Source organism: Acinonyx jubatus, chromosome B3, assembly GCF_027475565.1.
Source record: "Acinonyx jubatus isolate Ajub_Pintada_27869175 chromosome B3, VMU_Ajub_asm_v1.0, whole genome shotgun sequence".
Classification (NCBI taxonomy): Eukaryota; Metazoa; Chordata; class Mammalia; order Carnivora; family Felidae; genus Acinonyx; species Acinonyx jubatus.
In genome coordinates this window covers 117,945,716-118,017,327 of record NC_069386.1, presented here as the reverse complement: position 1 = coordinate 118,017,327, position 71,612 = coordinate 117,945,716, and the positions used below count along the sequence as shown (strand labels likewise).

At 48.7% G+C, this 71,612-nt stretch overlaps 1 long non-coding RNA gene and 2 other non-coding genes across 5 annotated transcripts; 1 reads left to right on the top strand and 2 right to left on the bottom strand.

Annotated features, from left to right (window-relative positions):
- Positions 1–53,980: 53,980 nt before the first annotated feature.
- LOC113601390 (uncharacterized) lies at positions 53,981–69,384 on the bottom strand. Of its 3 annotated transcripts, none has more exons than XR_008299530.1 (3): positions 69,247–69,384; positions 67,413–67,621; positions 53,981–55,915 (listed from the first exon to the last, which is right to left on the bottom strand). It is a non-coding gene; the product is annotated as an uncharacterized LOC113601390 (long non-coding RNA). The 3 variants fall into 3 exon arrangements; XR_008299531.1 differs by having other exon boundaries at positions 69,313–69,338; XR_008299529.1 differs by lacking the exon at positions 69,247–69,384 and adding an exon at positions 67,730–68,267.
- On the top strand, positions 54,554–54,626 carry TRNAK-CUU (transfer RNA lysine (anticodon CUU)). The gene has a single exon. It is a non-coding gene; the product is annotated as a tRNA-Lys (tRNA).
- On the bottom strand, positions 57,104–57,228 carry LOC113601692 (small nucleolar RNA SNORA17). The gene has a single exon (XR_003422976.1). It is a non-coding gene; the product is annotated as a small nucleolar RNA SNORA17 (small nucleolar RNA).
- Positions 69,385–71,612: the final 2,228 nt, after the last annotated feature.

Genomic DNA, 71,612 nt, shown 5'->3' with positions numbered 1-71,612 from the left:
GTTTGCAACAGTCAGCAGACCCAGGCACTCCCATCTGGCTGGCAATTACAGTCTCGTTAGCTCTTAATAAATTGGCTTTCCGGTTTACCATCCGAATCTGCATTTCCTTAGTGTGAATTGATCTGAGACCAAAACAACCAGTTGATTCTCGATATATGCCCTCTGTCTCTTCTTTGGTCACAGAATCCTCAAATTTTAGCTGGTTACGTGGTTACTTAAACCACAGCCTATGCTTCTCAGGATCCCTTGCAGCTAGTAGGGCCATCCGACTAAATTCTGGCCAAAGGCATGTAGGTGAAAAGTAATATATGTGAAACTCCTTAGAGTATCATTAATAAAGGGTTTTCTTCTCCTTCCTTTTTCCCTTCCTGCTGGCTGGAATGTGGATGCCCTGGCTGCAGCTGAAGCAGTCATCTTGGCCTGTTGAGGAATTTGGAAACAAAGCCCGGCATGGTGGGACAACAAGATGTGAGATAAAAGCAGCAAGAAAGAAGCCTGGGTTGAAGACTACCCTTAACGCCTACATAAGCATTTATACAAGAGAGATGCATTCCTGTGTTGTTTTAAGTCACTTTCGACATTAGCAGTCACCCCGAATTCTAGCCTCATACCATCCCCTGGAGCTGTCCTGTCCTGTACAGGTGGCTACCGAGCCCTTGCAATGTGGCTAGTACAAAGTGAGAAGTCCACACTGCGTTTTGACCTCATACCAGAAAAAAAGAATGTGAAGTATCTCATTAACACTTTTATACCGAGTGCTTGTTGAAATGGTAACATTTTTTTTATTTAAAAAAAATTTTTTTAACGTTTATTTATTATTGAGAGACAGAGACACAGAGCATGAGCAGGGGAGGGCCCGAGAGAGGGAGAGACACAGAATCCGAAGCAGGCTCCAGGCTCCGAGCTGTCAGCACGGAGCCCGACGCGGGGCTCGAACTCACAGACCGCGAGATCATGACCCGAGCCGAAGTCGGTCGCTCAACCGACTGAGCCACCCAGGCGCCCCTGAAGTGGTAACATTTGAAATATACTGGGTTAACCCATCCTTTTTACTTTTTCAAATATTACCTCTAGACAATTTTAAATTACACGTATGGCTCAGCCATGTTTCTGTGGGATGGTGCTTCCCCGGCATTAGTCACCTTTGTCTGAACTGATAATATCAAACTATTGAACCACGTAAAGCTGAGAGGTGATCAGAAACTGAGCCCATACTCACTCACCAAGGCCCAGACGTTAACTTTGCGCTGGCTTTGTCATCTGTCGGTCTGTCTTCTGCTCAGGGCATCCCATCACCCCATTTGCTGAACTCCCTTATCTGCAACGAGAACAGATGTTAAGCTTGGCCCGGAGCATGGCTAGGCCTGGAAGGAACGAGATGAGAAAACAGGAGGTGATCAGAAAATTTAAAAGACGTGACTCTGGGATCCAGGCTGCGGTACATGGCTAAATGTTCCCACCAGTTTATCACTTTAGTAGCTGCTTCAGGTTAGCAGGTGCCAGCCGTGTTTTCCTGTATTCGCCTGGCTCTCCAGATTGCAGGGCGCTGATTTGCTCCGCAACCCCAATTCTCTGGCCAGTTCAAGAAAAGTCATGGATTTTCAGTTTGGCCAGTTCAAGAAAAGTCACGGATTTTCAGTTTGTACAGCCTTTTCTTGTTGTAGGGACAGGAATGACAGAACCCAAGCTTTTTACGTGCCACAGCTGCATCTAGGATTCTATTGCATGGTGGGGTTTTTTTTGGATTAAATTCAAAATTCATAATAGTCCCGGCCTGCTTGGCATGGGTTCCAGTCAGCCAGTATACAAGATCATAAGGAGAACAGGGCCCAATGGTAGGTACCCTAAGTCATGTTCTAAATACTCCTTTAAACAAAGCAAAGAAGCACGCGTACGTTTTTTAAACCCTCCAAAATGATTTAAATTTAAGTTTGGGCACCCAAGTTTTAACCCTTCTGAACAACTCATCCCTCTGGGGTTCCAAATAATTGAGGTCTTATTACACAGGCTGAAAATAACTGAGTGAAGAGCTTCTAAATCAGGTTGAAGGCTTCCTTTCTTTTCCTTAGTTATTGTTTAAGAAACTCTAATTTAGAAATGTATGCATGAATCATGTTCTATGTTAATGACCCCTGGGCCAAACTCGTCCTGGTGCCAGGAGATTGGGCCTCAGTCCCCTACTTTGGGAATAGGCGCCCGGCTCCTACTCTGACTGGAAATCTGCTCAGGTCCTTCTGTCTCTAACAGGCAAAGCTGGCCTCTCAGAATTCCCTCACGTCCTCTGGGAGCTGGGATTGCTAAAGCAGAGTTACCATAGCTAATGTGCTAATGAATTCACGAAGCCGCCTAGCGGAATGAGGTTATAGGGAGGTGTAGGGAAAGTTCCTTTCTCTGTTTGTTTAAAAAAAAAAAAAGGCTTTTTGTGAGTGAGTACACACACACACACACACACACACACACACACACCCTAGGCCTCTAACCTGGAAAAAACTTTCCCTTCCAACTGCCCCAAATTACTCAAGGTGATTTTCCCACCTCTGAGAGCTCAGAGTTGTCAGGTTCTGGCCTGATTCTGCTCTTCCCCTTCTGGGATCCAATTCCCTTTCTCAAAACGCAGGTTTCTTTATTGGTCTCATTTGCATGGCGTTCCTCCCTTTTGACATCAGTGCCTTCTCTCTTCTCGTAGACTGAAAGCATGGCAAGAATGGGGCCCGTGTCTTATTCTTATCAACTCTTGTATCTTCCACAAACCTCACTCAAACGCTCAACAAATGTTGATTGTTTTGACTTACTCCTCCAATAATAATAAGAGCTACCACGGATAGAGCCTTTACTATATTCTAGGCACTTCACGTGGACTGGTTCATTTACCCCTCCCAGCCAACCCTAATGTCACCCCCACTTTAGGGAATACTGGCAGACAAATTGGTTAAGTATCTGTCCCCGGGTCACAGAGCCGGTAAACCATGGCAGAGCTGAGATTTGAACCCAGATCTTTATCTGGCTCCGTTGACTATTTCCTAAATGATTTGGCTACATTGCCCCATGCGACGACATACAGAAAGACCTTGAAAGGGCTTATCAGCGTAGTCCCCCGAAAGCTACTCTTGGCTGTCATAGCCACAGAACCACAGGCGAGGCTTAACTTTCCGCTGGGTGTTTGCAGCTCTGTCTCCTGAACGAGCTCCGTGGTGTTGCTCCCAGCCGGGCGGCCCCTGCATCGCTGGGAAGACCTAGGACTGTGTGGAAGGAAGGCATCGTGGGGATGAGAAGCTGCAGCTGATTCCTTTTCAAATTTGTGATCCATCGGGGAAGAAAGCAGACTTACGACACTTGCAGGGCAACGACATTGTCATGGTTAATCGTACGTGTCAACTTGACTGGGCCATGGGATGCCCAGAGAGCTGGTTAAACATTATTTCTGGAAGTGCCTGTGAGAGTGTTTCTGCATGAGATTAGCATTTAAATCGGCCCGCTCAGTAAAACAGATTGCTCTCTCCAGTGCGGGTGGCCGTCATTGAATCCAGTGGGGGCTTGAACAGAACAAAAAGTGGAGAAAAGAGGTATTTGCCCTTTTTTTTTCCTGCCTGTCTGAGTTGGGACACTGGTATTCTTCCGCCCTTGAACTGGGCTTTGCAACATTGGCTCCCCTCGTTCTCAGGACTTTCTGACTCCAGCCGGAATTCTACCCCGTTTCCTTGAGTCTCCAGATCGTGGTTTTGTAGAACGATGTGGGGAGAAGCAGGACACCCCAGGCCTGCAGGTCACTTTGTTTTAGTGGCCACCATCATCTGTTGGTCCTTTTCTTTTTTTTTTTTTAAGTTTATTTATTTATTTTTGAGACAGAGAGAGAAAGAGTGAGCAGGAGAGGGGCAGAGAGACAGAGGGAGACAGAATGCCAAGCAGACTCCACACTGTCGGTGCAGAGCCTGATGTGAAGCTCCAACCCACGAACCGTGAGATCATGACCTGAGCCAAAATCAAGAGTCAGATGCTTATGGGGCACCTGGGTGGCTCGGTCGGTTGAGCGCCCGACTTCAGCTCAGGTCGTGATCTCGGGGCTCGTGAGTTCAAGCCCCCGGTTGGCCTCAGTGCTGACAGCTCAGAGCCTGGAGCCTGCTTCAGATTCTTTGTCTTCCTCTCTCTCTCTCTGCCCCTCCCCTGCTCGCCCTCTGTCTCTTTCAAAAATAAACATTGACAACCAAAAAAAAGTCAGATGCTTAACCGACCGAGCCACTCACGCACCCCCATCTGTTGGTTCTTTAGAGTTAAGTGCCTTTTGTCCTTGTCGTGAAGTGTACACATTTCCCAAAGAAAAGTCATGTGTCGTGTAAGCAAAAAGATCTTTTGATATGAGTGGGGAGACCTGCAGTCTAGCCCCATCCCAGTCACTATCTCTGTAGATAACAGAGATCCCCAATCCCCGGTTCCCCTCTGAAATAAAAGGGTTGGACTGGCTATCTCTGAGGACCTTTCCAGCTACAAGAACCTGCAGTCTTTCATTACAGGTAGGCTCCCTGGACAGCCTTCCTCTGGGATCTTTGGATCCCAGATCCAAATGGCAGATGGCACCAAAGCCCAACCAGAAGACTTTCACAGATCTGAGTTTAAATCATCTCTGCCATAGCTTTACCGGCTCTATGACCTGTGGGCAGTTATTTAACCAACATGCACACCAGTTTCCCCATCGCCTGAGCCCTAGTTTTCGCCAAGCCGGCTCTGGCCAAGGGCAAGGAGAACGTGGGCCTGTGGATTCTGCCAGGACTCCACCAGCTGCCACAGCCCCAGAGCTCCACATTAGCAAAGCTTTGTTTTGGAAAGGTTCAGGGAGAAATTTATTGATACAAGCTGGAAGTTGGTTGGTCACATTAAGAACTCAGCTTCCCCCTTCCCTTGGTCGCACTGGCTACAAAAGGAGCTTTGTCTGCCATGGGGCAGCCAGTCCAGGATGTGACCACCAGACAGAACTCAACTTTAATAGGCTTCAGTGTCTGCTCAGAAACACACAACTCCAAGCTTCTGCACCTCCAGCCCCCTGCATCAATCCGGGTCTGGCCTGGCTCTGAACGGTAGGACCTGGGATGAACACCAGCTTGGGCCATCCATCCCATGCCTCCCATGCTTATCCTGAATATGAACAGAAATGGCCGGGAACACAGCCGGGTGAGTGGAGGGATTTTCCTTTCTCTGTGGTTCCCTCGAAGGTACTGTTACAACAGCTGCCCAGGGTCTCGCCCAGGTCAGGAGAGAGAATGGTGCATGAATGGGATGGGTAGAACCCTGTCCTCAGAGGCTGCATCATCTTCTCTTCCACCCTCTCTCAACCTCCTGCCTCACCTGGTGACCAATCAGCCTCCATCATACCTGAGGGCTAAACTGTGAGATAGAGAAAATCTGTCTCAGGCACCCCCCTACTCTGCGGATCCTCTACCCCTCAGGCCCCTCGGGACCTTCACACTCTCCTCTTACACCATTCCAGCCCACGTACCCAACCCTCTACTCGCCTTCAGATACTCCAGTATCCTGCTATCAGGTAGAGCTCATTGTTGGAAAGTGATCTTAAATCATACTGGGCTTGGGCTCCTGGCCGGCTCAGTCGGTTGAGCATCCAACTTCGGCTCAGGTCATGATCTCACGGTCCCTGAAGTCGAGCCCCCCGCATCAGGCTCTGTGCTGACATTTCAGTGCCTGGAGCCTGCTTTGGATTCTGTGTCTCCATCTCTCTCTGCCCCCCACTCTCAAAAATAAATAAACCTTAAAACATTTTTAAATCAAACTAAGCTAGTCGTGATTTCCCTGTGGGCAGGGATCATGTCTCTTCCCCCTGCGTCCCCAAGCCCTCCACAATGCCTGGCACACCAGAGTCATCTAATACATTTGAGTGAGGGAGGGAGTGAATGAGTGCTAACGTTACCAAATTAAACTTAATGTGATACCCCTCCCAGAGGTATGTGCATTTTGTCCCTCTAAATCCCAGCAGAAGAGACATTTGATGACAGAACACTTTCCCACGGCCATCAGACCTCACCCAATAGGTGGCTGCCCTAAAGGTAACATTTGCCCTTCCATGGGGTGGGGGTGGGGAGGGGCTGTTTGGGGCGGGGGTGGGGGGGAAGCTACACTGGCAGGAGAGAGGAAGGAAGCAGTAGTTAGTTTTTGGCTCTCTGGAAACATTGCCTAGAGGCATCCTGGATTCTGCCCAGCCGGCAAAAAGAGGATTATTCAACACTGTGGCTGCCCCAGCTGCAGAGAGAAATTGAAAGAGTTTGGTCCGTCCATAGGCAGCCGGCCAAGTCTGTGGCCACAACAACTCTAATAGCCAGTGGAAAGGGGTAAAAGCCAGAGGAGAGAGTGGGATTGTGCAGAGCTGAGATCAGGGCAGGATGTATGGCAGAGGGAGCCCTTGAGAAGGGAAATGGGTTTGTGCACACAGACACTATGCCTAGAAAGCCTTTCCAGGCGGGGTCAAGGCCTGATGGCTGCAAGACACAGGTGTGCTGGAGTAGAGCTTGGCAGGGCATAAGGTACAGGAAGAGAATAATAGGAAATAAATTTGAAAAGGTCAATTGGGATCCAATTATGGAGGGCCTTGGGACATGCTAAAGAGTTTGAACTTTCTTCCACAGGCAATGGGAGCCCTTTAAGATCTCTTAGCAAAAAAAAAAAAAAAAAGTAACTTAATTAGGAAAATAAACCAAAAATTGCTCAGCACCAAAGATAGGGCACGCGACCAGTGTTATCATATATAATCCTCACGGTGATTCCATGATGTAGGTGACATAATCCCCATCTTGTAGTTAAGGAAATTGCAGTACAAAATGGTTAGGGACTTGCCCAAGTCACACAGCTAAATCCTCATGCAATTACTTGATATTTCCTTCTTGTGCATGCCTTGTGGATAAGGGAAGTGAAAATGTACTCCAACGAAACCAGAATGAACATAAAAGAACAAAAGGGCAATGTGAAAATACAAGAAATGGTGGAATTAACCAAAGGATCCGATGGGAAAAAAAAAATCCCAGAATGATAGCTGTTTAGCAAGCCTCAGAAGAAATTGGTCTCCAATAAAATATCAATGGGTTTCAAAGAGAAAATCTTTTAGAAGATTATAATGGATCCCAAGAAACAAATAAAATGAGTAAAAAGCTAGATAATATTTGGGACGTGAGGGCAAAGACCTAGCAGAAACAAGAAAGTAAGAAAGAAAAAACAAAAAACAAACAAACAAACAAAACACTCTGGGAAAAGCAAACCAAAAAATAAAAAAGTCACGATCCAAAAATGAAACGACAAAAGAGGGAAGATGACTTTGAGCAGACGATGGCACATAAAACAAAGAATATCTATTTGATCTTGGGGCTAAGAACATTGTCCTTTGAGTGACACAGTTGTCTCCCCTTGGACACACGGAGAAAGAAGAAATACAATCATAGACCATCACCAGGCCCCATGACATTTACGCACACAAATGCATTACTCTGGTTGCCATGCACAGGTCTTCACTTTTTAAAATGGACCATGAACAAAGAAAGGAAAGTTTCACTATGATTTTTGGACAGGACATAACATGACTATGCTTGACAATGTAGAAACTAGAGAACAGCTGATAGAAGCACTTAGCAACCTAAGTGTCCATCAGTAGATGAATGGATAAAGAAGGTGAGGCAGATACGTACACAATGGCATATTAGCCATAAAAAGGAATAAAATCTTGCCATTTGTGACAACACGGGTGGACCGAGAGGATATTAGGCTAAGTGAAATAAGGCAGACGGAGAAAGACAAATACCATATGATTTCACTTTATATGAAATCTAAAAAACAAACAAATGAGCGAACAAAACAAAACAAAAGCAGACTCATGGATACAGCACACAAACTGGTGGTTGCCAGAGGGGAGGGGGGTGAGGGGATGGGCGATATGGGTGAAGAGAATTAGGAAGAACAGACTTCCAGTTATAAAATAAATACGTCACAGAAACAAAGAGTACAGCATAGGGAATATAGTCAATAACATCGTAATAACTTTGTGTAATGACAGATGGTAACCAGACCTATTGTGGTGATCATTTCATAATGTGTAGAAATATCAGATCACTACCTTGTACTCCTGAAACTAATATAGTGGTGTATGTCGATTATAGCTCAGTAAAAATTAGCTGAGGGGTGCCTGGGTGGCTCAGCTGGTTAAGCATCCTCTTGGTTTCAGCTCAGGGCATGATCTTGCTGTTCGTGAGTTCGAGCCCTGCATCAGGCTCTGTACTGACAGTGTGGAGACTGCTTGGGGTTCTCTCTCTCTCTCTCTCTCTCTCTGCCCTTCCCCGACTCTCTCTCGCACAAAATAAGTAAACTTAAAAAACAAAAGCAAGAAATTAGCTGAGAGGGCGGGAGGGGAAGAGGACAGGGTGGTGATGCTGATGTCCTGCTTTATGGGGTAAGGAGTCAAGTACAACCAAGAGCTGATGAAACAGAGTCATCAGGAGAGGAGCTAGAAATGGCGACCGTATCCATTAGAATTCAAGGAAAAAGGAGTTGTTAGGGTGACTAGACCTTACGCGGTTATAGGAGCTGCTTCAGTGGTATATGTGAGCCCACCGCCTCTGTGCCCGGTGTTGGGCCGGAGGTCAGTAGCACTGGCAGTGGAGAGGAAGAGATAGAGGTGAGGAAGAGGAAGAACCCCCTGGAACCCACAAGGGCAACCAGAAATCCACATCTGTCTCTGTGCCTCCCGTCTCCACAGTGTGGGTGAGCTTCTGGATAAGCAGGTGCCCCCCTCATGGCGCTGCGTGTGCACCTGGCCCAGGACACAGAAGGGCAGAAGGGGGAGAATGAGAAGGCACTGGAAGAGCCCCGGGCAGCGCGCCAACGAGGTGAGCCGGGTGGCGGTGACGGCATGCAAGCCGGGGCCGCATCTGGCCCAACGCCAACCCTCCGTGAGCAGAAATGGCTACTGCTTCGTTTCTGCCTTCCAGTTTTTGCACAAACGTCCCTCCTAGCTAACCCTGACTTGGAGCCACCTCGGGGACGGAATGTGGGGGGATGTAGTTCTTATTCAGTTAAGTTGACACAGTACAAATCGATATGCTCTGAAAAACTCCAAGAGGGACTCAGGTGATTGTTGCAGGGTGGCTTCCCTGGAAGCGGACATCAGGCTGGTTTGGGGTGCATGATGTTTATGAGGATGGACGCCCGTGAAAAGAAGGGGAAAGAAAAAAAAATGGACAGAGGGAGAAGTCAACTGTGATGCAGACCGACCCGGCCCGAGCACTGGAGTGAGAGTATTCGCTGTGAGAGCCCCCATTTGGGGTGAATGGCCTTGCTCCCTCACTGTGCTCGGTCGCTGGAGGCAGGCTGCCCCAGAAAGGGTGTGACCCGGGGCCAGGTGGCTCTCGGTACCTCTGAGGCTGGCCCTGCATGAGCTGGCATCTGGTGGCCATCTGCTGACCACACTCCCCACAGCTGGGCAGCAAGTCCGTTTTTGAAAGGAGGTCTGGACGGTGCTTTTCCATGTCCCCCCAAGTGTACATACGAGCTAAGTCCTGCTTTATCAGAGCAGGGAGACAGCACATAATGTCCCCACAGGGTCCACCAGAACACAGCAGAATTGGCGTATGACCTAGAGAAAGGAAGGTATACTGGCTGAACCCAAAACCAAAGCAGTTAAAAGCCATAGCCTCTGAGAGGCAAGACCGCATTCAAGGAATGGAATGGAAATCTGTTTTTAACTATAGGCCCTTCTCTACCCTTTTATTTTTTCTAACCATGTGCATGGAGTCCTTCGATTAAATATGTGTAACGTTTTAAAAAAATTCTTGTCTCTCTGATTCCAAAGCCACATCCCAGAGTCATGCCCCAAGCAGGCCTATTCGGAGGGGACAGACAGAACCTTCATTTTCTCCAGGGGAGGCAGGCGCAGCTGTGAGCGCCTGGCCCGGGCTTGGCATGCGATGCCTGGTCCATCCATTCCCAGGGCGGGAAGCTGGCCAGCTCCTTCATCTCGTGCCCCAAATGGACAAGCGCCCGGCCCCAGAGTCAGGGGAAATACCAGCCCTTGCATTGTGCCGGATCGGGAGCCTCTCTGTTTCCACTGGCGAGCCGCTGGGTTTGCGATCGCTGAGAACAGGGGTGCCCTTTGGCATATCCGGGCCCCTCCCGAGCTTTAACATCTTTGATTCAAAATCCAAGCAGCAGAGTCCGGCACCCAGAGAATGCCAGCAGCCAGGTTGGCGCAGGAGGATGGGCTTGTCCAGAGTGAAGTACTCCTCGAATTCTAGCTGAACCGGTGATTCGTGTAGGAGGGTCAGTGTGCCAGGTGATGGCCCTTCTTATTAAAAAAAAAAAAAATTATTTATGAATGGAATACAAGTATAGCACAGAAAGTTAGGAGAATAAAGACAAGTTGGTCTAACTCCACCACCCTAACAGTCATTGCCTGTTCGCTGTATTTCCTCTCACTTCCTTCTCTGCGTCTGGTTTCTTTTAACCTGGTTGTCATCACACTGTATGTAAATTTTGACCCTTGCGTCTTCTGCGAAATAAATATCATACGCATTTTCTGTATTGTTGCCTGGGCTCCAGACCTATCATTTTATTTTTTCTTTTTTTTTTTTTTTTTAACGTTTATCTCTTTTGGGGACAGAGAGAGACAGAGCATGAATGGGGGAGGGGCAGAGAGAGAGGGAGACACAGAATCGGAAACAGGCTCCAGGCTCTGAGCCATCAGCACAGACCCCGACGTGGGGCTTGAACTCGGACCTCGAGATCATGACCTGAGCTGAAGTCAGACGCTTAACCGACTGAGCCACCCAGGCGCCCCTTTTCTTATTTTTTTAAGTTTATTTATTCATTTTGAGAGAAAGAAAGAGAGAGAGAGAGAGAGAGAGAGAGAGAGAGAGCATGAGTGGGGGAGGGGCAGAGAGAGACGGTGAGAGAGAGGATCCCAAGCAGGCTCTGTGCCCCAGCGCAGACCCCAACACGGGGCTCGAACCCACGAAGCCATGAGATCGTGACCTGAGCTGAAACCAAGAATCAGACGTTTAACCGACCGAGCCACCCAGGCGCCCTCGGAACTATCATTCTGAATAGCCGCACGATCTGAGGTCAGGGATTTTGTCCCAGAACCTAGTAAGTCACACAGGACCCTGGCGCACGGTAGAAAATGAGTACACGTATCTTTTCGATGAACGGAATGGGTGGACTGGGCCGTAATTTGTTTTACTTTTCTCCTACTGTGAGGTATTTAAGGAATCTGTTTCTAATTTTTCAAACACGTTGTCTTTATTGCTTTCCTGGACGTCCTTCCTTTTTCCCTTGTTCATTCAATTTCCCCTCCAAAGCCCTGAACTCTGCCCTTTGCCTGCCTCTCCCAAATCACTCGGTCCTTCACATACCCTAAGTCAGCCAGGTGCGTGCTGAGCGAGCCCCGTGCTCGCTTCCGTGAGAAAAGGCAGATCGTGCTGACGGGTGGGTCGCGCAGTGGGACCCCGGGGCCATGTGAGCGGCGCCCTCCATGTACTTCGGAGTCCGCGTGCCCTGTCAACACCGCTGTCACCATCAAGTACCCTTCGTCTTGAAAGAGTGGCCCAGACCCTACCAGTTGTTTCATCTCGGTGCTTATGCTTTTCGTCTGAATTTAAACATTCAAACATCATGAGCACGAAACATAAACACTCAACGCGCCGTGGCATTTTCATGAGGTTCCACTGGGTTCAGTGCGTTCCATTACTTACAATTGTGTAAAAGCTTTTTGACCCAGATCACTTCCTTAGGTCTGGCCCGTTACAGCCAAGACAAACTTTGTGTTTTCTGAGCACTTTCGAGGTTGGGGAGAATTATTCTGGGCAGATGGTGAGCCCGGAGGGCCCCCCCTCACCCCAGCTCTGATTAGTTAGGCCAGCAGTTTAACTGAGCCACTCAAAAACTCTTGAAGAGGAAAGCGCCCTCCGTTTCCCATCATCTGCCCCCGTGCACCAACTCCCCCCATCCAGACAACTCACCACATATCCTCTGAGCCTGCCAGGCACACACCTGCCTCTTTCCTTTGTTCCGCTAGTCTAGCTCACGTACCTCTTTATCAAGAGCTCCCTGAATTTCCCCGAAAAAAATTAGTCCCTTTTATCTCTATAACCCCAAAGCACTCTTTATATACAGATCAAATCACTTGTACGTTGCAGGTATTACGATCAGTTGGGCATAAATGTGTCATCCTACCTAGAGTAACAGTTTCGCCAAATCGTATACACTCCATGCTTACCACAGTACCCGGGAAATAATGAGGGTTAAATGAACGAGTGACCCTTAGAAAGGGAGACTTGTGTCTTACTTATCACCATACACAGCTGGTGCCCAATGTATGCACAAACCCTGGTATAGAGTTGGTGTTCAATGAATGGAGCTTGGCTGACTTAACCTGAACTTAACTAAAGAGAAGTGCAACCAGGCACAGCCAAGACAGGCCCCAGAAGGCATGACTCACCTGGTGCCAACCCCGTCCCGTTACACCAATGGGATTTTCAGAGTCTGTCGATCCCATGTGGCCAGCTAGGCCTGCCCGGCAGATGCAAGGCTCCTGGGACAGTTGGCAAAGATTGTCATGAGCTGGGGGCAACCACACCGCACGTTGGGCTCCCACCCCTTTTCTCTCACCATACGCCCTCCCAGGGCTCGACTCTGGTTCCCAACCTCCGTCCACTGACTCAGCCCCTCAACAGGAAATTACTGGATCGCTTTGTATTTGGTGCTCCTTGCGTGCTAAGCACAGGGCTTGTCACTAAGGTAGAGCAGTCAACTAGAAGGGTAAGGTCGCTGCCCACACGGCACATAACACCTAGCAGGGGACCACACTAAGGTGAGTGACCCCAAAGTGACCTGCTCAGGTGTTTCTGTCACCCTGAGGGTAGTGTCTGCCTTCAGGCCACCAGTGTATCTTCTCTCCTGAACTGGGATTCAGAGAAAGTGAGTACGAGTCCACCACCCGAGTCCCGGACCTGCCCCAGCCCGCCATGAGCGTATCGTTTCTCCTCTCCACACTTGTCCCTCATCTGTAAAATGACGTCAAGGACAACACCTGTTCTGCCTGCCTTTCAGGGTTAGATGAGGACTAACAAGATATGTGAAAGGGCTGCGTAAGCTGTAAAGCCATAAATCTCATTGCTGTTAGAGTTAAGATTGTTAATTCCTGTCTAACACTTCCTCCTACTTTTCCCTCTGATCGTCCATGGTGCCAACGTTCTCCCAGTCCCCAAGCCTAAGGAGAAGCTGTTGTTTCTATCTTTCTGTACTTTTTCTCCCCTTCCTCAGACACCCCAGCTCCTTTCCCCCGTGGGCAGTGCGTTCTATGTGGCACACGTTTCCGGACTCGCAGGCCTCCATCCACAGTGTTTGGCCCAGAGACGGGCACGTGACCTAAGCCCGCTCGTTGGAGTCCTTCTGGGCTTTTCTCACTAAAGATACGAGAAAGAAAATTGTCCCCTTCTGCTGAGAGAGTATAATTCTGTGGCTCCGGCAGCCACACACCCCATCATGTGGTATCAAGAGGAGGAGAAAGAGAAACACTATCCCAGATCAAGCTCTTCCTAAAGCCAGCTCTATCCCCGGACTTCCAAGGCAGCCAAATAAAGATAAACTCTCCTTGGGGCGCCTGGGTGACTCAGTCGGTTAAGCGTCCGACTTCGGCTCAGGTCACGCTCTTGCGGTGTGTGAGTTCGAGGCCCACGTCGGGCTCTGTGCCGACAGCTCGGAGCCTGGAGCCTGCCTCGGATTCTGTGTCCCCCTCTTTTTTTTGCCCCACCCCTGCTGGTGCTTTGTCTCTCTCTGTCTTTCAAAACTGAATAAACATTTTCAAAAAATGTTTTTTTAAAGATAAACTCTCTTTTACTCAAGCTGCATTGAGTTGGGTTTCTATCACTTAAAAATGGAAGGTTCCTGAACAATGCAAGACTCCAAAGTTAGGTAGTGTGTTCTATTTGTCCTTCAAGTCCCAACATTTGGTCTATTAGAGCTTGTACCAAAGTCCCTTCTGCTACGTGTTTCCCCCACTGTCCTGGAGTGGCCTGGTGGGGAGAGCTGTGAGATTAGAGCCAGACAGAGCTGGCATGAATTCTCCTTCTTGACTTACTCATCAGGCATGTGATCTTGGGCTTCTCTGGCCCTCAGTATCCTCATCTGCAGAGTGGGACAAATAACCCCTACTGGCTGCTGTATGAAAACTTGTCCATGAGGGTCCCACAGAGGCTCAGTTAAGAGGTACCTATTATTACCATAATAATACGGTGGCCTCCTAGCTCTGTCAGTAGGAGAGGTAATACATTCATCCTGTTTTCAGCTGGGACCTTATTAACTTTCTCAGCTCAAACATAAACACATGACGATAGCTCCGTCTGGGAAGAGGCCCAGACAGCTGAGGCTAGAACAAGAGATACATGATGCTTAGGCAGGGGTGGTCCCAGCACCAAGGAGAGGGGTCCTGGGTCACAAAGTCCCAGCCACCACAGCAGCCGACCAGAGGCGAGTGCCCGGCCAGGGAGAAGTCCCGCCGGGTCAGGACAGGGCCAGGATCAAGGAGAGTCCTCTGCTGGTGAGGTCGAGGGTGGGGTCAGGGCCGAGGAACTTGGTATTCAGGAATGACTCTGAGTGTGTAGTTTGTAGGCGGTCTGCAAAACCCCAGACTCGGAGCCCACGCTTTCTTCGCTTTCTTTCCTCTTCTTGACCACCGGTCTGGCTTATTGTTCCCGAAGAGAATAGAACTAGGAGTCTGGTGCCCGGATTCCAACTTCATTTGCAGTTGGTGAGCTCTGTGACCTTGGAAAGCGGCCTGCCCTCTCTGTGCCTTGGCGCCCTCCCTATGGGGGGGGATGGAAAGGGGTGGCAGATGTTCTCTGAGGTCCCTGAGAGAGCTAACATTCCGAGTCCAGGCTGCCCTCGAGCCCTAAGGGGTTAATCAGGCTGGACATGGCCCCTACTACCCCCGACTGCACCAAAGGCTTTATTTTTTTTTTCCAGGGTGCCCAAGGCAGGGCATGGGGAGCGGGCAGCCTCCCAGTTTCCACAGACATTTATCCTCAGAGAAGCGATGGGGTGTATGCTGAAGGTGGGTGACCCTGGGGCCCTCTCCCCACCGGACTCTCCAGCACTGGACAGTGCTGCCTCTGTGACACCTCCACGTGGAGAAAGGTGAACCAGGAGCTAGGGGGTGAGCGTCCCCGCTTAACAGCTTTCCATTTGTTTACCAAAAAAATATTGTTCCACCATAAAAATTCCCAAAATAGTTCCTTCCCTGGCCAGACTGACTGGCGGGCGCCCAGCTTGGGAGCCCAGCCTCGCTGGAGACAGGCTCTCAGGGAGGTGAAAGTCGCTGGGAAGGTTGGGGGCTCCCATCTGAGGACCACCAGCCCCGTACATCCTGTGGGGTGGGACCCAGAGGGTTAGAGCCACAGAGTCGTCTCTCTGGGGACTCTGGGCAGTGATGGGATTTTTTCCCCCCAAAGGCTCGGCAAGTTTCCTTTCAGCTAGGAAGGGTACCCTCTGCTCTGGGGGGAGAGCGAGCGGTCTCCTCAGCTGGAGGTGCGAACAAACGCTTTGCTCCCTGCTGGAACATTCTCTCTCTCACTATTCTGGCTAGCAGTCTTCTCATCCTATAGCTCAACTCAAATGGCAGTTTTTAAGAGAGCCGTCCCTTAAAGCCCTCTCCCCAGAATGACCCAAATTAGGGCCTCGGCTACACAGTCTCCTAGGATTCTTCTTTTTCTTCTTTTCCCCTTTGGAGCACCTGCCATGGTTTGTACTTAACAAACATCGGTATCTTTCCCACAGTCTGTAAGGTTCCTGGGCAGAGCACCGTGGTGCCTCACACATAGCAGGTATTCAATAAGTATCATTCCCATTTACAGACTATTTCAATAACTTGCTTGAAGCTCAGAAAGGCCCAATGACTTGCCCAACATCGTGGACACACGATGTGCCACAAATGAGATTTGAACCCAGGTCTGCCTGACTCCAGAACCCACATCTTAACTCCACTGACCTGCTCCACACGATCAGCAAGGCTGGACAAGTCACTGGCTGAGAGGGCACCGAGCAGCCATGTCTGTGTCTTCTCTGTCACCTTGTTCCTGCTTCCAGAACAGGGAAGACGGAAGGTGTGTGGGCTGCCCCCAAGAAGACTGGATCCTTATGCCACACGCCCCACATCTCACAGATGCTTCATAACCATGTGTTGGGTGTTCGGTGAATGTTCCCTCTGCCCGGGCCCCCAGACATCTCTTGGTGACATACCAGTCTTGTGGACACCTGTTTCTTTTGGGGATGAGGGAGTGAACCAGAGGGGTACCTAGAAAGGATTCAGTTCCATACCTCCAACCTATCTCTCCTCCTGCCCTCCGCCCCAACCCAATAAGAGCAGGACCCCAGTTAGGAAAGTGACCCACGTTGAAGAGTTGTCCTCACAGAAGACTGTTGCTGCAGCATCCCAGAGCTTCGAGGCTGGGCTCCCCAGCAAATGAGGGCAGGAACCTTCAGCACCCTCCTAAAAATCCCTGCCTTTGTAATCGGACCCACCCCATTCCTACCACCCCATACCTTCCGGCTTTCTCAATCCTAGGCGCGGTGGCAATAAATTCATATTAGAATTTAATACATGACATTTAATTTATTAAATAAGTCTACCTTAAAATATAATGCTGATTTTGTTGATCTACAGGATGCAATCTGGGTAAATATAATGGATTGCTTTACAACCCCGGGTTTAAGATAAGCCCTCACACCACATTGTGGGAAGAGAAAGAGAGAGAGAGAGCGAGAGAGTGAAGAGTGCAGATGTTTCCTCAGGCCCCATTCCACTCGGTGAGTATAGGCTCCACAAGGTGAGGAACAAGATGACAGATATTTCCTCAGTGACTGGCTTCGGTTCTCACTCGACCCCTGAAGTGGATTCTGATTGTAAATATGTGCATCTTTTCATGCACCTTGGCCCCTGAATGCAAAGCCATTAGTGTGTGATGCACAAAGCCGTGTATACCCTACCTTAATAGGGGAGCTATCTTCCAAAATAATTTTACTGGGCATGACTTTCTTCTTCACATACTGACTCTAGTCAGTAGGCAGGTGGTCACCTGCCGCCACTGGGCACCCAACTATATTGTCATTCACATCTGTTGTGGGGAAACTGGATCTTAGATCTAAACAGGAGAAAAACAATCTTCTGGAATCCCACCACTATCCATTTCAGAGGGTCTTTTCTTAAGGCAAATGTATACAAATGAGTATTTATTATATCCTTATCTCATAAAGAAAAAAAATGGGAAAGAAGATGGCCTTTTGAAATTTACAAGTTGTGATTTTTTTTTTTTTTTTCAAAGTCTTTTCTTTAAGGACACAGGGGACTTGATTCTCTCCTTTTCAAACTCCCCTCCATACTCTGGACCAATTTTTTTTGCGCTGTTAATATTTGTACCAGAAAATCTCCTTGACACCTTCAATTCAAAGCAGGTAAGAGTCAGAATCAGTCCCAATGGAAAAGGGGCCACACTAATGAGGCCCAATCTTTTCTTTCTTTCCAATTTGGCCTCCAGTTGGTCCTGGAGGGGAAGCAAGCCCACGAAGACTGAATCACTTCCATAAATGACACGGCTGTTCTGCTCACCTCTAGGATACTGAGCTGTACCCAGTACTTGAACCATCTGTGAACAGGTAGGCTCATTACCATTCCCTCCTGTGACCAGACAACACAAGGAGAAACAGAAGGGATATTTAGACTGAGAGAGACCCATTGAACAATGTGCATGTTAGGGGTGACCACGCCCCACACAGTTGAAAATCAGCATATAACCTTGAATTCCCCAAAACTTACCTACGAATAGCCTACTGTTGACCGGACGCCTTACTGATAACGTGAACAGTCAAATATCACATTATTTTGTATGTTGTACGTATTACATACTGTATCTTTACAATAAAGTAAGCTAGAGAAAACATTATTAAGAGAATCATAAGGAAGAGAAAATACATTTGTAGTAGTCCCCTGTATTTATCTGGAAAAAAAAAAACCCACGCATATACGTGAACGCGTAGAGTTCCAACCTATGTTGTTCAAGGGTCATCTACATTTAGAAAATAAATACCCTTCTTTGCCCCATTCAAACCATTTTTAGCTTCAGCTTGTTTCTCTTCCCAGTGGAGAAGGAAGATAATTTGAAGAGTAACAAGGTTCAGTGTTGAGTGCTAACTAAGAAAAAAAAATGTTCAACACACTACATATTTTTTAAGGGCCTGGTCCCATTTCACTTTGCTCTCCTCACTACTTGGTGGTTGCACATCTAGTCCAAGACTGGCTGAGGATTTGCAAAATCCGTGGTTTTGATTAACTATTTGGACTTTGATCTTTGAATGGAATTAACCTGAAAAAGAAAAGAGTACTGCTTCGATGAAAGAAATCACCAGTCTCTTGCTCCCCTGAGTGTAGAGGTACTTCCATGCTATGGCCAAATGACTACTAAGGAATTTAATAATTACCTTTCCAGTTAGAATGGCACATATTCACCATGCAGATTCAAGAATTTGTTTAAAAATGCAACTATAAATAGTGCAGGTACTTCCAGAGTTTCTAACATCAGTCTTGCAAATTTCCTGTGCTTATGAATAGCCTGTTGTTCAAGCCACCCGACCACAGTCAGCAAATGGACTCGCGTGAGCTAATGCCCCTTCACCACCTTTGTATTTATTTAACCATCTTGTTCCCAAAATAGTTCAAGATGAATACACGCAAGATACATGCAAGACAATGAAGGCAAAACAATAGGTATGTAGGGAAATTAAAGAAAAGAAGGAAACAAGAAAAAAAAGATGGAGATACTCACAGCAAGCTTTTAGCTCTGTAGGTCGTGAGTTCTGTACACTTGCTCAAGATTGCTTGAAATTTTAATATAAGCAATAAAAAAGGAGACATGGTCAGTTATATGATCTCTAGCATCCACAAAATGAAATCCAGGTATTCAGGAGAAAAACAACCATTCCTAGAACAAAGACCTAGGAGAAATTTCTTCCACAGCTGCTTATAAAGAATGTTGTATTCCTTATAAGGAGCTCCATAATGGGACAAAGAGCTCCATAATTTTGTCTCTTAAAACATCCCTCAATGTAGGCAGACAGCTTCTTAAGAAATCTGAATTTTTTAAAAGCATTTCCGCTGGAGACCGAAAGCACGTGGTTCAGAGCCACAGCTAGTGTGATTCTTGGATAGATTTTAAGAACTAAAAGAATCGACGAACTTTATGACCTTCAGGACATCCTCATCAAACCTCATTTCTCTAACCCAAGCATTCGCCAGCACCGTGAGCACGATGAATTTATGGTCGCTTTCTCCCCCACCAGCACTCATGAGGCCGGGCAAACACCGTTCTATCTGCTTTCACGTGAACCAGGCCAGGCGTAGGGTCCATGTCGCTGGTGGACAGTGCAGGGAAGTGACTTCACCTCATCCCACCATCCCCTTTCTTCTCTTACTGGGAAGACTTGAAGTGTCAATATCTCCCCTTTTCTACCTTTGCCATTCAAGGGCTATTTGAGCACATCTCAGGATAGCTTCTCACACAGTACTGCCTTTAGACAAGTGAGACTCATGCCCCACTCAAAGTCTCCCAAGTCCCCCTCTCTTGCCCCGGACCCTATATCTTCTTTTTTGGATGCTCTCTAATCCCTCTATCCACCCCCTCCCCTGTCCTGTTCCCACTCCCCAAATGTATGGTGGTGACCAGATGTCCCAAAGGGCTCTGGACTTCGTGTCTATCAAGTTGTTCTGGGCTTCTGGCTGGGTTCAGGTTTCAGAAAGACATCAGGGAAAGAGGATCACTCCTACTGGCTAGCAGGACTGCATGGGATTTAGCTGCCAGAATGGTGCTGACACGCTGATTTGGGGTGACTCATTCCCATTAGACACTGGGAGAGTTCAGGCCCTGGGCTACCACTGACCCTTGGGCTCAAGCCATGTGAGTGGGTTGTGCATTAGCTCTCTCCTCCTCCCCTTCCCCCCCAAAAATCAGTGCCAGGGGACCCATGCACTGTAGGGTGTCCCCGCTCACATACATGGGCAGTTCATTTGCCCACTTTCTTCTATCTCCTCTCTCGTCTCTCAAGAGGGAAAATGCCCTAAACAGCCTGATCAACTTAAACAGTGGGGCTAACAATATCTTGGAGAAGGAAGAGAAAGTCTAAAAGCCAAGTTAACCATATTAAAAAATCAGGACCATCACTCCCAAAGCCCATATGTAAAGGTCCCATCCAGAATCCTCACAAAGTCTTCATCTATCTCCACGTCTAATAAAACCACTCACCCCTACCACCAACATTCATGATAATTAAAAAGGAATTCTTATTTGGTTTTATAGTTTTTCTATTTAAGCACTGATGGTGAAAAAGTAGTGTTTCATACCTACATTAATTCCAAACGGGCAGCATTTCAACTATATATGAAGTTAAACAAGTTTCAAGGATTAACGAAACCACATAGCCATATATAATGTTGTTTTTAATGAGAAAATATATTCCCAGTTCCCATAACCACTTTATAATTGAACTTCTGGTATAGACATTTGGGTGCTTTCTATCCAGTATCGCCTGTACATGCAAAAAAGCAAGACTTGGGAACACTCACCACCACTGGCAATGACTTATTCCCGAGCATCTAAGGAAGATCCTTCCGGAAATGATTCTTCCAGAAGATGGTCACTTCTAGAAGAAACGAGTTCTTCCAGAAATTCACTTGAGATATCTGATGCGACAAAAACTATTACCGCAAAAATTTCTTCATAGTGTGCATGCACGTGCCCACACACAACCACACGGATGCACACACACCACCCCCCACCACCAAAGATTTCCGAGATGTGGGAGTTGGATCAGGTGTTAAAGTAAAACAGATTCAGGTTCTGTGATATTGACATTTGTACAGGGGCTGTAACGTCCCTCCAGGGAAGTGACACAGGCATGGGGGAAAGTTGTATTCTTTTTTTTTTTTTCCAGGCTCCTGGGAATATTTAAACCTCTTACCAAAAAATAAAATTAAAAAAAAAAATATATATATATATATATATATATATATATTGCTTGTACTTTTGATCATGAAAATACAGGCCTTTATCTGCACAGCATTGAATTACTATTGATGGGTCAAGTATAAAAAGGGAGCAGAAGAGCAGGGAACTAAAGGACAGGCATCCCCAATTCCAGACCAGCTCTTCCACCCGCTGTGTGACCCAAGGCTAAGGTGGTTGGAAACCCTCTTGGAAACCCTCAGTCTGCTGCTCTGGGAAAAGGCAGGGGGAGGCCAGATTCATGTCAAAGAGTTCCCCATGCTGAACGCCCAGGAGTTGGCCTCTCGGCCGGCCCCGAGCCATTGTGAGCTGTCGTCGTGACGGCTCAGTCCAAGGCTGGGCACCTCAGACCAGTCTCTTAGACAAGAAGGGAATCCAGCTGCCACTTAGGCAAAGGCCTGCACCCTCTCACCTCACTCCTCCTGTTCCAGACCGTCGGTGGCCTTCTGTGTCCACAAACCCGCAGAGTTTCCTGCTGCTGAGGATAAACAGAGTGATGTCGCTACCCTGAAACTCTGGAGGATCGGCTGATGGTGTCATAACAAAAGGCAGAAGAAAACTCAGGAAGCGTGTCCAAACCACACAGCAAATCCACGGCGTGATGATCCCCACTGCAGGGCGAGCTGAAGGCATTTACTGAGACTGATGATTCTCTCTTTTCTCACCTGCCAGCGCTGTCCTCCTGGAGGCCTGACAGCTTCCACCTCCTGGAGCAGCTAGCACTGGGCGGCCCCTAAGAAGGTTTGCTGGCTGTGGTGTTGGCCACAGAGCAGTCAGAAAAAACCCCTTGTAGGTACTGGTGTTCGTGGAACCAAAAGGCAGCCTCCAGGATTAAATAGGAAGAGAGGGGAGCTGTGTGAGGTGGCGTGGATGGGGGGTTGTGGGTCCTCTGGATGAACTGAGTTACGTTTCCACAATTCTAATAAGCCATGGATGTGTTTCTGCCGCATACCAGGCCACACCAGGACTAAGAACACAGAACTAGGGGCGCCGGGGTGGCTCAGTCGGTTAAGCGTCCGACTTTGGCTCAGGTCATGATCCCACGGTTTGTGGGTTCGAGCCCCGCATCGGGCTCTGTGCTGACAGCTCAGAGCCTGGAGCCTGCTTCATGTTCTGTGTCTCCCTCTCTCTCTGCCCCTCCCCTGCTCATGCTCTGTCTGTCTCTGTCTCAAAAATAAATAAACATTAGAAAAATTAAAAAAAAAACAAAACACAGAACTAGGCCTACATCTGAGGCCAAATAAACTACTCTGCCCTGGACTATAAACCCCAAGAGGGCCAGGGTTTGGTCTGTCTTACCCACTGTTGTGGGCATAACATCGCCTGCAAGAAGTCTTCAATAAGTGTCTGTTGTACGTTTGTTAATTTATCAGAAAGCAAGTAGCATCTGCATGAGAGGAAGTCTATTTTAAATGAACAGTGAATGGGGAGCATCGGGCCAGAGCAAAGGACACTACCACAGTCATGATTGAGAAGGAAGTGGAAAAAGGAGTACTTTTTATGGCAGGTCAGTGTTGCCTTCCCAGAACCATAAACATTCACCCCAGAAATCTTACGAGCCACCTTAGGCTGCTGTTGGCCCCCAGGAGCTCTAAATACGTTATATAGTATGTAAGCTATCAGCTCTTGGGGTGTGACAATTTCCCATATTCTGAAAAGGCCCAGCCTAGGAAAGGAGCCCCTCACCAGCTGAGGGCTGGGCAGTTCACTCCAGTTGTCCTTGGGGCAACTTCTGGCCAGGCCTGAGCCCTCATTCTCCCTGAACCCGAGGCAGTGGAGGGCAGCCACAAGAGTGGAGGAGACGAGGAGAAGCCCAAAAAACTTCCCTTTATCCACTCCAAGCTGTCGCCCAACCCCACTGTCCTGAGTACATCCTCCCCAGGGTCAACAGGGGGCAGGGACAGAAGTCCCCCCAGCTCATCCATGGATGGTTCTCTCCTCTTTGGCTCGTTGCTACTTTCTGGAAAGAAGGTTCTGGGAGCTGTGATTGTCCTGTACCCTTAGAGACTCACACACCGAGAGAGGTGTGAAGGTGCTGAGATCAGCTGGTGCCGGTCACGGCAAGCAAGCACGCTGAACCCCCAGCCTTGTGAATCTCACAGCCTGTGAAGGCTGGTTGGTCCGGCCTTAGGGCTTCTTACACCTAAACGCTGCTAGGAGGCTGCCGGGAAAGGGTGTAGGGGAGACATATCTACTTCTCCTGAAATGGGTTCCAGGGCCCAGTGTGGGCAAACCATAGACCTTTGAGGATTCAATGAGATAATGCACGGGCAGAACTCAGCGCAGCGCTTGGGAAACAGGCATGCATTCAATAAATATTTATTAGCAGTTACCGTGTGCCAAGTACTGTTCTAGGCACTAGGGATGCAACTCTGGCCAAGGAAAACCCTGTTCTTCTGGAGCTTCCATTTCACTAAGAGAAGCAGATACTACAAAAACGATATACGTCACATGCCATGGGAAATATAAAGTAGGGAGAGGGGCTGAGAGGTTTCCGTCTAGGTAACTACCAGCGCACCCAGCGTTAAGAGGGCTGAGACTAGAGTAGGACACCCTCTAGGACAAGTGGCTGTGCCTTAACGCAAGGTGGGAGGTGACGGGGAGGGGAGGAGGAGGTGGGTGATCGTTATCCGTTCCTCTACAGAAAGTGGGTTTGGTAGAGTTCGGATGAACTTTCCAGAAGCCCTTCCCTCACCAGCTGCAAAGGAGTCCTTGGTTGTCCTGAAACGCTTCCTATTAAAGGTGGTCTCCAGATGCCTTAAACCAACATGGCAATCCCCTATGTGTAGGGAGGGGAGGAGGCTCCTCCCCCAACAGCCGTATTGCCCAGGTGCTGCCTCAGTTTCCCCAGGATGATCAGTCCTTGGAAGTCTAAAAACGAAACCATTCAGATCAAGTTCTCAATCTGGCACTTGCTGACATGTATCCTTGAATGGGGAGATTACTTAATCTCTGCGAGCCTGTTTTCTCTTCTGCAGTGGGGAGATTAGCACCAGTGCCTATGAGGTGTCCATGAGGATAATGAAACGTGATAATCCAGGAGAGCCCTTGGCACAGAGCCTGGAGCGTATAACGGCCTCAAAATATTTGCTACAGGGGCGTCTGGGTGGCTCAGTTGGTTAAGCGTCTGACTTCGGCTCAGGTTATGATCTCACGGGGTCGTGAGTTAGAGCCCCACATTGGGCTCCACGCTGACAGCGTAAAGCCTGCTTGGGATTCTCTCTCTGCCTCTTCTCCGCTCGTGCATGTATTCCCTTTCTCTCTCTCTCTCTCTCAAAATAAATAAATAAACTTTAAAAAAAAATGTTTGCTACCGACTCCAGGCCCCATCCTTCATCTCACTGTATACCAGACCCTGGAGCTTTTAACCTCTCCGGTGCCAAGGTGGCTTTAGCTGTGAGATTTTCCAGCTCCTACCCAAGAAGCTGAGATCCGAAGACCCACTAGCCCTACATCCCTGTACTAGAGGAATAGGAAAACATATTGGAGAACCAGACGGAGACCCTTACCCTCCTGGAAAGGCACGGACCCTCAAGAACACCAGCTGGTTTTGCCATCTAGCTTCTATTCATGCTATTTTCGAGAATAGCACCCTGATTTCCCCCCTGGAGAACCTGCTCCCACACTCCCAGTCCCAACACTTCAGATGGAAACTCCTCCAGGCTCCACGGTGGGACACGTGACCTGGGTCTCAACCAACCAGCACATTCCATTCTCTTCATCACAAGGATTGCTCCAAGGACTGATCATGGCCGCACAAGAACTAGTGAGTGCAGGCCTAGACCTTGGCCTGTGGGAGAACGTGTGTTCTTTCTGCTGCTTTCCTGCTGAATCGAACCTCAGAAGATGTGAATTAAAGCCAATGTAGGTTTCGTCTTCCTTAAAATCAGTGTGTCTCAACTACTGAATCTTATTTTTTTAAAGCATATTTATTTATTTTGAGAGAGAGAGAGAGGGAGGGAGAGAGCAGAGGAGGGGAGAGAGAGAGGGACAGGGAGAGAATCCCAAGTAGACTCCATACTGTCATCGCAGAGCCCGACCTAGGACTCGAACTCACAAGCCGTGAGATCATGACCTGAGCTGAAAACAAGAGTCAGATGCTTAGCCAACTGAGCCACCCAGGCACCCCTCTACTACTGTGTAATTTTAAATAAGGGATACAATCCCCGAGCCAAAGGATCATTTGCTACAATACGTGTGAAAGCCTTTTGCACACAGCAAAGTTAGACGCAAAACGTCAGTTAATGATATTATTATTTCCAACCCCCTTAAAGTCAGGCTGTGAGATGAGTCTAAGCTACCATTTACTGACTCTCTTCCTCTGCATCACGTGGTTCACATACATGACTGGGTGTTACGGAATGTAATAGCACCAATGGTCCTTTGGGGTAAGAATTATTTAAGGCCCATTTTATGGATGAAGAAACTGAGGCTTATTCATTTCAGATGTGCCCAAACCCACACGGTCAGGGCACTGTGCAACAGCTTTGCTTTGTGTTACACACTCATTTGACTGGAGGAACCGTAGCATATAACTCATGTAGCCCCCCAAGACCTGACCAGATTCTGGGTACAAGATGAGGTCACGTTAGCAGTTATACCCAAAGTTAGCCGAGTCCTGGCCCCTTTCTGCTCACAGGAACCTCACGCTACCCATCTTTTGTCCTTCTCTCTCTCCTACCCCAGACACCTGTATGAAAAAGCAACTCCCCATTCCCTGTCTCCTGGTGCGAATCACTCCAAGGGATTCCAGGTTTCAGAGATGGTTGGTTTCTCTTCTCAGCCCCTCCCTGCTTCACCCTTACACTGTGACTTTCCTCTCAGCTCGTCTTAGTCCATGGAGAAGTAAGGTGCTTTCTGTCTCTCTTCAGTATATGAAGTGTAATCCCTCTGGTATCTTCCTCCACCCTTGGCCTTGAGTGTCTCTCTAGGCAGCTCCTACCGTTCTGGCCACACTCTTCCTCCTGTCATCTGCTGACTCTGGAAAACCACAAGGATTCTGTGCTGGACCCCCTTCTATTCTCCCTTCACAGGCTCTTCCTCAAGTAAATCAGTCCTCTCCTGCCTCAGTGACCACTTCTGTGAGGACAGGTTCTAACCAAATCTCACGCCTCTTTTCAACTTCCCATTGAACTTCCATTTGGATATATATCCCCGTCACCTCACAGCCTTCATGCCGAGAAGGGGTCCAAAACCTCCCTGACGATCAGCTCTCTCTCTTCCAGCCCTCTACATCTGTGGGCATGTCTGTCTGCTGCCAGCTTATGGGAAGACAATCACAGCCAGGACTCTCCCCTTACTGGTGATGCTGGTTTCCTCTCTCTCCCTCCCCAGATTCAAATGAGGTGTTGTGTTTTCTGTTTTGTTTTGTTTTCAGATGAGGTGTTTTGCAATAGGGTAGCCAATGGCCACTCTGTAGCAATCCAACATCTCAGTGACTTCACGCGGTATCGGCTTATTTCTCACTCTTGCTCCAGACCAGTGAGAAACTAAGGGTGAGGAACTCTGTCCCACACAACAACCCAGGGACCCAAGCCCCCTTCACCCCAGTGGCTCTGTCACCTCCTGTGGCCTTGGAGTCCTCCGCTGCATTCTCAGCATCCCGCTAGCAAGTGAGAGACAAAAGCGAGTGGGATTCGTCACAAGAGATCTTTTAGGGGCCAAGCCTAGGGTCCCACGTTCCATTGGTCAGAGCTCACTCAGGCCCCCACCTCATTGCAAGAGAGAATGGGAATATAGCCTAGATGTGTGGCCAGGAGGAGAGAATGTGGGGTTGGTGAGCACACGGCTGTAGCCTAAAAGTAAGGGCTCTCACCTTACCACCTCCGGCCCCAACTGCTATGGTTGCTGCTGAATGTATCTTCTTGGAATCCCTCTCTCCAATGTATAATGCACACTGCCTCCATGGTATTTAATCTTAATGGAAAAATGAAGCATGTTTTGCCAACCATGGGTTCAGGAAACTCTTTCACTGTTCTTCACCGCCTATAAAATTCAATTCAGTGCAATAAATATTGTTTTAGCATCTCCTGTGCACCAGATTCTGGGACCACCTCAGTGAGCAAGCTATGCCCTTTCCCTGAGGGAAGTCACTTCCCATCCCTAAGAGGAAGTAGTCAAATTATAAGAAGGAAACAAAAAAGGCCCAATCTTTTGACCAAGGGAAGTTGACATCCATTGTCTCTGCTTACCCGGTATCCACTCCCCTTTACTCTGGCAACGGCACTCTGTTCTTCCATTGGGGAATCTCTTAGCTTGGGTTTCTGCAAGAGCAGACTCTGGGTGAGAAGATTCGAGGGTGGGTGGTTTACTTAGGAGGCCATCTCAGGAAACACCAGCAAGCAAGCAGGAAAAAGTGAAGGAGGCAAGGGAACTTAATCCCACTGGGGAATTCTGAACCTCGGAAAACGTGAACCTCGGGGCTTTCCCACCCAAGAGACAAGAGGGCTGGAGTGTGTAACACCAACTCCATCACTCATTGGTTGAGGGCTGCTCCTAAGAGGTGTTAATTCCCTGGCACTTCTGGCCAGTCTTGAACATGTGAAGGTGGACCCTGGTGGTCACGGAAAGCCCTCAGGCAAAGAGAAGCAGATGTCAGCTGGAAATTGAAACAACATCTACTGAAATGGGAAGGGCCAAAGGAATAAGGATGAGGCACCAACAGCATCTGTGACAGTGACCATCCTTCCCATATGGTCACTGGTCAGTGAGAGACCCTGTATTCCCCTGGTATTAGTTATGGTTCTGATGGGGGTAGGGAGTGGTTGCTCATGACCCAGGAGAGCCAATCCACAAGACTCAGTCCTGAGAATTCTGAGAATTCTGCTAGAAATGTTGGGCAAGAGATTGCTGAACCAAGATGATGTAAGCCTGGAGTTGCCAGGAGCCACCACATGAAGAAGGCCTGCTGGAAAGTGAAACCAACACGAATGAACCCAGAGCTGAGGCCTGACAACATCCAGCCACGTCTCAAACTCATGCCTTGGGCTTTTTAACTGGATGAAACAACAAATTCCCTTTACCTTAAGTCAATTTGAATTGGATTTCTACCACTGGAAATGAAAAGTAGTCCTGACTAATACATGGGGCAATCGAGATTCTCCAAAGCAGGGTCCCAGTTCAAGTTTCTATTGCTATATCTCCCACAATTCTTCTACTCACCCCTGCACTGCTTCTAGGCTTATAACTGACCATTCCTCCCACGGATCGTGTTGACCTACATACTTTGTACCCACTCTGAACAATGTTCACCTCATCCCCACCACCAGGACTGTCTGTCTAAATCCTACCCGTTTTCAAGGCCAAGTTAGGGTCGTGCACTCTCCAAAAAGCCATCCTGACTGCCCAAACCGCAGCTCTCCTCTGAGCAACTTCACTGCCATTGTCTGCACCATCCGTTTGGTGCTTTTCATAACATGGCTATTTCCATAAGGTTGAAGTGAGTCTATTTTTCCTGGCTCCCCCATCAAGACCAGCAGCCATGTGTTTAACTGTTTATGTCTTTCATAATGCCCGACATGGACTAGTATTGTAGGGTGCAAAGCAACACCCTGGTGATTCAAATCCCTTTTTGGGAGTATCTTAAAAATAAATGGATGGTGAGGACAGTTGGCTATGTGAAGAATCTAGAACACAAGCATTTCTTACTTCTCCATTTTGCCAAAGACCAACTGGGTATAATCCTACGGAGGGAGGCCCACTTCTCCCACACTGTGGGGCACTTTTCTCACGCTGCCTTTTCCTGAGTGTCCCAGGCCACAGCTCGCAGACCCCTTGCAGCCAATCCCTCCCACTCCTCGCTCTTTGAAAGGCTTTGTTATAATCTCTCCATGTTTTAAGGATATTCACATTGATTGTGTGTGTGCTTGCCTGTGAGTGTGCATGTGTGTGTGTGTGCGTGTGTGTGTGTGTGCGCGCGTGCGTAGGCATTTCTCAGCCTCCCTTGCTGCTGGGTACAGACACGTGGCTTACATTTTGCCCTTTCGATGCACACACATGGGACTTCGATTTGGAACAGGAGGGATGCAAGCAAATATTTTGTGGGCCCAACAGGTTTGCCAGGCTGGAGGTGCCGAGGGCAGCAGCTTCCTACCAACCCAATCCTGCAGTGTGGCTCTGGGAGGTGTTCGTAGAGGTTCAGCCTAGAGCCCGCTCCTCCTGCCCTTCTAACAATTCTGCGAGCTTCCCAGTGTCCTCAGCTACATCCCTCCCTGCCCAGAGCAGCTACGGTGATCTCCGTTGCCTGCAACTGTGCACGCCAGCTGACGCAACCTCGATGGCTTTCCCCACATCCCACGCACGTATCAAAGTGATGCGGCCTCGTCTGGCCGATGGCCGGCTTCAGTTCTTCCAGAGGTCAGAATCCCTGGAGCATTTGGATTTATCTGCTATTTCACTCTTGGAAAGAAGAGAAAGGGGGTGAGCAGCGAAACCAGATGGCCCTGGAAAATCTGCCCAGGTTCCTGGCATTCCGGAGGCTTTTCCTAGTATGAGTGGGGATTCTCCCACTCACCCAAAAGATGACTGTTAGTTGACTGGAAGGTTTAGCTAAATAAACGTAAGACCACTGTGTGTCTCCTACAGTTTTTATGCCATCAGAAAGTCAAGAGTTAAAAAAAAAAAGTGGAGGGGGAACCCCACCTCCCTTTCCCAGTGTGAGGCTGCCTCTGGCTCTACTCGCCAAGTTCCTCTGGTTCGGTTTCCTCTTGCTGGCTTCTGACTCAGCTAATTTTCCCCTTCTTTGGGCCTCTTGAAGACCTTTCTCAGCTCTCTCACCCCTGCTCCTGCATGGCTGCCTAAATCATATTTTCCCCCTGGAGTGCCTGGTAACTTCCCAATAAAACTTGACCATGTCTGCGAGGTCTGGGAGTCTGGGGCTGGGTTGGGCTGGGCTTCATCCTTCGTAAATGCCCTTTCTCTCCTCCCTGACCCTGAATTCTAAGGAAAACCTTTCCTCCCCCCGCTTCGAACTCTCTACTCCAGCTGGCTCCAGACGAGGTCAAGAATTCCCCAATCGGCAAGATAGACTGCCTGTGTAAACTTTATGGCTTCTTTGAGGGGTGCTGCCGGGGACGAGGGTAACAGGCCATGGGGATTCCTCGATTCTTCTACTGCAGAAGCATGTGCATGCATGTGGCCACCAAAGATGCTCCACAGAAATTCTCACCATCGCCCTCCTAGTTATTCATTCATTAACATTTATTCCCTGGAGAAACTGTTCTGGAGTGAAACCCTAAAAGAGGGCAGGTCCGGGATGGCTTGCCAGGGTCTGTCATAGATAGGCTTTTGTAGAAAAGTCCTGGCCAACAGCTTAAGGGGAAACAAGGTCTCGGGAGGCCCCTGGCTGTCTGATCATGTGACCCCCTTGGCTTCGTTACAAGGACGTCCTGTTCCTCTTGGAGTGATGGCTCTATTGGGGAAGTGACTGTGTCATATCTGGGACAGGAAAAAAAGCTATTTCAAGTCCTGAAGTAATCGCTCACTCAGTTAGTGCAGCCTTTTCAGGAACTGCCTGGACAGTGGAGAAAGACCAGTCCTGAGGGAGGGTAACCAGAAGCCAATGTTGCTATGGCAAAGGCAGACCACCCTGGAGGGAGAAGAGGAGACAGACTTGCCACATCACTCCTCAGCTGAGACACATTTCTGGAGGGCCATGAAGTGACGACAGGTGGGAATCAATACACATGACCCCCAAACCAAGATGCAGAGGCCTCTCCACACTTCTAGGTCCAGGAAAGGATGGGAATGTCCTCATGCTCACAACATCCTTGGGTTTCAAAAGCATATGGAGCAGCAGGCTGGCACCTGAGGGCTGGGAAGGTCTCTTCTGGACTGGTTAGTGTCCCCTGTGTGCAATGAGAGACTCAAAAAGCCCTATGGGTATATTTTCTCCAGGAATCCTGGGAGTTAGACCCAAAACTTAATCATTTCCTTATCGCTAGGGTAGAATGAGGGAAACACGGGTTATATTCAGAAAGTTCATGGGCCCACACCTAATGACCAGTCAGTGGTTTGGCCACCACTCTTTTGGAAACTAAAAGGGGGAAAGGCTGTACTTCTGGAAAGATTAGCTATGTTTTCAGTTTCATGCATTTGTCTGAACACTGTAGGTGCTCGACACGTATTTATTGGAGGAATGGGGTCGTGTTTACATGTAGCATTTTTATGTTAGTCTACGTTCTCAATTTCCTCGAGAACAGAGGCCCATACATCTATGAGTCTCCGGTTGGTAGAAAGATTCTGAATCTAGATTTCACTTCTCAACAATCAATTAATCAATCAGGTTAATTTGCTTCACGGGCCTGACAAATAAAAAATAGAAGCAGTAAAAGGAAGAAGTGATTTACTACAAGTCTCTAGAGCTCTTGGTTTACCTCCAGGAAACTCTGGCCTCACCCAAGGGGTCTCTACATTATCATGCAAAATCAAGAATAACATTGCTCTCAGAAATTCCAGGGCAGCTGCCATTTTGAGCATCTAGGTTGGAGACGGTAGATATTTGGTATGATTGCTAATGCTTTGCATCCTGTGCCCATGACAGACATCACTAATCAATCATTATAACTCTATACCTAGAGGCCTTCTCAGCACCGCATTCCAAGCAGCCACAACCAATCAACTAGAATTCACATAGAAAAAGAAATCAACTTGTCATCCTTATTCTAGCCCATGATGGTTTATGATACGTTTATATCCTAAATCTATCTGGAAATTCTCACGGTACTCTTTATAATGACAGTGAACACCAAAATTACAGAATTACAGATCTGAAAGGGACCTTAGAGATCATCTAGTTTAATTCAAAAGACACGATGAGCCTAGAGCATCTTATACGGCAAAGTGGGCCACTGAAGTCCAGAGATTAAGCAACTTGCCCAAGCTTAGAGTTAACACCTTAAATGTTAACAAGCTTAAATGCTAATATCATTAACAATCCCTTATGTCTGCACAGTGCTTCAGAGATGAAACAGTACTTCTACCTGAAACATCTCATATGATCCTTAATTCATTCACCCAATAAATATTTATTGAATTCCTACTGTGTTCCATTGTACTATGCTGGAGATCAGAAAATCGGCACTTAGCGGGGCCTGGGTGGCTCAGTCGGATAAGTGTCCAACTCTTGGTTTGGGTTCAGGTCACGATCTCAGGTTACGATCTCATGATTTGTGAGTTTGAGCCCGACGTCAGGCTCTGCGCTATCAGCTCAGAGCCTGCTTCGCATTCTCTCTCTCTTTCTGTCTGCCTCTCCCCTGCTCACGTGCACGCCTTATACACTTGCACTCTCAGTCTCCCCAAAAATAGACTTTTTTTTTTAAAGAAAACCAGCAGTTAGTAAAGAAAAAGGAAAAACGGGTTTGATTCATTTGTTATAGTTATGTGGGGAGCCTTAAAATAATCCCATGACCTGGGCAAGACAGACACGACCCTCCTCAGTCTTTTAGGTACTAGTGGGGATGACAGTTAAGAGAGAACATGACGCTGATTAAAAAAATGGTAGCTCTGGGATTCACACGATCCCTCAAGTTGCCACTTTTGAGTGAAGTCACTGCTCGGTGACATGCAGGGACCAACTTTGCAGACCCATCAATCATTTCTTAATCTACTCTCTCCCCCATTTCAGAATGCACAGGGTACGAAGAGGTGGTCCTGGATCTACCTCTCTATTCAGGAAAAGGTGGTGAATTCTCTCCTGCCTGTCTGAACAATTTCAAAGGGGCTTTTTTTCTGCAGACCTGTGACCTCTGGCCCTGCAGCCCACACGGAGTAGCGAGGAGCACAGACATGGGAATGCAGAGTCCTGGATCCTGTCCCCCTTTCTGGCTCCAACCAGCTAGCTCATCTTGGACAAGTCACATTGTCTCTCTAGGCCTCAGTTTCCGCATCTATAAGGAAAATAGGTTGAGTCACAAGATCGCTAAGCCTCCTTCCCCTGACATCTGACAATTCTGCCCGCCCAAGGAAGAGACAAGCTGCTCAGCCATATTTCACCTTCTTTGACCAGACATCGTATGTCACAGCTGTCTCTGCAGCCCAGACCCACCAAGCAAACAGCAGCCTCACGAAAGGTAGCGAGGTCTAGCAAAGCCCAAAGTCCCAAGGTGTAACTAATCATGGATCCAACTGATCACGAAGCAATCAATTCCTCCTCACACGACATGGTTTCTTCTTCCTTTGCACAGCGATAAAGATATGATCAAAGGTGAAGCCTCATACGGAAATGCTTTGAAAATATTAAGATGCACCCATCAACAAGGGGGGAAAAAAGCTGACCTAGGTCAGCTTTTTGTTTTGGAAAACAGCATTTTGACAGAGACCTGTAAGGCGAAAAACAAAAAGAACTATACGAAAAACACTGTATTCTCATTGGAAATTGTTTTCGCAGGGATATGGATTAGTGATTCTGAAACTACGTGTATAGTAAGGGGAACAAATAAGTGTAGGAGTTGTAGACAATGGGAGCCCATTTGGCATTGTCAGAGTAAGAAGGGACAGTGAGGAAAGGCAGGAGGCCAGGACAAACCCAGTGGTGCTGGATTCAAGTTGGAGGTATCGGCGGGAACTCGTTTTTATTTACATATATATAGAGATAGGTGTAGAAATGTCGATATGTGCCTATACATCGGCTACTCTACATTCATATGCTTCTTAAAGCAATGATCCAGTAGCAAAGAACATACCCAGCCCTCAGAACTTGGTTTCCAAATACCATCTTCCCAATAAAGGAATCAGGTCTCCCTGGAGAGAAAGAACTGATTTTAACTCAGGGAAAAAAGCCTGAAGCGTTGTATAGGGTCAGAAGGTAAGGTAATGGGAAACCAAATGGAAGCATGTCAAAAAGACCCAGGAACCAACCCGAAAGAGATCCTAATGACCAGAGCTAGAACAATTTGAGCAACAAGTTGAAAAGGTACTGGATTATAACTCAAATGATAAAATCGATGTCCCTGAATCCATCCTGATATAAACAAATAATTTAATAAATAAGTAAATTACCAGGAAGAGACAAATCTTTATAGAGGAATTCCAAATTATAGATGTAGATTCTCCCCCCTCCAGGGAGTGGGGTTTCAGTTCCCTCCCTCTGAGTATAAGCTGGACTTAGTGATTCACTTCCAATCCGTAGCATCTAGAAAGGGGAAAACAGTAACTTTACAGTGGAGAAAACTGGCAGAGCCATCCACCCATGTGATCAAGGTTAACCTCACCATTGATTAGTCATGTTGATATCACATACTTCCTGATATAGGGTGGAAAGCAAGGGCACTTTGCCTCTGTGGTATACCTCCAGAAAATCCATAACTCGGGTCTAATCATGAGAAAACTTCAGAGAAGCCTAAATCGGGGAACATTCAATAAAATACCTAAAAATGCCAAGGTCGTGGAAAATAAGGAACAACAGAGAAAGCTTCATGGATCACAGGAGATATGGTGCGGTATGGTATCCTGAAACAGAAAAGGGACATTAGTGGAAAAACAGGGGGGAATCCAAATAAAGTCTGTAGTTTAGTTCACGGTGTTACACCCTCGTTAATTTCTTAGTTAAGTAACCCAGGGAAATGTTATCTGTAAGAAAGGGTCATTACACCTGCATTTAGAGGTAAGGCTGGAATTCTAGACCACTAACTGCAGGGTGCCACAGATGTGACAGTGGCCAGGGACCAGATACGCCACCGTTTGGAACCAATTCAGGGAGAGGACCCAGGTAAAGGGAGAGAGGCCTGGCTGTAAGCTACTGCCAACGAGGGTGGGCTCTGGAAAGCTGTCTGAGGCCTTCCTAGACCGAGTGATTGCTCAGTGACATTAACAAGCTTCCTGCAAGAAACCACTTGTGTTCCCTCCCTCCGTTCTTACCTCTAGGCAGTCATTCTATGGGAAGCTGTTTCTCTGAAAGGGGCCCGGGTTGTGATCAGAATCTATTGTCAGAGAGACAGACATTTCCTTCTCCCACGCGAATGCCAGGCGGGGGTTGGTGCCAAACGGTCACAGGACCCTCATTTTCTGCAACAGTGATTGCTTTGTGCGAAGGGGGCAAGATGCCAGGGCAACTGCTGGGGAAACTGCCTGCTGCCCAGCATTGCAGGGCCCCAAACGTTTGGGGAATTTCAGACCGAGGCCAGGGGAAGAAAGAGAACTTGACCGCGTGATCCCCGCCATCTCCTGGGAGTACTTGCCAGGGAGAGAATGGTGAGACACTGCTCATTCCTGACGTGCAGATGAAGGGGCAACACCGGTGGCCCGTGAGCAGAGTCCGTCCAGAAGGGACAACGTCTGAAGCTGAGGGTCCTCCAGAAAGCGTCACCGGGTTAGCCGAGCTTTTCGGGTGGAGGGGTTAATTCATTTAACTGCTTAACTTCCGTAATTTGGTTCTGATAGAGATCTTTTTAAAGCTTGTTACTTGTTCCCCCTGCCTCATTAAGCAGAGCTTACAAAATATAAATTAACCTTTCCTGGGTAGTCGAAGGCGGTCGTGATGAACACCAGTAATGCCACGGGGCTGAGACACAGAAGTGCATTCAGCGTTTGGGACATTTGCTGAATGGGTGGTGATCTCAGCAATGGGCCTGAAAGTTGCTTTTCTAAAAGAATCCCTGACATCAGCTTGTTTTTCCTGCAGAAAAGTGCAATGCGTGTTCCCTCTTCTTCACAAAGGCAAAACAGAACATTGGCCCCAGAAGTTGTGTGACCTTGGCCAAATGATGTCATCTCTTAGTGGCTCAGATTCTTCATCTATAAAATCAGGAATAATGTCATGAAATTAGATTGTGCATGTTTAGAACACGCATGAGAAGCATTAGAACAATGCTAAGAACAGTGTCCACTCATCACGTGAGAAGAATTCAATGTGTTCATTATTCCTGTTCGCTGATGAAGACAAGTCCTCAGATCCGGTCTATTCAGTCTATACATCCCTTTTGCTGTGTGCTCACCAACAACAGCTAGCTGATGGGACCCCACGGCCCTGGACCGCCCTTGGCTTCATGTGGCCACCTGTCCTGCTGATTCTAACCAATGCGGCTCACCTCCAACCCGTGCCTTGTCTAGTACGAAAGGGCAGAAAGAGATTTCCCCGCAGCAGGGTCCTCACTGGACCACAGGCCCTCTTGCAATCTATCCTGCAACGTCCCGGAAGGAAGCGCCCTGCAAATGTGCGCTCGGGACAGCGGCAACAGGCTGATTGGCCATTAAACAACTGTGATGTCTGGGAGAGGAACAGAGTCGCAGGTCGGGGCTCTTGGCGCTTTCCCCCTGGATTGGAGGATGGGTGCAGATGGATCTAGAAAGCCCCCTCGGAAAGCAGGGGGAGGGCCCAGGACTTCATCAGGAATTGCGGGCGCTGGTTTTGGGTGGGGGGGGCGGTGCTTGGAGCGGGTCAGAGCAGTCGGGGACCGGCTGGCCAGCCCCGATCGCGATCACCCTTCCCGCCAAAGACCTCGAGAAACACATTCTCGGGCCTCGACGTTCGCCTTCCCACCGGGGATTTCACTCGCAGCGCTCCCAGCTGGGAGGAAGTCGGGCAGGACCGCACCCTCGGCAGCCTCGCCCTGCGCCCTGAGCCCTGCGCCCTGCGCCCGGGCCAGGCCCTGCCCCCACCCCGGAGGCTCCGCCACTCTCCCCGCCATTCACCGATTTACCGAACCCCGAGGACCCGCTGCTTCCCCAGGTCATCCCCGCGCTGCCCCCACCGCCCAGCAGGGGTGCGGGTAGGCAAAACCGGGGAGGCCGCTCTCCGCCCGCTACAGGGCGCAGGAGTGCGGTTCCCACCCGACCCTGGGCACAGGCCGGAGCCCCGCGCAGACCCAAGACTGGGGAGACTGGTGCCCCGCAGTACCCCTCCCACGCGAGGACCAACCCCTGCGTTTCTGCGGCCTTCCTTCTCCCCTGCTTTGGCGGATGCCATCCTGCAGACGCCCCCCCCACCCCCCCAACCCCCCCCCCCCCCCCCCGCACCTGCCCAACTCTGCCAAGGTCGGGAAGGAGCTTGCCCTACCCTCACTGCCGGAGCCCTGCCCCTCTGTGTTTGGTACCGCCCTCTTTCCTTGTAAATACGGCCGCCTGCATACCTGCCCCTACCCTCGCTCCACCAACAGTAACTCAATGAAGAGGTGAGCAGGGGGCCAGGCAGGTTTGGGGGCGCCCCTCTCCTGGAAACCTGCGATCATTTCTGCCCTCCCTTTCCTCTTTTTCTTTCTCAATATCAGTCCCTCTGCTCCCACCTCCTTCGGTCTCCGTTCCCTGCCCTATCCCTTCTTCTGGCTTGCTCTCCTTTGGCTGGCTGCCTGCTGCCTGCCAGAAACGCCCAGGAGAGCTGAGAGGGCTCCCTTGGTCCCCCCAGAGCTTCTCCCGGCCTTCACTCTAGCTCCTTCTCCACTTGGCTTGGCCCATGTGGTCTTTTTTTTTTTTTTTTTTTTTTATGTTTTTATTTATTTTTGAGACAGAGAGAGACAGAGCATGAGCAGGGGAGGGGCAGAGAGAGAGGGAGACACAGAATCTGAAGCAGGCTCCAGGCTCCGAGCCGTCAGCACAGAGCCCGATCGATGCAGGGCTCGAGCCCATGAACTGTGAGATCACGACCTGAGCCGAAGTCCGACGCTTAACCAACTGAGCCACCCAGGCACCCCAACCCATGTGGTCTTTTTTAAGGAATCTGGTCTAGGGGTGCCTGGGTGGCTCGGTGGGTTAAGCATCAGACTTGATTTCAGCTCAGGTCATGATCTCACGGTTTGTGAGTCGGAGTCCAGGTTGCACAGCCTGCTTGGGATTTTCTCTCCCTCTTTCAGCCTCTCTCTCTCTCTCAAAATAAACAAATAAACTTTTAGAAAGTAAAGGAACCTGGCCTATCCCAACCTGAACATCCAGAACTGCTATCTGAAGTACATCTTCTGAATGGTCATAGGATTTTCTGGCTTTATCAAACACCCCCCCCCCCCAATGTTTTCAAATGTCACCTGATGGGGCACCTGGGTGGCTCAGTTGATTAAGCATCTGACTTCGGCTCAGGTCATGATCTCAGGTCATGATCTCACAGTTCGTGGACTTGAGCCCCTCATTGGGCTCTGTGCTGACAGCTCAGAGCCTGGAGCCTGGAGCCTGCTTCAGATTCTGTGCCCCGCCCTTTCTCTGCCCCTCCCCTACTCGCTCGCTCTCACTCTCTCTCTCAAAAATGAATAAAAACATTTAAAAAAAATTTTTAAATGTCACCTTATGAATTAATGTTCATTTTGTTGGGTATGATAATGATAATGCAGTTCTATTTTTAAGTCACTATCTATTAGAGATATATTTGTTGAAGTATTTGCAGATGAAATGTTCGACGGGAGGGGAACAAGCTGGTGAGGGCACGGATAGGAGGGAATCACCTCCAGCTGAAGTTTCCTGAGATTCACTGATGGGTCCATGAGGGTTCGTTATATACCCCATTGTCTACTTTCTCCTTCATAGAAAGTTAAAAAAAAAAAAAAATAGTGCTCTGGCAATCAAAAGAGAGAGAAATGAGTAAATAAAGAAAGGCAGAATGCTAATAATTCTTGAAGCAGGGTGATGAATACATGTGGGTTCGCAGCATTATTTTCTCTACTTTTTTGATATATTTGAAAACTTCCATGATAAAAAAAAAATCTTAAACATTTGAAAAGATGTCATCTTATCATGGACACTTCAACTGTGTAAATCTGCCTCCTGCCCTTAGCACGCACTGCCTGCATGTTGGCAACAGGTGTTTCCTCAAAGGCTTCATGGATCTGCTGCCTTCTCTCTCAGATGAGCACACTGAAATGTTCCAGAAAATGCCCCAAGGACTTCCTTGGCTGGGCAGTGCTGCTTTTATATCTCCATGGCTTTGCACATGCTGCTCTTTCCATCTGAACCACCCATTCCTGACCCATCTACCTCTTACTTAGCCTTGGCCCCTCTTCTGTCAAGCTTTCTATGAAGTTCCCAGGCTTTGAGCCCCTACTGAACCTTGTACATGCCTCTGTGTTATACCATTTACCTTGAATTCCAATATTCGCTTATATGCCTAGCTTAGACTTTTAGACTTTTAGGTACTCAAGAGCAGAGATTTTTTTTTTATGCTTATTTATTCATTTTGAGAGAGAGAGAGAGAGAGAGAGAGAGAGAGAGAGAGTATGTGAGCAGGGGAGGGGGGAAGAGAGAGGGAGAGAGAGAATCCCAAGCAGGCTCCAAGCTATCACCAAAGGGCCCAACATGATGTCAATCCCATGAGCTGTGAGATCATGACCTGAGCCAAAATCAAGAGTTGGACACTTACCCGACTGAGGCGCCCAAGCGCTCCAAGAACAGAGATCATTCTTTATTCGACGTTCCATCATCATGACTTCAAATACCATCTGTATACTCATGACTCCCAAATTATTTTCATGAGCCAGATTCTCTTAAGCACCAGAGCCATAGATGCAGGTCCAGATGCCCCCTGAATTTCTCCCCTTGGAGGTACTAGGCCCCCAAAATTCAGTGAATCCCAAACTGAACATGTTCTCTTGCCCCAAAACTTACTCCTCCTGTTATCCCTAGCAGGTGGACGGGGCCACTCTCCATCAGTCACTGAACCCACACATCTAAACTTCACCCTGTACCTCTCCTCCCCTTCACCTCCACACCTGGCCAACTTCCGTTTTTCTATCAGGCTTAGCTTAATTGTCACTTCCTCCTTGAACCTCCAAGTCTAGGTACGGGACTCTTACTGAGAACTTCTTTACCACCCTATGAAATGGCACTTGGCGCCGTATGTTAGTTGCCTCGTCTTCCCCACTGGCCGGTGAAGCTAGGGCCCATGCCTGTCTTGGCCACAGCCATCTCCCCAGCACCTGATGCAGGGCTTGCATGTAGGACATTTAACCCATATTCACCCAGTAGTAAACTTTGTATTCATGGGACCTAGCACATAGCTCAAAAAATATTTGTCGAATGAATGAATGAATGAATGATTTTACAGCCCCTAAAATCAAACAAGCAAAAGAATTGGGTTCTAAAAAGCAGCCCGTGGCTGCTCCTGAGTGTCTCGGTCAATTAAGCATCTGACTCTTGACTTCAGCTCAGGTCATGGTCTCATGGTTCATGAGTTTGAGCCCCCACGTCGGGCTCTACACCGACAGCGCTGATATCTGGGAGCCTGCTTAGGATCCTCTGTCTCCCTCTCGCTCTGCCCCTCCCCTGCACATGCACACGCTCTCTCTCAAAAATAAATAAACACTTCGTAAAAATAAATAAAAAATGAACAAAAAGCAGCCCAATGCTCATAAACAACATTGAATCATGAAACTATGCTCCCAGGAAACTTTTTTTTTTAATGTTTATTTTTGAGAGAGAGAGAGAGAGAGCGCGCGCGCGCGCAGCGCGCGCGCGCGCGCGCGCGCGCGAGCAGGTGGGGGAGGGGCAGAGAGAGGGACAGAGGATCTGAAGGTGCAACAGAGAGCAGAGAGCCTGACTCGGGGCTCGAACTCACGAAACCACCAGATCATGACCTGAGCCGAAGTTGAGTGCACTCGGGCGCCCCCCCCAGGAAACTTTAGACAGACAAATTAGCACATCCACTCCTCAAGGCTGCCCTACACCAAAGGTCAACTCTTTTACTTAAATGAGTCTTTAGGCCCTCTTCTCGTAGTGAACTATTAGAAATAACCGAGGCACTAGGAGGGTGAAAGCTCCCCGTTTTAGTGACATACTCAGCTGGGGAAACTAAACACGCATGTCGAAAAATCGAAAGCCAGATCCTGACTCTGCCCCTCCCTCACTTCCTTCATGTTTAACTTTTCCTCCCTATTACCTTCCAAGACCGTAGAAAGACTGGCTGAAGGCTGTAAAACAGAAGCTATGTAAATAAGGGAAGCATCTGATGCTCTGGTGCCATTTAAGGCCACAGCTGTCCCGCAAAAGCCACGGGCGCTGCTGTTGAGTCAGGTGGCTGGGAGGGCCGACGAGGGGGGCGCCGAGGGGCCCCTCTCCTTAGCTGTCAGATGCATGCGGGGGCACTGAGGCCCTTCAGCTTCTCCATTTGTGATTTGCAGCAGAGCCAAATGCTCGGGTCTCTGGGGACCCGGACAGGCTGCTGCAATTTTTCCCAAGGGTTTCAGCTCAATCTGGGTGAAACCTTGAGAAACCAACAGGGAAAGAGCCATCCGTCAGATGCAATTCAAGGCAGCGAAGATTTATCGGGCATGCACATACATGAGTCCTTGGAAGGAATACTAAAGAAGTCTATGTCCCCGATGGTGCCCTCAAGGGGCTGAGCCCCGTGGAAAAAATACAGAGCGAAGCACGTGAGGAAAAAAACCAGGGGACGCAGAGGCAGCATGTCATCAAGTGCCACATTACGCGGTTCAGGCTTTGCGAGAATCAAAAAGGCAAAAGAGTAATGTGACCAGGAGAAAGCAAGGAGGGCCTCGTTGTAGTATCTGATGTCGGATGCCCGCTCGGGGCCAAGTAGCACATATATTAGCACTTGGTCGTTACAAACCTCATGAGATAGGCTCTGAGAGGCTAAATAACTTGCCCAAGGTGACAGAGCTGGTGAATGGCGGGCCCAGGGTTCCAACTCTAACCTCAAAGCCTGTGTTCCTGACCACCACACATATATGGCCTCAGAAAGGGTATTGTTTATTATGACTGAGATCCTGAGCTGACACCTTCACACATACCGTTTTTTTTTTTCACCGTCACGCTATCCGGAGGAGGGAGGTATTACCACTCCCGCCTGACACTCGGAAAAACTGAGGCTCACAGAAGTTAATGTGCCCCAGGGAAGGGGGAGAACCGGGAGACCCCTAATTGCCATGCCATTCAAGCTAATTCAGATAACTTGTGCATATCCATTCTCCACCCCACCCCCACCCCTGATTTTTATTTGAGCCACAAAGATTCTAGAAACACAAAGGTACCATTTTAGGAGTTGGGCACATTCAGATACTGTGGATGAGCTGTCTTTCAAATACGAATTGATAAGCAGTCTTTTTGCAGCTCAGTAATCCGCCCCGGGAAGGAAGCACAGCCTCACGAGGACTCACTAATGACCAAGGTCGTTTCCCACCAGGTCCACACCGGCAAGTATCACCATGAAATATGACGGCTGAGCCTTTGGAGAGCACGCTTTGTATCACGCACTGTTGCAGTTCCTTGACGTTTTCCGACTGCCACCAACTTTTGTTAATCGTTTCAAACACCGCCATATCCCCGGGCACAGTGCCAACCCTTCTCTCCACGAATCCCATTTTGTGGATGAGGAAACTGAGGGTCAGGGAGGCTAAGTGACTTGCTCCAGATCATGCAACTGGTCAGTTGCAGAGCCAGATTTCCTGCCCCCGAGGCCAGAACCTGAGCTTCCATCATTCTCAGTGATGGTTTGCACCTGAGTGGACAGTAAGGCTCTTCTTCAATTTCTGAAAAACTTAAAGCTGCAAAGGTGCCCTTTGTTGATACAAAAACGCACAAAGGGGTATTTGTCCATCTCGTTGACAACCTTTGTAATTTTTGATGAGTAACCTAATCTCTCTGGGCCTCAAGCCCTGTAAAACATGGGTAGATGGCTTCCGCACCCTAAGGCTGTTATGCGGACTAGGTGAGATAGCATATAAAACGCCTAACATCAGGGGCGCCTGGGTGCCTCAGTCAGTTAAGCGTCCGACTTCGGCTCAGGTTAGGATCTCACGGTTTGTGAGCTCGAGCCCCGAGTCGGGCTCTGTGCTGACAGCTCAGAGCCCAGAGCCTGCTTCCTATTCTGTGTCTCCTTCTCTCTCTGCTCCTCCCCTGCTCACACGCTGTCTCTCTCTCAAAAATAAATAAAGATTTTAAGAGATTAGAAAAAAAAAAAAGATACAACGCCTAACATCATGCCTGGCATATTGCCAGCACTCGATAAATGATACTTATTAGCAGTGGCGATATTTATTGTCTACTGTTTCCCAAGCCTTATGCTGTGTGTTATAAACAGTGTTTAAAATAAGATTCTGACATCATATATGGAAGATACATACATACATATATATGTATATGATGGGAAGTATACGGGCGAGCAGTCTAGAGTGACATAAACCAAAAGAGTAACAGTAATTATAGGAGGTTTTCATTTCCTTCTGCATCTGTATACATTTCCCCAGTTTTTCTATAAAGACCATGAATGGATTGCTTTTGTAATCAAAATAAAGAAAATCTTGGGAAATCCATTGGAAGTGCATTTCATTTTGGAGTGAGAGGAACACCGTATGTCAAAGAAGCCATGGAAGTTTGAAACATTTTAAAAGGTGTACTAGCTTAAAAGTCCCAGGAGGGAAGAAGTAGCTTTTCCCCACAAAGCTGAGCAAACCCAGCTGGCTTCGCCAGCAGTTGCAGTGACCCCTGGTTCTAGAACGAGACACTTAGGATGGGAAGAGGAAGGCTTTCCCGTGGCAACCGCGCATCTGGTGGCTGAAATCTCCTCTTTAGTTGTTCTGAGGCCAAGCCCTGCCGGACCCGGTGCCCTCCTACATCCTGTCACCCCTTCACCCTGACGCGTGCATCCTTCTCGGGTGGGTGGCCACCTCTCACACCGATGCAGGTGCAGCAGCAGCAGCAGCGAGTGGCCGTCTGCAGCTCTCCCCGCCTGGGAAGGCAGGTCCAGCTGCTGAGGGAGGACCCACCTGGACCGGCTAGATAGCAGCTTCCACGGACCCAAAGGGTAGCCTCTGAGAAGGGGAGCTAAGAGAAAAGGACGTGGCAGAGCAGCGCGGGGTGGGGAGGGAAGGGGTCCTGCGGCCCGGAGTGCTTCTGCTCCCCAAGGAATCTCCCATGGACTGGGGTTGGGAGGGGGAGGGTAACTGGGAACTCGATCTCGCAGGCGGAGTGTTGGGAAGTTCAGAGCCTCGCTCAAGTGCGACAGCTAGTGTGAAGCGAAGCACGCACACGCACTGTTTCAGGCGGCACCGGAGCAAATGTTGCAAGAGCGGTGAGGGCTGTGGCAGATGGCGGGGGGGGGGGGGGGGGGGGGGTTGGGTTAGCGAAAACAGGGCCAGCTTTTCAGCTCCGGGTGGGGGGGCGGGTGGGGGGGGCAGCTGTGCCGTGCCTGAATGCGGGACCCACCAGGGCCGGCCGCGTCTTCTGGCTGTTTTGTGAAATGTCTCGGTTTCTGAATGTTGGATTCATTTCATCTTAGTTAGATGAAAGCATCTGAGTGCCAGCCAGAACGCTCCTCCAGGCCGGGTGTGGCCGGCCAACTTGCACCCTCGGCCTCGGGGGTCGCCTGGGTTGCCCAGCCTGCCCAGTCGTGCCATTCGCGCGCGCTGTGACCAGGGGGTTTCAGGCGCCCCTGGAGAAGAGGGGACATTTCCCATTGGGCCGGTAACCCCAGAGAAATAAGAAAAATATCCGGGTTTTCAGATTACTGGTGCCAGAAGATGGGCTAGGACCAAATTCGCCAGGAGAGCAGGGAGCTGGATTTGGTATCTAGGTCTCTCTGACCACAGCCCCTTTATTGTTGTAGGCAGAGCCGGTCAGCAGACATTGCTTCAGGGATGACGATACATCCACTTATACCGGGCGAGATCCTGGGGATAAAGTCAGGAACAGAACAGAAAGAATCCTGCGGCATAGAGTTTACAGCTGAGAGAGGGGAGGCCAAAAATAACCAAGGGCATGCTCCCCTGGGGGGGAAAGGCCCAGGAAGAAAAGTTAAGCAAGCTAAGGCAGACACAGCACAATGAAGGCCACACTGGTCATGAAGGCCTTCTTGATCGGGTGAGATACGGACAGAGACCCGACTTCATCGAAAGCCATGTGGGTTTCTGGGGAAGAGCAGGCCAGGAACAGTAGGTGCAGAAGCCCTGAGGCGTGGGGACATGTGATGCAGGAGGGAGCCCTGAGTCAGTATGTCTGGGGCAGAAAGGAGAATACGAGGAGACGAGGTCGGAGGAGGTAAACAGAGGGAGGAGCGCGCTCCGTCATGTAGGACCACGTTGGCTCTCGTCAGGACAGGTCCTAGGGATGAGACAGGAATGAGATCTGCCCTCAGCCCTCAAAGCTTGCAGCTTGACCCCGTGACCACTGTATCCTGCTCCGATCCACCTGTATATTCCTGGCATCCGGAATTCTCCTCACATCCCCATTGGCCTCGGTGTCATTTGGCTGCAGGAGGGACGCTTCAGGGAACCCACTCAGCACAGGGCCACTCTCTGGATCCGGATTGAGAGGCAGCGAGAAGGGAAAGCATGTGCTGGCTGCCCACCGTAGGATCGGACACGCGAGACTCCATGGTGAAATGCGCACCCCCACTTCACAGGCTGACACGGGGACAAGAACCATTACCTTCCATTAGGTCCCAGAAATGCTTTTGTGGTCACGTATTCGTGCAACAGGAATGTATTAAGTGACTGCTGAACACTGAGTCCTGACTAGGACTTGAGTAGCCACACGTGAAGGAGACGACCATCCCCACCACAGAGCCCCCAGGCCCGAGGGGATACAGACGAGCAAACGGGCCACGCAAGCACAGCAGGTAAGTTCGGCGATGGGGGCAGAACAGGAGACACTGGGCCGGGTGTGCTGGCAAATGTTTGACGACTGGCTCTCTGGAAAACTATGCGTGGGTTTATGAATTTTACTGCTATAAAGGATGCACAGCACATAATATGCCAATAATAACAAAACATACCGTACTCTTTATTATAAGCTTCATACAACCAAAATGGGTTTTCGCAGAATGCTTTTGTTGATTTTTGCTAACACTGGGGTCTGGAGCCAATCTATCGTTGGAACTGAGGAACAGGTGTGGTTCCAACAGAGTATTTGCTGATATTCTTGTTTATGCTAATAAGAAAGACAGAACTGAGATAAAAAGGTATGTTGGGATTTCACTTATTTGTCAGTGACGAGAACAACTTCTTTGCCAAACTGGATGGTAGTTTTTAAATTACCAAATGGTGGGGCGCCTGGGTGGCTCAGTCGGTTGAGCGTCTGACCTCGGCTCAGGTCACCATCTCACGGTTCGTGAGTTGGAGCCCCGCGTCGGGCTGTGTGCCGACAGCTCAGAGCCTGGAGCCTGCTTCGGATTCTGTGCCTCCCTCTCTCTGCCCCTCCCCTGCTTGTGTTCTCACTCTCTGTCTCTCTCTCTCTCAAAAATAAATAAACATTTAAAAATAAATAAGTACCAAATGAATATCTCCTCGATTTTTTTGTGCAACTCACAGTGCAATGGCTACAAACACCCTTTCAAGTTTAATCTGCATTTTCTCCATCACGACCTTACGTTTGGACAATCAACAATCCCCCATTTAGAGTATTTGCTGTTTTTCATGGTGTAAATATACACACAAAGGCTGATTTCAAGCTGTCCGTGTGCTCTGGTCTGAATATTCGTGTCCCCCCCAAAATTCATATGTTGAAATCCTAAGCCCCAAATTGACTGTATTAGGACGGGGGGGGGGGGGGGCTTTGGGAGGTGGTTAGGTCATGAAGGTGGAACCCTCAGGAATAGGATTAGTGCCTTTACCCAGAGGCTCCTGAGGGATCCCTTGCCCCCTCTACCCTGTGAGGACGTAGGAGTAAGAAGGCACTGACTCTAAACCAGGAAGGGGGCCCTCACCAGAAGACAACCAGGTTGGTGCCTTGATCTTGGACTTCCAGTCTCCAGAACTGTGAGAAATATATTTCCGTTATTTATAAACGACCCAGTCTGATGGATCTTATTATAGCTGCCCAGACAGACTAAGACCCGGTGTAATATACTAAACGAAGATTCGGGAAGAGGTGCCCAGTCGCCTACCAAGTATATGGTATTTTCACCATGGAGATGCATGAGACATAACTTCAAGAGCATCGGCAAAAGCAAAAGGTGCTAAAGCAATTAGGAAATGGTGAATGTTTAGTATGTGTTACCATATGTGAATTCTTAATAATGTCCGTGTTTAACAACCCAGCTCGCAAGATTCCTGAAAATGGAAGGAACAGTCCGTTCTTTCAAAGCGCAAACTGTAGGCAGTCAGGCCAGCTGAGACCAAAGGGGTGGGGCCTAACAAGGCCCAGTGGGCCCCTGTGTTCAGGCTAAGGAAAGGCCTAGAAGGGGAAGATGTCGTCTCAGCAGCTGAGCAGGGAGAGTATTATTGAGAGAGAGTTATTCTCTTTACAAGGAATTGATTTGGCCTTGAACTGGGGCAAAAGCCCTCCAAATCCAAGGCATGCTGCAGCCCTGAGGCTTTAAAGGAAAGGGGAGGGGGCGCCTGGGTGGCTCAGCTCATTAAGCATCCAACTCTTGATTTCTGCTCAGGTTGTGATCTCACGGTGGTTCATGAGCTCCAGTCACTCTGTGCTGTGTCTTTCTCAAAGTAAATAAATACTGGGGCTCCTGGGTGGCTCAGTCGGTTGGGCGTCCGACTTCGGCTCAGGTCATGATCTCACACTTCTTGAGTTCGAGCCCTGCATCGGGCTCTGTGCTGATAGCTCGGAGCCTGCTTCAGATTCTGTGTCTCCCTCTCTCTCTGCTCCTCCCCTGCTCATGCTCTGTCTGTCTCTCTCTCTCAAAAATAAATAAAAACTTAAAAAAAAAAATTCTCTCAAAGTAAATAAATAAACTTTAAAAAATAAATAAAGGAAGGGGGAGGACTGTGTGTGACGGAGGGAGGAGCTGGGAGCTCCCAGGGGATCCAGGTGGAGAGGGAGGCAAAGGGCAAGGAAGGGTGAGCTGAGTTGAGTGCTGGGCATGGCACAAGGGGACCCAGCCCTAGAAACTCAAACTTCAGGAAAAGCCACACCACAAAGAGGAAAAACACTTGAAGAGTTTAAGTTCTTGTGAAAAATGCAGTGAAGAGACTGAAACTTGTGTCAGGGTTCATGCCCACACGGGCCCAGAAGTGAGAGAGCTCGGGGTATCCCAAGCACTGAAAATCGTTCATCCCCCAGAGCCCAAGGTGTGAGGTGGGAATGGGGGGTGGGGAAGATAGAGCCCCCAGAAGTCAAGCTGACGGTGATAGGTCCTGATTGTGCAGCTCAACACTACAGGTGTTTTATTCCCGGCCTCTTGGCCTCCCTTCCACAGTCACTCCCGGCGTGGACACCCAACAAGTGACCCAGACCTTGCGGGGGCCCCCACCAGCGTCAGGCTAATGCCCGTGCTGGGGAGGCCTTGATCTCCTTCCCCAGACCCCAAAGACGGGAGAGTGACAGGACTCAGGCAAAGCTCCTCTGAAGGGACCACTAACACCTGCCCCTTTGCTAATAATGATCTCTAACGGGTCCCAGGGCCCCCAGAGCGGGGACAGCAAGGATTTTCCCCCCAGCTGCAGAATGTCCTCTTCTTGGTCTCTTGAAACTCACCCCACGGTGACACAGCAGCTCCGGGCAGTGACTAACCCGGGTTTGAGGTGAGTCTTTCCATGATGGGGCAATGAAGCCTTGGAAAAAGCCCCCTTCTCAGGGGGGGTTTCTTCTATCTGCAGTTGGCTCATCCTGAAGTCAGAATTCTTGCCTTCCTCTTCCCCATTTTCTAAAGTCCATACCTACCCTGTTCCTGTGGGAAAAGAAGAGGGGCCGCTCCTATAAGCTCCAAAATCCAGCTCTTCGTCGCTCTATTTGCCCCCGAGCACCTGCTCGTCTCCTGCCTCCCGGGGGCGAGAGCCACAAGGCCTGTGACCACTACATGCTCCCGTCTCCCAGGAGCCCATGGTCCAGTGGGCAGGGGGGACAGACAAACTGACAGTTGCCATGCACCGTGACATGCGTCTTCACAGAGATCAGCTCAGGGCCCTCAGGGTGGCCTGGAGACTGGGGCAGATTGGGAAAGGCTGCCCAGAGCTGGTGGCAGGGGAGTCCAGAATTAAACATGGAGGTGCATTAGCCTGGCTGAGAAGCACGGGTAGGACGCATGGAACAGACGGAACGGCACAGGCAAAGACATGAGAAAAGAAGGCACATTCAGGCTCTTATGAGTGGATTTTGGTGCAATGGACTAGATTCTCATTTACGTTTCTACACCCCGATGAAGTCAGGCATGGCTATGGGACTTACTTGGCCAATGACATTTGAGCCGACGTGGCACCATTCATTTCCAGACAGAAATGCATCGTTCAAGAGCCAGGGCCCTCTTTCTCTACCCCTGCAATCACGGAAACACACGTCAACATGGAGCTTCTACCAGAGCCTGGATCCCTGAGTCACTATAACGAATGGAGCCCCCTGCTGGTCTGAATGGCCATGTAGTGTGAGCAAGAAATGAACTCAACGGCTCATTTGTTACTACGGCATAACCTAGCCTGTTCCTAGCTGATACCATTGGCCTGGCTGCGGAGGGTTTATCCCGGGGCAGGGGGGGGGGGGGTGTCAGATAAGCCTGCCTATGTATGCGGTCAGCTAGATCCCCTATTCTTTCTCCAGATCTCAGACAGCAGCACAAGCTGTACATAAGTGGATTAGAATCCTAGCTTTATCATTTACTCGTTCTGAGAGTTGGGGAAGTTTAGTTAAATCCTTTGAGCCTAAGTTTATCCATCTATAACTGGAGAATAATGAAAATAAGATTACCTCCTTCCCAGGGCTGCTGTGTTTCCTGAGTAAATCAATGCTCGATCTTCCCTCTCCCCAGTTTTGACACTTGTCAAATGTGTCACGAAGGTACTTGTTCCAAATGCAGATTCCTGACCCCCCCCCCCCCACCCTCTGCAGGTCAGGCCCAGCCAACTGTGCTTTCAGAAGGCACTCCGGGTAGTGTTTTTGCGTGTTGGAGTTTAGGAACCACGACCTTTAAAGTTTTGATAGACAGTCAAAACCTCTGCCCCGAGAAAGGATCGTTGCTTGGAGGCTGGCTTGGCCTGAGGCCAAGAATCTTCAGACTGCCGCAGATCAGGTGGCCACAGTGCCTCGGACAAAAGCCAGAGGCTTAAAAGCTCTGTATTACTTAGAGATCAGGTAACGTCACTTGGAGCCAGCGCAGTGTGTACAACTCCAGCATTAATCAGCCCTCTGCGGCAGAGGCCCAGATCTGTGCTGAGCTTTTTATGAGGTGTTCTTCTCCGAGGGAGAGCTATCAGGGATGCACCCCCTCCATAGCCCGGCCCAGGGAGGCTGACCCCTTGGGGATGTGGTACCAGCCCCTTTTCCTTCAGGACGAGGCCAATTCTTCAGAGAATCATGTAAGACTGAGACCAGGAAGAGGGCTGCAAAACTAGACCCTGGTAAAGTAGCTTCTGAGGGTAGAGAGCTGCCCAAAGGCTGCAGAGAGATGCTTTAAGCTACCTGTAGTAGCTTAAAGTAGCTTAAAGTACCAGGCCCAGCTGCCCTCCTGGCCAGCAGCTTCCTCCCAACACATGCCACTGTCATATGGCTCTCTTCCTAAACATTGCTCCAAATGACACTTACGCTCAAGAACACACCATGGCTCCCTATGGCTTCCCACCCATGGAATCGGGTGTTCACTTCTTGCTCTGATTTTCAGACCCCTCCACGTCATATACACCATGCCTTTCAGTCCTTCCCCCCACTACATCCCCAACCTACTAAGTTCTCTCTTCCCTCCCTTGCCATGGTAACCCACCTGGGAGGGGAGTTCAGACCCCTCACCTGTAGCAGATGCTGCCGGTGCCCCACCCAGACCCCCTTTCCTAGGCCGGTGTGGCCATTCCCTGCCGTGAGGTACAGGAGGCCGCCCTCTTGCCTCCACGCTGCACAGCTGTCCATGGGACCAGGCCAAGGTTATACTTCAGTTGAACCCCATCTTTGTGTGGTCTCTTCCCTCCTCCCATCCCGTTTTTCTCACTTCCTCACAGACTTTTTCTCCAGACAGACGCCCTCATAAATCACCTGCACGAGAATTTATGTCTTGGGCTTTGCTTCCAGGAAGCCTGAGCTACGACTCCCCTGTCACTTGAGAAGTTACCTTGAGGCAACAGTGGCTTCGAACTATATGCCCAGGCAACCTATACCAGAGGTCACAGAACAGAAAGGCTCACAGCCCAAATTAAGCCATTTATTTATTTTATTTTTACTCTTTTTGGACAGAGAGAGAGAGCAGGGGGAGGGGCAGTGAGAGAATCTTAAGCAGGTTCCACATTCGGTGTGGAGTCCGACACGGGGCTCGATCCCACGACCCCGAGATCGTGACCTGAGTGGAATTCCAGAGTCAGAGGCTCAACCAGCTGAGCCACCCAGGCACCCTGAGTCACACCATTTATTAATCAATTTAAAACACACAGTGGACAGGAGGAAGGTAAAGAGACAGGACAGGTGATCACATTCAGGTGGAAGGAATTCACCCTGCCTGAGTCCGGGGTTACAAGCATTCATGTATCTTGTCCTCTCTGCCACAACAGCCTTCTCTCCTGCTGGTGTGGCTACGGGGGTCAGACCCAAGGGCAGGCCAAGGGCGATAGCTGGAGGCAGTGCCCGAAGTAAGCACACAAACGGCCTCTACTGGGGATAGACCAAGGACAAGTATACCTGTTCACACTGCAGCGCCCGAGTGCATCTGCTGAGCAGCTGTGGGTTTTCTCTGTTTCCTGAAGTGTCACCAGTGAGTGACCAACACAGGAGTGACATTGCTTCAACCTGGAGAAGACATGATCCGTGCCTCATAAATCCTTAAGATTTACTTGGTATTCTCATTCCTTGTCTGTAAGCAACATTCTCATTTGATCTATATTCCACCCATATACGTTCTATTTATTCTTTCCGTGTCTAAAAAATCTCCTAAGCTGCTTGCTTCTATACTTAATGTCTCTCATTTTCTATAGCAAAACTGAATATTCATAAATAACACGGCAAACACAAGACAGTTCCCTTTTCCAGAATTACCATCTCCTACCCATCGGTCTAAAGAGCTTTGTGTCACCCCAAATATAAAACCACATCCTTTAGTAACGGAACTAGGACTCAGCTCAGGTTTTGAGCACTGGTCTGACTGGCTCTAAGTCCATTGTGCTGGGTGATGTGTTGTTTGGGAACATAGTCTGTCTCCCCTACAGATGGTAGGGACCTGCCCCCCCTACCCCCCCCCACACACATGCACACAGTGCTTGCCCAGTGCTTGAATGATGTCGTGGGGTTCAACTGAATCCATCAGCATTTTAGAGACAGCTCAGCCAGTTTGCTTTCCTGCGTCATGATCACTGTGCTTAAAAAGCCAGAGGACAGGGGCACCTGGATGGCTCAGTCGGTTGAGCATCCGACTTCAGCTCAGGTCATGATCTTACAGTTCATGAGTTCGACCCCTGCGTCAGGCTCTGACAGCTCAGAGCCTGGATCCTATTTTGGATTCTCTCTCTCTCTCTCTCTCTCTCTCTCTCTCTCTCTGCCCCTCCCCCACTCATGCTCTGTCTCTCTCAAAAATAAACATTTAAAAAAATTTTTTCTAAATAAAAATTTTAAAAAAGTTAAAAGCCAGAGGACAGAAACAAGCTGCCCCCTCCAGCAAAGCTATGAACAGGGTAAGTGCTAAACCCTGGTTTTCATTGGCCAGATTCAGCCTGCGAATAACCAGTGTCCCGATATCTCTCCGGATTCAAGAAAGCAAACTCCTGCCCCCGTGCGACTATAAAACCAGGAGCCTCCGTCCGTTTCCAACTGGTCCACCCATCACAGCACTAAAAGCTGAGCTTTTATATGTGAAAAGTGCTTGCCAAATTCCCAGAATAGCCGTGGCAGGAAATTGAATAACAAGGTAAAAGTGTAACCCTGCACTACACCGTTAATATTGGAGGGGAGAGGGTGGGACAGTCGATTAAGAAAGAAAAATCTTACTGTTGGCCGGTCAAGCTCATACACAGAGCTCTACTTGAGGCTCAAGCCACCAATTCCAATCCACACAGAAGTGACTGGAAACGAGGATTTGAGAAGGACCCCCCCCCCCCGCTCCACTGAACAAACCTTCAGCTCCGCAAAAGGTGTGGGGTCTTCGTTCTAGACATTCTGCGCTGCCCCACGAGGCCACCCTTGCCCAGTTAGTAGGAAAACCTCTCCCCTTTACACACTTTCTCTTCTTTGCTCTATCACTCAGGAGGCTTCTGGATGGGGAGGACGACGACGATGATGGTAACGGCTCACATTCACAGAGTCATCGGTTGGGTTCCTGAGAAGAAACCCTGAGACCAGCGTGCACCGTGTGCTGCCTGGATCGACGCGCACAGAAAGGGAGGAAAGAAAGGATTGGGCAGGATTGGGCAGAGGGAGAAGCGGAGCCGAGATGGAAACCCAGCAGAGGCCTCCATCAATCCCACGGAGCGTTCCAGGGCTCGCGTGACCTTCCAGAATTGTCCTGAGTTGAGGCAAGGGGTTCAGGCCTTTATAGCAACTCATCATACATCAGGCGTTGAATGTTTCCTAAATTCGGAGAACGGCGTCTAACACATAACAAGCGCTCAAAACGTTGTGAATGAATGAATTGGTTCACAAGGGGAAAACTCCAGCGCTGCGTGTTTCAAGAACAACTGGGAGTCTGGCTCCACTTGTCTGTGCTCTGCCCTCTTCCATGGGTTGGCTTTGCCCTCTGGATGGCTTCCATCGAGGTCCCAAGATGGACCCAGGGCTACTTGTATCTGTGCCTTTACCAGAAGGAGAGAGAACTTCACCATTATATCCATCAGAAGACCCCCAAGTCTTCACAACTCAGTCGGTTGAGCGTCCAACTTCGGCTCACGTCATGACCTCGCGGTTTGTGAGTTCGAGCCCCACGTCGGGCTCGGTGCTGACAGCTCGGAGCCTGGAGCCTGCTTCGGGTTCTGGGTCTCCTTCTCTCTCTGCCCCTCCCCCACTTGTGCTCTGTCTCCCTCTATCAAAAATAAATAAATAAATGTAATAAGAAAAAATTTTTTAATGAAAAAGAATAAAAGAAGACCCCAAGTGTCACACTCCACACTTCACAATACGAACCGATCACTGAGGTAACAGGACTGAGATTGTGCTGATTGTTAGGACATTCAGGACCTCCCCCCCTTTCCCTGCTTTATTTTCCTCCAAGCCCTTATCTCTGTCTGGACTTCTATTGTGTCTATGTTTATTTAGTTGTTTGATGCCTTTTCTGCACTGGAACAGATGCTCCGCAAAAGCAACTACTTTCTTTCGTTCACGTCTGAGTTTTTGTCATCGACAAAACTCATTTGTGGATGGATGGATGGACGGACGGACGGACGGACGGAGAACCATTGGCCTGTGTTGCTACGGTAACGGGCTCAGTCTCCTCCTCCACCTTCAGTGGCATCGCCAGAGACTTTTTCGTTTTATCTTCCACTCCAAAGTGCCAGGCCTCAGGAAGGCCAACTGGAGAAAGACAAGAGAGGAAATGTCATCCTACCTCAAGTAAATCAGTGTGTCCTTATGAGCCAGAGAACATCTGATCCATAGATATGGGGCCTCTCTAAGTGGTCCCCAGTTTTAGAGGAAAAAAAATCAATGAAACTATTTTGTCTGTACAGACTTCACAAGTGTGAAATGTAAGATTTCGACAACAATCCTTTTCAACTCTTAATCATCATTAAATTGATAGAAATCACACATCATTAAATTGAGCCTGGCTGGCTCAGTTGGTAGAGCATGAGACTCTTGATCTCGGGGTTGTGAGTTCGAGCCTCACGTTAAGTGCGGAGATTACTTAAAAATAAAATGTTTTACAAAAGAAATCACACGTGCACTGTAAGGCCAGCAATGGCCACCTGTCTCACCGTGGCTAATGTTTAATTGGAAGGTGCTGATTGTCACTTGGTTCACAGGCTCTTCACCCACAGAAGCACGAGGACAATTCTATCATCTTTCACATGGTGATCTGGGAGCACCGATTAAGAAAAGGAAAAAAAAAAGGGGGGGCACCTGGGTGGCTCAGTTGGTTAAGCGTCCAACTTCGGCTCAGGTCACGATCTCACGGTTTGTGAGTTCGAGCCCCGCATCGGGCTCTGTGCTGACAGCTTGCTCAGAGCCTGGAGCCTACTCCGGATTCTGTCTCCCTTTCTCTCTGCCCCTGCCCTGCTCACACTCGGTCTCTCTCAAAAATAAACATTAAAAAAAAAAGAAAAAAAAAAAAAAAGACCAGGGGATTTGAGGCCAGCCTCGCAGGTTTCCAATCCCAGACCCTCTTCTTACTATCTGGGTGGTCTAGAGCAAGTTGATTGATCCTTCTGTGCCTCCACTTTCTCATTCATAAAGTGAGGCTACTCTTAGTAGCTACTGCCCAGGACTGTTGCGAAGATGAAGGAAGTGCTTCCCTAGTGGGAAGCACTAGGACGAGTGGCCGGCTCGCTGTGGGCACCGAGTAAGGGTGGGCTGTTGGAGCGTGTGGTCTGCAATGTTGAAGACATCAGTCACCAGGCAAGCCTCCGTCACTTACAGAACCCACTCACATACACGGAATGCACACATAACACGCACAACGCATCCATAACACCTGTAACATACAACAAGGAGAACAAACACACAAGACACAGGACGTACATGCGTGCATACATAAAACAGCCAGGCGTTTTTCATACTCCGTGCATGGCGGTTTCGTGCAACCTTGCAGCCAAATCCCTGCTGACACACGCCCGTGAGACTCGCTGCTCTTCCCCCTGGTGGGCCAACGTGACATCATAGAATGCCACGACAGGGCAATTTACCAATTGCTCATTCTACTTGCTCCCGGAGCAAAATACTCCAGCAAAATACTCACAAGCTTCTCGGCCACAGGGTCTGCTCCAGCGTAGTGTGGTGCTCTGGACTCAGGCATGAGTTCAAATCCTGACATTACCACTTACCAACTGAGTGACCAGGAACAAGATGCTAAACTGCTCTGGCTGTGAGGCGGTTCTCATTTTATGGAGGCGGAAACAACCAGAAAGAACAAACTGCTGCCCGTGACTCTCATGTTATCCACGAAAAAGATTTACCTTGCACGGTTGCTATAAGAAATGAAAAGGTAAGGTGTGTACCTCGTTTAATTTAGTGCTTGGCACACGCTGATCTATGCTAACCCAACAGGTGGTGGCGGTGGTGGTGAATGACGTTTTCTTTAAGCGGAAAAAAAAGTTGCTTGGACTTAATTACTCTAAGCTGCTTTTCATGAACATAACAGTAAAGGAGACCCATGGTGACTTGAGTCCCCCCAGCACATTTGGGTTCCAGGTCTCATAAACTTTGACCCAGCATCGTGTCGTAACGGTACCATTTCCCTTCACGAAATTCGAGAGGTGATGTTTTGACATTGTTGCCTTTCATTTCCTCTTGATGGGTGGGCTTAACTTGTTTCTCAATTTAGGCGAAGCAAAAGGGAGAAGTATTTTTTAAATCGCTGGGATAGCCCAAGTCGGTCCTACCTTCTGGCCCCTGAGAAGGAGCCCCAAATGCTCTCCTGCTCTCCTAAGGCATTGGGGCGTTTTCCAGTTCCTCTGATGGCCAAATATAATCCTTTCCTTAGTTTCCTCCAAAGTTCCCCCATTTCAGCTTCAACTTTTCCCCCCGACACTTGGGTGCCTTAACAATGAGTTTTGAAATAATATCTTAACCGTATTTCACGTTCTTGTGGTGCATTTCAGTTCACCAAGTGCTTTCACATCCATTCTTCCTTAAGGGCTACAGGAAGACATAAGTCCTCTTTATGAGGACACCGCTGAGGCTCAGAGAGGTGAGTCAGCCTTCAAATGCCACCGTCTCCCGCTACAACAAGAAGACAGTCTTTAATTGACACTTTTCTTAAAACTGCGGTAAAATATGCGTAACACAGAATTCACCGTTTTAATCATTTTCAGGTGCACAGTCCAGCAGCATTAAGCACGTTCCCATGGCTGTGCGGCCATCGCCACCGTCCATCTCCAGAGCTCTTTTCATTTTCCCAAACTGAAACTCCATACCCATTAAACGCCAACACCCTCCTCCCCTTCTCCAGCCCCTGAAACCACCTTTCTACTTTGTGTCTCTATAAGCGTGACTGCTCTGGGAACCGCAAGAGGATTCATACAGTGTCTGTCCTCTGGTGCGGGAGACACTTTTGCGGCAAGATTTCTGGAGGACGTACTGGGATTCCTTCCCCCACTGGATTTGTTTTGCTAATATTGCACATCAGCCAGAGTGTCTATTTTTTGTGTGTGTCAAGTGTCAGACTATTAATATCCAGACATTCATGGGCCAGAACACTGAGTGAGACAAGCCTCTCTTTCTGCCACCTAATGACCCAAGTGTGACACATCAGCCACATCTGCAATGCTCTGAGGGCAGGAGGGTGTCTATTCCTCACCCGGAAGTAACCAACCTCGTCGACACAAACACCTGGTAGGCCCTGCCCTGCAAAGCACATGTTTTCTAACATTTGGTTTTATGCTGAATGCTGTTTGTTCCTCTTGGGCCTCCAAGAAATTACTTGACTTGTGGACATCAGCAAAAAGAAAAGAGGGGAGAAGAGGGGAGAGGAGAGGAGGAGAGAAGGGAGGAGGGGAGGGGAAGGGAAGGGAGGGGAAAGGAGGGGAGAGCAGGGGGGAAGGGAAGAGAAGGGAAGGGAAGGGAAGGAAAAAGAAAAGAGAGAAGAGAAAAGAGAAGAAAAGACAAGAAAAAGAGAAGAAAAGAAAAGAAAAAGAGAAGAAAAGGAAAAGAAAAGAAAGGAAAAGAAAAGAGAAAAGAAAAAAGAAAAAAGAAAAGAAAAGAAGAAAAAGAGAAGAAAAGGAAAAGAAAAAAAAGAACAGAAAAGAAGTGAAGAGAAGAGAAAAGAAAAAGAAAGAAAAGAAAAGAAAAGAAAAGAAAGAAAAGAAAAGAAAAGAAAAGAAAAGAAAAGAAAAGAAAAGAAAAGAAAAGAAAAGAAAAGAAAAAGGGCTCCTGGAGAGGGAGTAGACATTTTCATGTTCTACTTCTGAGATTCCCAAAGACTCCCTCTCATCCACTGGCCTCTGTGTGTTGTTGTTGTTGTTTTGTTTTGTTTTGTTTTCTTGTTTTAAAGAACTCTGTGATCTACTTCAATTCATGTTTTGCCAAGAAAGCTAACACAGCTGCAAATCCTCTCTGCCCTGAAAGCCTTCCAGCCTTTCAGCCTTTCCAGAGGCCTCTTTGCTCGCTCAGTGGCCACTTCCCTCCCTCCCGGGCTGGCCAGCCTCTCTGAGCCCACTGTTCCCCAGGCCGCCCACCAGCTCCTGTGACAAGGCACTACTCTCTGGAAGTGGCCGTGCCTTCTCTGTGGGTTTCTATTACTTGGAGAAGCACAGCCCCCTTGGGCACCCCAGCCCCCCTCCTTAGGCTTCCCCCTCAGAAAACTGGCTCAGCTGCCGGCTGGTAAACTGGCTGGCTATCACCATGACAACAGCCTGGCCCAGAGCCTGGATGACGCCAGGCCTGACTCCCCTCCCAGCCTCACCCGAATCTGTTTGTTCAAGTTCCAGCTGCTTTTGTTGGGCTCCGTTTTGCTTGTCAGTTTGAGGCAGCTCTGCTGCTGATTGGCTGCAGGGGCTGGGCTTAGCATCCCTGGGATACTAACCGGGAAGTCAGCTCCCTGCCTGGGCAGGGATTTCCTGGCACCCTGGGGTATTTCCCCATCACAGTAACAAGATCTAGAAGAGCCTTTCAGGCAGGACAGAGCCCATAGGAAGCCGAGGCATCAGATAATCCATTAATGCTCTGATCCCTCTGATGACTTCAATCAAGGACACTCTCGCCAGCCCACTGTTGGCTCTGAGATGCCACACTCATGACTAAAAGCCAGCCTGGGGCGCCTGGGTGGCACAGTCGGTTAAGCGTCCGACTTCAGCCAGGTCACGATCTCGCGGTCCGTGAGTTTGAGCCCCGCGTCAGGCTCTGGGCTGACGGCTCAGAGCCTGGAGCCTGTTTCCGATTCTGTGTCTCCCTCTCTCTCTGCCCCTCCCCCGTTCATGCTCTGTCTCTCTCTGTCCCAAAAATAAATAAAAACGTTAAAAAAAAATTTTTTAATAAAAAAATAAATAAAAAAAATAAAAGCCAGCCTGTTGTTTGATAAAACTAAAGAAGCAATACACCATGTTGATGGAACCGTCCAGCTGTGGATTAACATCAAAAATAAATAAAACCAGGAAGAAGAAACACTTAGGTGGATTTTTGAGAAACAGTTTAAGTGAATATGGCAATAGACATCCAAGTGGATTTTCAAATCATCACTTGGGGGTGACTTTGCTTTTATTATTTGGATAACTACAGAAGCAGGAATCTGGAACATTGTTGGTGACTAATTTGAAAACACACCTGTAGCTTTTTGTCATTTCATCAGGTTTTTATCTCCCAAATAACTCAGTTTAATAACTTGCTTGGCCTCGGGGGCTCCTGAGTTTACCCCCAGATTCTCTGGTTTGTGACATAAAAGGTGCTTCTCGTGTGTCACCCTTTGCAGCTGTGTCAGGGCAACCTCAGCTCCTCATCTGTAAAATGGGAGTAAATTATGCCAACCCGCCAGGCTATAGAGCTACTTAGCTTGGCTTAGTCTTGGTACTTACTGAGCTATTTTTTTTTTAACGTTTTTATTTATTTATTTATTTTTGAGACAGGGAGAGACAGAGCATGAACGGGGGAGGGTCAGAGAGAGAGAGAGGGAGACACGGAATCTGAAACAGGCTCCAGGCTCCGAGCTGTCAGCACAGAGCCCGACGCGGGGCTCGAACTCACGGACCGTGAGGTCACAACCTGAGCGAAGTCGGACGCTTAACCAACTGAGCCACCCAGGCGCCCCCTTACTGAGCTATTATCGTCATCATTAACTCCCACCAATGCCTGTTTTCTGAGGATCCTGACACTCTTTATAAAAATGACATCATCGATCCAACAAATATTTAACAAATATTTACTAAGTCTCAATTGGCCAGGCACTGTGCCAGCCACTAGCGATAAAATGATAGACAGACACAGCTCCAGCCCCTTGGTAGTAGCTTCTGGACTAGTGGGGGAGACAGACATTAGTCAAATAACCACACAAAATGTAAAATTACATCTGTGTCATGTGAGTGAAGCCATCTTAGACACTCCAAACCAGCCCATCTCCCAGTTGAATACCACAGAGGACATCAGTCTTTGCCATATTGAGCAGAAGAATGTCCTGGCCAATGCCTGTCTTAATTCCTAACTCACAAAATCATGAGATACAATAAACTGGTTGCTGTTTTAAGCTCTGTTCTCCCCCCAAATAATTACATCTGTATTAAGTGCCTAAAGCATTAAGAGAATGTGAAATAGAGAAAATAAACTACATTTTGGCCACTTTTCCTAGTTAGAAAACAAGAGTTAACATAAGAATTTAGAATGATTTGATCACCTAAGTCCCAGAGTGTAAAGCAAAGCCCAGAGATGCAAATGCTCAATCCCCCAACCCCGCAGAAAGAGCCTGGGGTTTCCTTACACTAAAACTTGTTTGCTGAACAGCGCCCTCTTCTGGCCTGGAGCCCTTTCTCCTGAAGCAGCTACTTCCTACTCGCTGCTTTTAAAGGGATTTGTAGAATATGATGTCCACTCCTTCCTCAAAGGTGTGCTGAGCGCCCAGGCCCTGGGAATACAGCCTGGTCAGACACAGGCTCCCCACCCTTACGGAGCTGACAGTCTTTTGAACTTCCTGACATCTCTGAAGAGTGTAGGGCAAACTTCAGAACGCCTACTTGTTGGATAAGAAACTGAGTCGGGGATGGCAGATAAAGCTTTGCTACACTGTTGATGATTTAAGACTAGATTTTAGGGTGCAAGGATGCACCCTGCAAGGGTGCAAACCTCCCACCGGACGTTAGATTGAGCCCAATTTCCGCAGGCTCGGTAGCCACACTCTGCCTCATCACCCTCTACTTCTTGAGTTCCCTCCTGCTTGGGAAATCTCTTCATGGTCCCTGAACCAGGGGACCCCACGTCTACACCGCTGTGGCCTCAGGTGCCTTTTCCTGCCACTTCATCTCTGCTATGGTTTCCCCAAAGCCAGCCTCAAGTCTCCATCTTCTCAAAGACCCTCCAGCCCTCCCTGACATCTTGCCCCTTAGTGCCCCCGCTACTGTAACATACATTTAGGAACAGACACCCAGGCAGACATCTCGATGTATATACCTTGTCCCATTGAAAGCACAGCCTTTGGAGGGATCAGACAGACCCGGAGATCAGATCTGCCACCTACTAGACTGTGACGTGAGGAAAATTTCGTCACCTTCTCCTACGCAACCAGGCTGTTCTGAAACTTACATATGTTTCAAGCACTTGGCACATAGTAAACACTCAGCTTGTATGTCTAAGTCCTTTAACGTGTCCAATCTGGTCACCTGCTTAAAAAGCATTACGACCCTCGAGGCATCTTCTACAGCCTTGGGCGCATGTAGAGAGATATATAAACTGGGCGCTGTGTGGAGAACAGGGCTGATACAGAAGGCATGGTGCCTAAGGCCCACAATATTTTCACAAATCCATAGACATGATTTTATTTCTCTTAAAACTCAGGAGAAAAAAATTAACTTTTATATCAAAAAATGACACTACGTTATATATGTTAACCTATTTGTCTTCATACCAATGCAGTCATAAAATATAATTTGCAATTAATTTTTATAGAGGAAGGAGCCCACAAAGGCCAAAGAGTCTAGGGCCCATCAAAGTCATTATGCAGCCCTGATTCTGAAGAAAGTCCTCTGCTATTTAAAAAAAAGAAAAAGAAAAAGTGGGAAAAGCAAACAGTGGCAAGAGAAGAAAATCACTCACTAGCTGAGTGTAAGGGTCTCTCCAGCCCTAACATTCTTCAATTCAGAGAATTCCTTTTGCCTCAGCATGGCAGGATCCTGTACAGAGTGCATTCTTAAGAGTAAATTTCCTAACGCTTTCAGAATCTGTGAGTCCATCCACTTTCAGCAGAAGATCTTGTCCCCCAAGAATTTGGTGTGCCTTATAAAATCCATGTATGCGCGCTTTATCTGCTTGGTCAAGGATTGCCATGCCCTCCGGTAGCCGACAGAGGGCGCAGCGATTCAATCTTCAGCGTGGGTATCACAGCCAGCAAGGGGAATAGAAAGCCTGGCTGTTCAACAACTGGGGCCTGACATGGGAGATTGTTAGAGATTCAGTATCTTGGACCTGACCCTAGGGAGGATCCTAGACACCTGCGATCAAAACTCACGTGTTAAGAAGATCCCTGGGTAGGGGCGCCTGGGTGGCTCAGTCGGTTAAGCATCTGACTTCAGCTCAGGTCATGATCTTATGGTTGGTGAGTTTGAGCCCCGTATGGGGCTCTGTGCTGATGGCTCAGAGCCTGAAACGTGCTTCGGATTCTGTGTCTCCCTCTCTCTCTGCCCCTCCCCACTCGCGCTCTGTCCTTCTCTCTCTCGCTCTCTCAAAAATAAACATTTAAAAAAATTATAAAAATTATATATACAAACATTAAGGTTTAAGAAGCACTGATTTAAAGCTTCTAGCCTGAGAAAGGGAAGCCCACTTCCTCAACAGAAAGAAGGATGGGAGAGGAACTGGCCAAGGCATCCCTTGCAGCCCCCAAATCTCCTATTCTTTCAGCCAATCAGCCAGCATCAATCAAGATGGGACTGAAGCCACAGGAGGGATGTAAAAGCATTCTATAGGTCACAAAGCAACTAGCTTCATCTTCTTCCATTTCAATAAGTACTTACTGAGTGCCTACTATGTCCTGGGCATCGAGATACAATAGTGAGCAAAAAACAGACCCTGTTCCTACCCTTGGGGGGCTCTCAGCCTAGCGGGGACACCAAGGATGAATCGTCACACACACGACTACAAACCTTGATGTGGTTGCCACGTGGGTGCAGAGGGCCATGAGACAGTCACAGGAGGGAGGGGAGCCGGTTTATACCAAATGGTCAGGGAAGGCCTCTCTGAGAAAGTGAACTATAAGCTTGAGAGCTGATGATGCCTAAGCCAGGGAAAGAGTAGGAGCTCCTGGCAGGCGGAAGAGAATGTACAGAGGTCACGCAACAGGGAGGAACGTGGAGCATTCAAGGAACTGAAAGAAGGAACTGGCATGGAGTGAGGCAACAGGGAGGGAGGCAGAAAGCAGCCTGATGGGGCCAGAAGCAGAGGACACAGGCTCCACACACACACACGCACACACACACACACACACACACACACACACACACACACTGCAAAGCGACTGGCCCACGGCCCTGTTTTGGAGGGTCCCTGCTGCAAACATCCATGCGAACAACTCACCCCTGCCCACTGAGTCCCATTCTCCGCGACGGCTCACTCTCTCCTCTGCTAACCTCTCCTCACCCTCCCCACCACCAGCCATCTCTCTGTTACCTGTCTGCTTCTACCCTTCCCGCTCCAGCGTCTCCACCATTTACCATTTAAACCTGATTGAGTTCTCCCCCAACTTGCCCGGGCAGCCAGACCCCAATTTCAGGACAACTCCTTCCCCTGAAGGAAAGACAATCCCTGAATCAGAAGCTACAAGTTCACTGAAGGCTCCGTGTATGGAGGGATCATCATGTGCCATGCCAGCCACCATTTTATACACTTTTTCATCCGATCCTTACAACCCGCCTTCACTAGATAGCTGCTATCATTCCAGCTTTGCAATTGAGGACATTAAAGCAGTTCTGAAAGGAGGCGCCTGGGTGGCTCAGTCGGTTAAGCGTCCGACTGCAGCTCAGGTCACAATCTCGCGGTCCGTGAGTTTAAGCCCCGTGTCGGGCTCTGGGCTGATGGCTCAGAGCCTGGAGCCTGCTTCCGATTCTGTGTCTCCCTCTCTCTCTGCCCCTCCCCCATTCATGCTCTGTCTCTCTCTGTCTCAAAAATAAATAAAAATGTTAAAAAAAAAAATTAAAAAAAAAAAAAGCAGTTCTGAAGGGTAAGTAATTTTTACAATTACACAGCTAGAAACCGTGTGACCCTGTACTGACGGCACAGCTGCATTTCGAAAGCCTCCAGAAGGAGCACACTCTCGGCCCACCCCAAAAGAAATCATCTTGAAGGGGTACAAATAATCAGCTGCAAAGATATTTGTAGCCTTGTCTAGAACAGCAAAAAAATGTAGAAATCGCCCAAAGGTGGGGCGTCCTGGGGGGCTCTGTCGGTTAAGTGTCCGACTTCGGCTCAGGTCATGATCTCTGGGTCCGTGGGTTCGAGCCCCTCCTAGGGTGCTGTGCTGACAGCTCGGAGCCTGGAGCCTGCTTCGGATTCTGTGTCTCCCTCTCTCTCTCTGCCCCTCCCCCACTCATGCTCTGTCTCTCTCTCTCTCCCCGTCGAAAATAAATAAACATTAAAAAAAATAAAAAAGAAATAGCCCAAAGGTTATATTTCAACAATGCAGAATTATTTAAATTGCTGGACGTTTATAACCAGAATCCTATGTAACCAGCTATTTAATTTGATCACATAGAAAAATATGTTCATGATCTATGGTGTAGAAAAAGCAGATTACAAAACATTATCACAGCGTGATCCTATTTTCATAAAAACCACAGCATAGAAACTACAAGGTATAAAAGTAGAGAGTATAGGAAAAGTACGATCAAAAGTAATGACGGTTGTTATCTCTGTGATGAGACTACAGGTGATTTTTTATTTTCTTTATTTTGATTGTCTGAATTTTTAAAGGTTTCGCCACAAGCATCTATTTCTTTTCGAAAGAGAGGAAAAGCAATAAAATAAAAATGAAAAAACTCAGGAGGCGTTTGAGCCTTCCCATTTATTATCTTTAAAAACAAACATATTGCTCTGCTGGGAACATTTAAAAAAACATGTTTTCTTCTCACAAAAACAAAAACAAAAAATCAGAGAGAACAAACAAGCAAAAGGAGAGAAACACATTCCCTCCTCCCCACAGACACCCAATACCAGCACCTTCGTGACTTTTCATTAAGTCCCGGTTTTTTACAGATAGTAAAACAAAAACAAAAACAAACAAAAAAAAAACGTTCTGCTCTAGACGCCAGTCCCTGGGGCCCACCCTGTTCCCAGCGTGAGTTTGGAATGGGGCTTACAGATTCCTCCGAGATACCAAACAGCCCCTAAGGTGGATTTGTCCAGGTCTCAGACTGCATCTGGGATTCCAGAATAGCAACTTACTTAGTGCGGACCCTGCTGTTGGGGATCACACAATTCCTCGTGGGTCACAGGCGACAAGAGCCATCCAGTGTGAGGACCATAAGAGTGATTCCCAGCGTGTTTGCAATTGCAACACCCTATCATTACTGGATTTTGCAACCATCCTTCCCCTTGGAAGAGAACTCAAAGGAATACAAACAGCATTTGCATATTCCATTTAGTACTTTTCCACACATGCAGCTGAAGGGAAGTAAGGTTAATCTGGCTTTAAGACTATCACAGCCCTCCTTCCCCCCCACCCCCCCAACCCCCCCCCCTTGGAGAACTGCTGGCAATCAATCCCAGTGTCTTTGGACAGGTTTGGGAATGACAGCTCCGAGGAGCTGTGCGGACAGGTTCTGCCACGAGGGAAGCCACACCAGGCCAGGGAGCCCAGGTCGCAGGGCAGGATGTCTCTGGGCCATTCCCACACATACACACTCCACAACAATAGGTTTCTAAGGCCCACCCTGCCCACACCCTCTCTTATTAAAGTCCCCCCTCCTGGGAAGGGGAGCAGGATGGCCCTACAGCTGCTGGCGCCTAGCCCCACTGGGTCCACACCCTCGGCGCAGCCCTCGGGCACAAAGTGTTCCTAGAGCTGATGTGCAAGTCAAACCATTCCTGGATTCTTCAGAGGCTGCGATAGCCAATCATGGCCCAGGCCCAGGGCCTCCCCTCCCACCCCAAGCTCCACGATTGAGCTGGTGTCACTACTGCTGTTCCATATGCTCTTCCTTGAAACTTCAGAGATTTTGGAGACCCTATTCATACACACACACACACACACACACACACACACACACACACATACACACATACATATATATATATATATATACATATATATATATGTATATATATATATATATATATATATATATATATATATATATATATGGCTCCTCTCATCAATAATAACTATAGGGGTGCCTGGGTGGCTCAGTCGGTTAAGCGTCCAACTTTGGCTCAGGTCATGATCTCTCGGTTCGTGAGTTCGAGCCCCGCGTTGGGCTCTGGGCTGACAGCTCAGAGTCCGGAGCCTGCTTTGGATTCTGTGTCTCCCCCTCTCTCTGCCCCTCCCCTGCTCGCACACTGTTTCTCTCGCTCTCAAAAATAAACAAACGTCTAAGAGAATTTCTAATAATATCCATAGCTTCTCTTTACTAAGCTCCTTCTATGATAGGCATCTTGCAAGCATGCAATGCACGCAGCAGTCTTTTGAGGTAGACACAATTATTCTCATTTTCGCAGATGAGAAAACTGAGGCTCCAAGAGAGTCGAGTGATCTGCCCAATGTCACACAACTGCTAACAGAGACAAGAGTCAACCCAGACCTGCCTGACCCCAAAGCTCATGCACTGTCCTGGAAGGCTAATGCAGAGGGGAACCGAGAGATCATATAATATTCCCCATCCCATTTACAAGACATTTAAGATGGAAAATTCATTTACAAACTGTTAACTAGCACTTATGTGCCAGGAGCTTTGGAAATATCAACTCAGTTTATCCTCATTGTATTGCTAGGAGATGGGTACTTATTTTTACAGATGGGAAACTGACACACGGAGAGGGGAGTACACTTGCCTAAGGCTGCACAGCAGATGGTAGAGACTGGGTATAAACCTGGCCCTAGAGCCCCTGTGCTGCCTCTCTGAACCCAGGAGCAGAGGCCCTTCCCTCCTAATTCTTCGTCCTTTGGCCTTTCCACATCACCACTCTCCTCTCTCTGAGAGTCCACTTCAAACTTTCTCATCCCTCTCTGGGTGGTGATGGTGTTCTCTTGTGAAATTGCTTGGTGAACTACTTATTGTGCAAGGCTTTATTTGATTAGGTCACTATCTAGATTCCTCCAAAGAACTAACAGTTCTAGAAGGTTTGTCGAAGCAAAGGCTTAGCGTTGTTTTGGGTTTTTGGTTTTGTTTTGTTTTGTTTTGAATGCAGAGATTAATCAATTAATTTATCATTTAGTCAACAAGGGCTTATTGGGAGCAGTTTCTGTCCCCAGCCCTGTACAGGGCAATACGGAGTCTAAGAACACAAAGACACACAAAGCATGGCTCCCACCCTCAAGAAAACAACGCTAATGATATCATATATAAGTGTGCACTCAGTGCGCTGGGTCTGTATACACCCGCATTCAGAAGATACCTAGGAGACGAAAGTCAGAGAAGTTGCGATGAAGCAGGTGGAACTTGAAACAGGGATTGAAAAAATAGGGGCAGGGTTTGGATAGCAAGAAGAAAAATACAGTCCAGGCAAGAGAAAGAATGCACCAGATCCTCAGAAATAAACTAGAAAGAGAAAAGGCTGGGGTTATTTTTTTGTTCCTGCCAAATTTTTCTATTTCTATCAGAGTGAACAAAGAGCAAATACCTCCTCTAGCCTCTACCGTGACAGGGCTTCTGGAATCGGAGAAGGGCGCTGTGCCTCATATGTCCACCAGGGGGCAGAGCTGCCGCTTCTGCCGCTATAGCTCCGAGTACAATCAGAGGTGAAGGATTCCAGACTTCTCAAATCAGCAGGATGACTGAGGCCAGCGGTGGGCACCAATCTTCTTAGTCTGAGCTGCCTTCATACACAGTCTGGAAGTGAGGGAAGAAATAGAATGTAGAATGTAGGAGGAATTGGTCGAGATTGAAAGGGGAGAGAGAGAGAGACGTTTGAAGAGGCATTCCCCTACAGAATCTAACCTTTATGTACCATGAAAAGACCTTCCAAGGGCTGAAAGGGGTTCCCATGGGTTCAGGCTACATGCCTTCTGCTGTCGTCTTAGCTGAGAAAAGTTTAATGCAAGGCTTGGGTCACTATTAAAAAAATAACTAACGGCTAGTCTAAGCCTGGTTTCAGGACAGCCAAGTCACGTTCTCTGGACAAGAAAAGCCATTCCAACCACTGTAAGGAGGAACGCTTGTGGCTTGGGAAGTACACACGTTCCGGCCACCACCACAGGCCCTGGTGTCAGGCTGTGGCTGCGTGAAGCAGCAGGTGTGCCAGCCACTGTTATCCGTTAGGAGGCCTGAGGTCAGTACTTAGCTTTACTGCACGCCCCCTCATCTGAGCCGGGCAACAGGGTCCTGAAGCCACAAGAGCAACACAGGCGGTTAGAGGTGAAATGGAAGCCAGAAATCCTAGCCTTTATCTGTCTCTAACTAGCTGTGCAAGTTTGGGTGGACGAACCAACTTCTCGAGAGCCCGAGTTTCCGCATGTGTGAAATAGAAGGGCTGAATGGCGGGGGGGGGGGGGGGGGGGGGGGGGAGGGGGGCAGGGAGAATGTGGGATGTGCTTTCCTGCTCTGAAATTCTGGAAAACACACAGTCCTCTGGTCAGAAAACCCGGGGGATTGGTGGGGGGTGGGGGGCGCGACTGAGCAGCTTGAAGAGTTAGCCCCTTGCCAAGCAGTCCAGTCCCCAGCAGTGGCCTCTGCGGCACTGCCCGCCCCACCCCCGCCCGCAGGACCCGGGGATATACACCCACGGCTCCCTCGGAGACTTCTGGAATCTCACTGGATTCCTCCCAGGAATGCTTATTGCCCTTTACATCTGCAAATCGCTTTACATCAGCAGTCCTGCTGCGCGATTATTAATCATCGCAATATTCTTCCTTCCGCCTGGAAGAGGAATTGCAGGGATCCGGATTTATGAAGGTGAAATCCGAAGGTAATTTGCCTAGGATTCATTCAATAATCAGGTAACTATTTTAATTAAGCGCCTCATACGAGCAAGGCGCAAAGAGCCACACAAATCCAGTTACCATTGGGATCAAAATTGCAGGGGTCCTCAGCGGGCTTCACTGACATTCCAGTTATGTCATGGGGATAGGGAGTAGTTCCAAGGTGAGGGACGGTATTCCCTCACAAGCCTGATTGATACTGCTGCAAATATTACGATCACCACCCCCCCCCCCCACTCACCCCCACAGTTCATTTTACCACGCCGAGTAAAGAGAAGCGACCTTCCCAAGGTCACTTATCCCCCAAGGGGCAACACTGACCCAGAACCTCTGGCTACAAAGCTTTCCACTGCGCCATGGGCGAGAATTTTAAGTTCGACCCTATAAAATATAAAATAGAGTTAGGCGAGGGATGGCTGTTTCCATGATTTCCGGCACAGAGTGAGAAAATCGTGATCCGAGCTCACCCACCCGGGACAGATGAGACAGCCCCAAATTTTGTCTGCAGCCTCAAAGAGTCAAGTAATGTTTACAGACCTCAGAGCTCATCCGATCACCCACGCCCTCTCTAGGGGTCCCTAACGCCTCCGCCCCTTGCCTCACCTCGGGTCTGCGGGAAGGGGCGGGAGAGGGGGCGCGTGACACAGAGCCGCTGCCAGCACCCTGCGGGGGCGTGGCCGGGAATAGGGGGCGGGGCGAGGCGGGAGTCCGGGTCCCAGCCTCCTCCCGACGGGCGGCTCGCGGGCTGCGCCAAATATGGGCAGAACGGAAGCGGCGGACAGACGTCACGGCGCCGGGTGGGGGCCGCGCTGCGGGGCCTGTGACGGGAGGCGCTGACGGCGCCTACGTGTCACCATGGAAACCAAACAGTAAATAGAGGACTCGCGAGCTCCTGGCACGGCTTGACCCTGCGACCTGGCCAGAAGCAAAGGACCGGAAGCTGGGACGGGCCGGGACAAACCTGGGCCTGGCAGACGCGGGCAGAGGAGGGGACGCCGAGAGAGCACCCCCTCGGGAAGCCAGCTATCCCGCAGCCCAGGATCCAGCAGGGATGGGTCTAGAATAGAAAGAAGCCCTTCTGGACCAGAAGAAGGCTTCCTGTCCTTTTTGAAGGGCTTCTATTGGCCTGCAAGGTTGTTGGGGATATTGGTTTCGTTTTGTCTTTTCTTACTAGCGGCTAAGAATTCAGGGATCGGAGCCACATTCCCCGGCTCGGACACCAGCTCTGCCACTCCACTCGGATGATCTCGAGGAAACCGCAGTCATTCTGTGCCCCAGATTATTTTATCTGTAAGATTAATAGCAAGACTTACCTGCTAAGGTTGTATTAACGAGTTAATGTAGATACTAGTATGTGGGAGTGTGTGTTTGGAAGAATCTGGCCCGTGGTGAGCCAAATCAGTGCTAGCTATTTTTATTCCTAAGCAGCAGAACAGTAGCTTACCAAGTATTAGGCAACTACTAAATCACAATATTGTTGTAATGTTTTGTTTTCTTGATCGTTTTTCAGTTTTAAAATGAATAATTGTAAAGGAATTTTCCACTTTAAAGCTAATATTAAAATTTAGTGAAGTATTGCCTGTATTAACTGAAATGTATATTTACCAAATAAAAATAGCACACCTCTGTTTGCACCGCCTCACAGTATTAGATTTTAAACGCAAAAACTCCACACGGTCATAAATAAGAACAGAACTGAAGTCACTCCAGTTCGATTTCTCATTCACTGTTGTCCGTGTTTATTTCAAATCTATTTAAACACAGTGCTGGGTACTACCATAGGTTGGAGATGTGCATTGCACCCAAAACAGTTTCAAATGACTCTGAACCATTACAAACGTACTGTTGAGATGGAGGCATATAGCTAAGTCCACGTGTTGGGGACCAACTATTAGTATAACTGAGAGTTTCCTTCCATGTGGCATACAATGCATTAAAGGATCAGTGATTTTAAAAATGAAGCTTACGTACGCATTATGAAAAGTTGACAGTAATCCCAGCAACTGTTTACAACTCGAAGCAACAAGAGACGTTCTTTTCAGGAAATACTTTGTCACACCTAAAGTTGACAGTTCATGGCATTAATAAAAAAGCAGACCAACTTTAGTTGGTTTTATTAGGTTTACATTCTCAGCACGTACTGTGACCTCTTGTGGATGAGAGGCCCTGGGTTGACCCCCCCCCCCCAGTAATTCCTACCTCCTGGTGTCCATGCCTTTGTGTAATTCCCTCCCCTTGGGTGCAGGTGGAACCCAAGACTTGCCTCTAAGCAATAGAATATGGCAAAGGCGATGGGATGTTACTCCTGTGATAAATAATCTGCAATATTTATATATTCACCTGTATCTATTTCTATATAAAGGAGATATATACATCCATTTTACCAGCACACACTAGTAGGTTCTCCTGGCAGGCTTGCCGAAGTGGGCAACCATGTTGAGAACGCAGCCTCTGTGATCTGAGGATGGCCAGAGGCCAGCTCAAAACAGCCAGCAGAAGGTCAGGCCTTAGTTACAAAATCATGAGGAAATAAAGTCTGCAACAACCAGAATGAGTTCAGAAGCAGACCCTTCTCCCTTCAACCCTCCGGCTGAAAACTCAGCTCAGCTGACACCTTGACTGCAGCTTTATGAGACCATGGACAGAGGACGGAGCTTACCCATGCAGTCCACAGAAACGAAGAAATACGTGTGGCTTCTGGCTGCTAAGTTTGCGATAATTTGTTGTGCAGACGCAGAACCCTAATCCGCCCGCTTTGCCCGCCCACACAGCTCCCACCTCACCGTTGTGGTGTAGCACCTAGCACTACATACACTTCTCGGGCCTTCCATCCTAAATGGTGGGGTATGGGCCCCTGCAGTGCATTTCCACCGTGGTCACCTGATGTCGTCAGAGTTTTGAAG